The 72,089-nt window shown below is 32.6% G+C and overlaps 1 long non-coding RNA gene across 2 annotated transcripts; it reads right to left on the reverse strand.

Moving 5' to 3' along the window:
* Nucleotides 1-15,119: 15,119 nt before the first annotated feature.
* LOC132730752 (uncharacterized) lies at nt 15,120-42,823 on the reverse strand. 2 transcript variants are annotated; one of them, XR_009625792.1, is made up of 7 exons: nt 42,512-42,823; nt 39,539-39,652; nt 37,777-37,933; nt 32,604-32,695; nt 29,568-29,643; nt 20,362-20,486; nt 15,120-19,161 (listed from the first exon to the last, which is right to left on the reverse strand). It is a non-coding gene; the product is annotated as an uncharacterized LOC132730752 (long non-coding RNA). The 2 variants fall into 2 exon arrangements; XR_009625791.1 differs by lacking the exon at nt 32,604-32,695 and having other exon boundaries at nt 42,512-42,810.
* Nucleotides 42,824-72,089: the final 29,266 nt, after the last annotated feature.

The raw sequence follows: 72,089 nt of genomic DNA on the forward strand, positions 1-72,089 counted from the left end.
TTCTTTTTTTAATTAACAGTAACCTTGATCTTGACCCCTGGGGTCCAAAAACAATACCAGTCGGGGTCTTCATATAAGCTTACTATACACCAAGTTTGATAACAATATCTCATTCCTAACTCTTCTAATTGTCCAGAAACCATTTTTCTATTTTTAGTAATGGTGACCTTGACCCCAGGGGGCCCAAATACAATACCAACCCAGGTCATTATATAAGCTTGCTATAAACCAAGTTTGATAACAATACAATGTATCTCATTCCTAACTCTAGTTATTGTCCGGAAACCATTTTTCTATTTTTAGTAATGGTGACCTTGACCTTAACCCCAGGGGGTCCAAATGCAATACCAACCGGAGTTTCCACATAAGGTTGCTATATACCAAGTTTGATTACAATACCTCATTTAAAACTCTAGTTATCTTCCGGAAACCATGATGTGGACCGACCGGCGGACCGACCGACCGACAAGCTGACTCCTATATACCCCTACTAAACTTTGTGTTCAAACATTAGTTATTAGACCCTGGAATCTAAACCATTTTATTTTTTTAATTAATATATTTATTTATTTATGGTCTTCTGTGTATCAGCATATTGATTTGTTCCTTTGACCAAGACATTGTAAACATTTACTGAAATTCACAGGTCATGTACACTGAATCAACACTGAAAGTGAATGTACACTGAAATAATAAAATAAACAGCACTATCACACCTTCGGGCACATGTTTTGTGTCAAACCGGTGTTATCAGTGTCTTTACAGCCAACAACTTGTAGAAAAATAGAACCTGTTCTAAATTTCTTGCAAGAAATTATCTTCATGGATGTCACAAATTATCCAATACAAGAGAATATGATACTTGCATTCAAGACTTGGATAGGTGTAGATGCGGCCTAACTAAGAAATACATTCAGTGTCTATAATTAATGAAATGTACTTTGTGACAGCTACTGTTTTGCAATTATTCATGTAGTCCTTCATTAAAAGAAATCACATTTTCTTTTTTTATCAGTGTGACGTTTATCGTAAAATGCGATTTGACCCATGTAAAAAATAGCTTGTCTAAATATTTGGACTAGTATTCATGGTACTTTTATCTGACAGGTCTGACATTTGACCTGAGGTCCACTAAGGCTTCGTGGAATGGCAGAAACGCATCACATTGAAAGTTCTATTAATAAATCTCCTATGAACACATCTGTACATGTTTTTAAATTCAAAATTTCACACTTCAGGTGTGTGCTATGACTCCAGGTATAGAAGCTGGAAAAAAAAGATTCACATACATGTACATGTATCTGTAGGAATATACTAAAACAGCTTAGTAGAGTTCCCAGATACAAAATCATGGGTAACAATGCTTTGTTTAATTGGATATAATTATTAAATTGGCAAATAAAAACAACTAAATTTAATTAGGAATCCGAATGTTACAAACTTTCTATGCAATTAGATCTATATACAATATACAGTGCAGCGTTTTTTTTCCCCTTAAATTATACCAGAAAACAGCATAGTTCCCAAAAGAAAAAATAGACAGCAAAATTCCCAGTTCATATCTGCAAAGAGCCCAAAATAACACTGAAAATTCCTGAAAAATCTGCAAATGTAAGCTAATCAAACCAGTATAAGATGGATGCTTCCATGATGATAAGTGATATAGGATAAAAACCAAGTATAACCACATATTCTATATTCGTACCCAGTTCATTTCTTTTAGTGTTTCACACCTAAATAATTATCATTTATGTACAATTGTTTTCTTTTTTTCAACCTAAAGTAACAAAAATATCATTGAAGTTAATAATACAGTGTTTTTAAGTGTATATTATGCATATTATACATGTTTTCCTGGATAAAAGGAACTCCCAATGAATATTTTGCATCTTATGTAAAATTCCCAATTTGAGTTAAACCAAAGCATAATTTTTTCACAATCTGTCTGGTACTCAGGCACCATTTCCCCAAAGCAGGGGGGTAAAAACACTGCAGTGCCATCTATAAATAATATAACCATTACACTCATTGAAATGTACATTTTGGTTGACATGACAAGAATTCCATCCATTTCAGAAATAATTTTTGAACTAAATTATAAAGTAGATAACATGTACATATATAGATAATTTTTACAAAAATAAATTAAAATACAATTTTTTTTATCGAAACTCAAGAAATTAAATTTATTAAATACATTTACACTTTTGAAGGAAATTGAAATTAGTTAAAATCATTAACTCAGGTGACACATTTGTCTAATATGTAACCAGGGTCTTTCGAATAGAACGGTCTGGAGACAGACCAATTTTACGTAAAATACTGTCTCGGTTGGGTCACGTGATTGGGTTATCTACCGACCCTGATATAGCATAGCACATCACCATTCAAAAATTAAATTATAAGATAATGTTTTGTTAAATCAATCAAAAAATTACTAAAAACTAACTGACTAACATTATATTATCAGTTTTTAATTTAGAAGTAACATTTTTATAGATTTGCATTGAAATTAAAAGTTTACGTTCCCGGCGTCAAGGTAAAAATCTACTGCTCATATTTGAAAAAATGTCCGAGTTTATGAGCTTTTTTAAAATTTATGCATTGTTTAATGACAAAATAGAAATTAATTTTACAAAGAAAAGATGTTATAAAATCGTATCATGTAAAAATATTATACTATTTCACGATGTTATTTGATGTTTAATTTGGTGTATTTTCAAAATGGTACCGATTATTGGCAAATATTCTGTACAAACAATCTATGTGTTTTAACAAAGATGGCTTTAAAAACATCATTTCCTGAAATATTTATCCTTTTTTTCAAAAGTTTAAAGATTTTTAAATAACATCATGTTGTTAAAATTTTCATTTTTGTTCTTGATATTCGCCCTTTTCTTGAACACTTACATAATTTGCTTATAGCAAAGTAAACCGATTTATACCGAGACATGTTTAATTGTAGCGAGAAGGGTTTACATAGCGTATTTCCAGACCATTCTATTTGAAAGACCGTGATGCAACAGATAGTAGTTTCATTTGCTTTAATGTTCAAGTTTTGCACCTGACCTTGTGTAAAGCCCTCCTAGCACAGAACACACAGCTTATACGGTTGGCCACTCATGTAAACCGTACATATGACCGAACCAACCGAGGCCATTCAAGTGTATCAGTGTAAGCTGTCTATGATTTTTGAAAATATTAAAACAATTATATGGGTGTCACATAAGCCACTGTACAAGATTGTAATAGCCCGTATGAGACTCAGTATATACAACTGTATTTAAAGTCAACTCAAATCGTATAGAAATCACATGGAATCGTTCAAGACCGTCCCAAAGTCCTATATCCTGTTCCGACACCCGATAAACACCCAAATGTCACATGATCACGGTGCGAATTACACAAGTGCACATACCATTTCAAATTATCACCATATGACCAATACGGTTCAAGTAGGAAACATACATGGCAGACACGGTATAGTACGAGTATAAACGGCATCACCTTGTATATTCTGTCTTACATGGCCTCTACGTCAGCACGAACTGTACCACGAAAGCCACAACTACCTGCGCAGCCATCCTCAACTGCTAGATCTACCCAGAGTACTTGTTACATCAACCTAGAATGCATCCAAAGAAAAAGGTTCCCACGCACAGAAAGAATACAAGGGCCATCAAGGCTCACCGATCACTTCAGCCTGCTGACGGTGAAACTGTCGAGCCTGGTAAGCTAACTGAGCGGGGGGACACAACAATGTCTATCAGTCTAATCATGATTTCTAATTCCCTTATCCTGTCATCTGTTGCATTGTTTTATATAACAGTTATTCGCAGATATGTGTGTTCCTTTCATTGAATTTTAGTTTGAGAATTTATGAAGCCAAGCCTTCAAAATGGATCAATTTATATCAAAACATAGACAAATATGTAATAATTTGATCAAAACTCGGCAGGACCTTATGTTAACCCTATGAAACTCTAGCAAATAAAGTAAAAATCTTGTTTAATTGTATGAGACCGTACTGGACACCTTACTTGGAGCCTTACAACAATTGTATGTATTCCTATGCAAATCATTTTCAAACCTTACTTGACCGAGTATATCCGTGCTTTATTTGTACATACTTGTACTACATTCAAGTGTAACTCTTGCCAACTAATCCCAAGGCACAGTTGAAGCTGAAAACTCATACCAATCAATCCATGTATACCCAAGTATACCTTATTGGAACCATGTGTGAGACAAGCTAAACACAATTATCTACATGTATTTCAATAATCTCAAGTGTACAATTTTTAAAAAATCTTCTTTGCGTACTTAAGTCAGGAAAAGTAGGAGACCCAAAATCACATCAAAAATATGTTAGTCGTCTTTGCTGCAAGAATGAAGCTAGTCGAATTTAATTCAACACAGCCCCATGTCAATTTTGCCAAAAAATTGGTCAATTCGGGCCTACATTACTTCTAGTTGGTCAATGGAGCCCAAAAAAATGATTTTCAAAATAAATTTTATTAAATTATTATTATTTTATAAATTCATAATTTGGATATTTTTTTTGCTATACACAGTCACACTTTAATCTACTAAACTCACATATGTTATTATTTTTTCTGTTCTCTTTCCTTATAACAGCAAAATACTAATTAAGATTACCATAATGACCATTTTTCATATTTCACAAAGAATTTAGCCTACCATTCCTAGCTCAAACTCCTCACAGTGATTACGTCCCTTGAATTAAGGGGAGATCACTGTGTGGAGAGGCATATTTGTTTGCAATTGATTATGGAATATGTTCGAAAAATTTGACCAGTTCACTGAAAAATGTCTTTTTTTATTAGGTGACCATATGACTGACTGACAAATCTAAATTCATTACGCTTTGAAAAATCTTTGTCCACAAAGTTTAAAAGGTTAAGTGTTATCAAAAATACAACCAAATGTATGGGTAGCTAATTGAAAGACCTTTGTTTAGCATATATTTTTGCCCTTTTAACTTATGTCTATCATCTATGTGGGTACCGTTTCTTAATAGTTAAATTATAAGCTAGAAAAAATAATGGAATATCTATATTTTTAACTACTGTATCTTTGAAAATATTTTTATTAATTTATAACTTATCAATACTTTGTGTATTTTCTTTAATCACATTTAATGCTCCAAATAGCTGTCGGCAATAAAATTTGACTGAAATTCAACAATTAAAAAAGCTCTATTTCTTTCTTGGAAAAGCACAACCCTCTGTTTTAAAACTGACATGGCCTCTTAAATTAAAGAACCTAATCTCAAACCCCTTCAAGTATCCCTAAAATTATACTGTTTAGTTAAGTCAATGAAGTAATTGTTATATGACTATCACATGACAAGGAAGTATCCTACACGATGCAGGTACCTGCTTGTCTATAATATACATTTTCACAAATAGTCAATGGTGTATTAATGGGACTACAAAGGAAATAGCAATTCGTATGAAATTACGCTAAGTAATAAAATATGTTATGTAAATATTTGTTCCTTTGCACTGTTTTCATTTGACATCACCAGACATGTCTGTCAGAAACAAAGCTTTTATGAGCACAAGTTCAGGACATCATAGTCACTTCTCGTAAAAAAATAACAGCACATGAATGAAAGGATTGAGAATATGTTGGGTGTGAGATTAGGTACTTATACAATATAATTATATAAAAATAAGATATTTCTTATCATTCATTTACCTTAACAACATGCAAAGCAAAGTTTATACGTTATTTTTATATTTGTAAAGTGGGCCGAGTTGACCCGTGTCGAGTTGACCCGTGGCGAGTTGGTATAGGGCCGAGTTGACTCTTTTCCGTCGGCAACAACCCTTCTTAGAACCGTCTCTACATGTAAAGATCACCGCAGTAATTGGGAGAAGTGAAACGTTCTGTTATTATTTATTTAGCATTACTTTTTTCGCAAGCATCAAATATTTTTATTTCTATCACCTTTAAATAATAACAATAACAATAAAAACATATAAGTTACATATAGATCTAGCTAGTTTTAATTTAAGTACAACAGCTTATTTGCTTTAGAAACAATATCCATTGCTTGATATCAGATAAAATTTGTTTCTTGATAATCAAAAAGTTAATGAGGAAAAAGTAGATCTAAATAAATATTTACAAAAATGGGGCCGGGTTGATCAGAAATCAGATTTACATCCGGCCGGATTAACTTGAGGCTAAGTTGACCTGACTAGTATTAGTAGTAACGCAGTTAGTGAATAAGCAGTGTAAAGGACAGGGGGTGTCAGAGTTTGAACAGAAAAAAGGCTTATTAAGGATGCATGTCCCACACGGGAAACACAGTACTATAAAAAAGTGAAATATAAGATTTGAAAAATAAATCCTTAAAACCTTACCTCATAAGGCCATTATGCATTGCTGTTTACTAATTGATTCACTCAACATATCTCCCTCCCTCAAGTAAATATTATATGTATGACCAACACATACGGGCCAGTGGCAAATATCTCCATCTCAAATAGTGTAAATAATATCTAAAGCAAATTTTATTCATAAAGTACATCTTAAATGTTGTTTCCCACCTTTTAATAAAACAAAACTTCCTTCCTTTTGGTGACCCTTTTTTAAATAAAAGCGGCATCGCGAAATTTTGTGACAAATGAAATTTGTTTTCTGCATTAACATCCAATATTCTAGTTGTTGTTGATTTTAATAATATAACATAAAATATAATCTATTTATTTTAGTATTTCATGATTATTTTAAACAAATGCTGGATCATGCGTCTTCGAGATTGTGAGAACCCTGAGTGAATGTTAATTTAATGCCCGAAAGGAAGATATTTATATATATAGCTGACAAATAATGTCTTTAGGAAATATATATATTTACCTTATACGTCTGTAATATCTTGTATCTCCGAAATATTAAACTTTTTTCAATAACTATAAAAAAAACACGGTGTCCTTCGAGTTCAATATGGTGGACGTTTCGCGGGACATTATTACCCTAACACCGGTAGCAGGTGCGCGTTTGGATAAAAGTGTGTACGCATAAAAAATTCAGTTAACAAGGACGTGTATAAAACGCCAGTTTCACATGGAAAATTGCACATATTCAAAATTTTCGACTAGCAAACAAAATATGAAGAAAAGAGCATTTTTAAAGGCATAAGGAAAATCACTACACGAGTGTATGTAGTGACGACTTTCCAAAATGTAGTCAATTTGTTGGTGTGTTTACAGGTCAATGTAGCGAGATTGGACAATAAACACACGCAAACACACAAACACACGCATACGTGCATATGGTGTAAAGTGAGGACACAGTTTTTTTGTAGGACAGTGAGGACACTGCTTTCCAATAGGTAGATTCAAATGAAAATTTGTACAAACAAGCGTTACCTAATTATGGTTGTATTTTGATACTTTAAATTCCTCTATTCAATCAGACATGTAGCAGTCGACTGGGGACTTTTACACATTACCTTAAATTGAGGACAGAAAGTGTTACACTCACAACTGGGGACATTCAAACACGCAAGCAAACGAGTACACTTCTTAACATACACAAACTGAGGACATTGAAACACGCACGCAAATGAGGGCACTCCTGCACATACTCAAACTGAGGACATTTAAACACGCACGCCAATGAGCACACTCCTTAACATAATCAAAGTGAGGACATTCAAGCACGTAAGCAAATGAGGACACTCCTTAACATTCTCGAACACACGCGCGCAAAAGAGGGCACTCCCTAACACACAGATGACTGGGGACTTTAAGACATACAATGACATAAGAACATTCCGTTTTAACATACACGACTAGGGACATTTGACATAACAGACTGGAAACATCCAAACACGCATGGATGTAACATACACATCTAGGGGCTAGGATAATAGTAAAGATAAAGATAAAGATAGAATAGTTTGCCAGATATTGCGGGGTCTTTTTTTTTGTAAATGATTGAATGGTAACATAATTGTTTTGTTTTTTTGTAATCTCTTATCTTTTGAGATAAGTATACTTCATGTTCTGTATTTTTCTTACTTAATTATGGTGGCTAATTTCTGCCATTTCGTGAATTCGTGTATACGAAGGCAAAGAACGACGACAAGATGATTGAGTATATTATCGTGCCGTCGCCTTCGGATTTTTGGGGAGCCGACACGCAGGCACGATACTTTTAGGCGAAATTACGATATTTCAACAGGCGAACACAAGAGATTTTCTTCTGTAAAAATATCGTGTCGGCTTTTACAAATCTGCGCGTCGGCGTCCTTTTTTATCGTGTCGTCGTGTGTTCACCTCAAAATGCGACGACACGATTGTCGTCGTGCCGTCGCCCCAGAAGGCATGATATTGAACACACTGTTTCATGCAATCAGCCACCAAAGTTAATTGATGAAATTCAAACATGTGAGGAGACAAATGGAAAGATTATAGGCGATGACTGGTGTGATTTAACACTTTTGCCTGTAAATTCTGTCAAGCAAATATATATTTTTTTTCTTTTACTCCTTTTTATATTTTTTATCAATTCATTGTAATATTTGTATTTATTACTGTCGTCTCCATATCCTTGACTTACCAGTACTGATATAAAACGATATCTGGAAACAAGTCCGGACCCACAGCCCATCATTTTAACATAATATTAATACACAAATATCTTACATGACGACAGACAATTGTGTAAGATTAGTTTACAACATATATGTACTCGATTTTAAACGATATTTTATAGCTCTATGAGTAACGATGATTTTCGCCATGAACACTAATTTTCGGCCGGAAAAAATGTACAAAATACTAAGAAGCTACACAAATTATTATGAACGATGCGCTCGATGCATTTTAGTGACTTATTTTGCTCAGGTGCATTTCAAACTTTACCCAGATTAAAGGGATAACATAACAATCAATTTATTTGCGAAGTTTTCTAACCCCGGCGGTTGTAGAATGTATAACGAATTAATTTAAATTTTGCAAGGCTCATTATCTATGCCAAAGAGGAAAAATTGTCACGACATCATTGGAGGATTTTGACAAAAAAGGCTTATCTGTGGTCATTTTCAGACGTATACATTAACCTCTCCAGAAAATTGTGACGTGGTTGAACTGGGTGGTATCTAGGTACTAAAGATAGGACTTTAGGACATTAACTAAGCCCGAAACCCTACACTACTTAAAAAGTTGGCTGCAAAATAAGAAGATTTTTTCAGCCGTAAATGGTACTGTTTCTCAAAATTCATGAGCTAAGCGGGCTATCGACTTAACAAACTTACTGTATCGAACTTGTTACTCGATATGTTTCTGCCAAGCAGCTGAATGTAAACAAATTGTACATGTATGAAACAAAATCTCTAATTCTGACTGAAGCAAACAACACTGCCAAATGGGTTTATTTATTTCAGTAACTTGTGATACATACATAGAGTGTATTCAAATAAAAAAACATCACCTAAAAATCACCGGCTCCAGTGACCCTATAGGTGACTGTAAAACAGGTATTCATGTAAACAACACTGAATTAATTTAGTTTAACTTAAAATATTGGTAAATATGTTCGTGAACCGAGTGGGTAGGGTTGTTGACTTCAAATCATTTGCCTCTCACCGTCACCACTCTGGATTTGAGCTGCGTCTCCGTCGTCGGAGAAAATCATCCAGTTTTCTTACGGAACGTTGGGGGTTCTTCTCAGGTCCCTTTTTGCCGTAAATAATGCACAGACGGACACCTGAGTTCTTCTTCCACTATTAATCCTGAAATTTTGCTATATGGCTTATACTGTGTTGGTGCGACGTTAACCTGACCAAAAGCATTCGTTGGATGTTAGGAGTCTAAGATCAAGCGTTTAGTTATGGAATAAATATTAAGCTGTAAATGTAGCGGGCCTGGATCCTTCCAAGATAGCAGTGGCCGGCATGTGACTGGTCTACTTGCCTGGTCGGTGATAAAATAATTCAATGCCTCATCCATGGTTACACCCCGACCCCATAAAAAGAACTTCTCGGAGGTCTTTATTCAAGTAAAATTCATAAAAAACCTTTTCCCTCATATAGACGTGTTTTGACGGCTTTTTGCCACCCCCTCCCCTTTTGAAGCCTCAAACAGTGAAAAAATGCCCTATTAAGGCCCAAACACTGTTTTCGTTTGAGAAATATTGTTTAAAAAGTGACCATTTTTCGGCGCCGCCCCCATCAAAAAGGTACATCAGGGGGTTGCTAGACGGGGGATGTGCCCCCTTCTGTTTGGGGGATTTGAAGGGGGGCGGTAGCCCCTCTCATCGCCAAGAAAATTTTAGACATGTGACAGAATAAAAATGGCCACAGGTCGATCTTAGGGTAACTAGTAACCGACGCTGAAAAGCCCTTTACCCTATTTCAATTCATTGAGAAGTTGCAGCACTTTGAAATCAGAATTAATGAAAAAAAAAACAATGCAAAATAGTGATTTTTGGCAATTTTGAGACGTCTCCAGGGTGCCATGGTAACAGGAAATTTACGATTGAGCATGCTGGTACAGAGGCTATGGTCTAGGCACATTTGTGCCAAGTTTCATCAGTATTGAAACATTTTTCATTGTTTCATAGCAGATTGAACTTGTAACAGGAGGCTTTTCAATGAAAACGGCCATTTTCACAATATGCTCATGGGGTAAAGGGTTAAGATGAACAAAATGAATTAAAGATCAACTTTATGTCTGAAATAATCATTCCTGGTAAAACAGTAGTTGGCAGATCGGGATTAAGGTTCGGTTAGGATCGGACTAAGGAGTCATTCTCAAATTTTACAAAATCCAAACACGAAAATATTCCGCTTTCTAGAATGTTAAATTTAAAAATGTTTCTTAATCAAGTAATGAATGTATAAAATTTCATGTTTGACATTTTGTCATAGCAGTCTCAAAATACTTTCCAAAATTACTTAAACCTTGGACCTTCGTACGTCTTATTTTGCTCTTTATCTGTTATTAAGTTATTTCTCGTATTTTAATTTAGGTCGATTGTTAAATATTTCGAGACCTGATTCCTGATTGAATCCATCGCCACGAATGAGAAGAGAATCAAGTTTCTCTATTTTCAGGATGAGCACCAAGCAAAAGAAATGAAAGTACTATTTTTGCGACTTTGGAGTGTCAATATGATTGAACCCGCGGTCCCTTTGTACCCAAGAATGTCGCTCTACCAGCAGTGAGCCATCGGGCCAGTACTTTGTTTGCTTTTTTGTTCCATTTTACGCCTTTTCCCAACAGTATTTCAGTCATGTAGGCGGGTAGTTTCCTAACCATCGTTCCTGGAGAGTTACACCAGTACTAGAATACCTTCCTCCGCGCTAAACTACCAAAGCATCTCCCGGGGATCGAACCCACGCCAGAGAGGTAACTGGATTAGAAGTCATCGACTCTAACCCCTCGACCACGGATGCGGTATATGCCAGTACTTTAATTAGAACAATGTTTCATAGCCTATAAAACAGAAAAGATATAGATCTATCCGGATATGCATCATGTATATAAATTTAAGTATTTGTTCGTCTTTACTCATTGTAAAAATGGCGGAATAAAACCATAAATATCAATAAATGTAGACGTTTACTTTAAAATGATAAATCATTAAAAAGAGATAACTTAACACCAACGAAAAGGTCATTTCAAAGAGTGTACTATGTTGAAAGATCGCACTGTCCATCTTCCCTAGTCGTTCGACTTTTACACTGTTTTGACGGTATTATTTATTTAATTTACGAATGTGGTGCGTTGTTATCGTTAATGTTACAGTAAATTTAAAGAATATGGATATCCCGCTGCCCAATTTAGTTGTTGGACTTTCTTGGCAGAATGATACATACATGTATATACATTCTCAGTAACACATACGACTGAGGACATTTAAACACGCAAGCAAATGCATGTCTTCAGATGAGAAAAAACATTTCTGATCGATATTTAACAATTTCTGAAAAGTTAAACTATTGTAACTATAAGTATTAATTCACATACAGAATATAATTATTTATAGATTTTCCCGTATATATTGTCTTATTGCTATTGTGTTATTAACAAATTTTGCTTATTGTATTTAAGAAAATTAACAAGAATCCGTGGACATGCGGGTCTAAGGCTGAAAGATTCGAACGTCAGTGTGAAGTTATTTTAACGTAAAATGCGCGCTGCTTAATTAAATTGATTTTTCACGCTAACGGGCGGGATTCGCGGTTGAAGAAGCGAGTTGAAAGATTCTCTGTCAAAGCCTGAGATTATCAAATTTATCAGAAAATATAAGCAGTTGCTTATAGAGTACAAATCTATACTGGGTTTTGAAGAGTCGCAGACTCGATTAATTGAGGACATTTAAACAGACTAGAACATGAGAACATTTCTTTGGGGAATTTCCAACATAAAAAATGAAAACTTCCGCTTCGTTTATGCCTCGGACAAACACCAGTGAAAAGGGTGATATAGTAAAATAATGTATGACTATTCATACATTAAAGAATAATTGTTTATGCTATATAAAACAGAGAAGCTACGTTTTTAAATAGTATATGTGTACAGAATATTTTACAGTTATTTGGCGGAGTGGATTTAAATCTAAGAGATCAATGAAAAACAAGTCTAACGAAATTTGAAAATTACTAAATAGGTCACGCTATGAATCATGTTGCATACAGTTTGTACCATGTTGCCCATACTTAACAGTCGTCACCAGATTGTAGCACCGTCTTAACAGACAGTGCATGTTAACAGAGCTTTGGCTCGTATTTCACATATGGCTTTGCTTTGTATATCAAACATGTTTTTTTATATAAAGTCTTAATTCTATATGTGACTTAGAACTGTTTCAATAAACTGTCTTATTTTTGTTTTAGGGCTTTAGGTGTGAACTATGTTTATTTTCCTGAGAAAAGTAAAGCATGTTTAATGTCTATTTCAAGAACGATGACGTTTAACATTTGGACGTCAAGAGAGCAATACTTGTCACCTCTTGTACAACACCGGTAAAAATGCACCACATGTAAAACGTATGTGACACAAATAGTCCAGGCATTTTAATTCTAGACAGATAGGTACATGTACTTAATTATAGAAGAAACAGGAAGTTTATTGTTAATGAAAAAAATGGGACCGATCGATCGAGAACCACTGAACAAATAAACAAGAGCTGTCAGTAGGACAGCATGCTCGACTATTCTAAGTGCTTAATAGTAAAAGAGCCTTGATAATGTTAAATTTTTTAAGTTCACAAAAAAGCTAATTTTTTTTTATAAATTCATGTTATTCCCTGCGGTCTGGAGACCGCAGGGTATTTGTACGCGTTTAACTTTTAAGGCATGGAGGAGCACGTGACCTGTTTTCGGTACATGGAGGAGCATGTGATCTGTAAACCGGATATGATTGGTTAATTGACCTTTTCGAAAACCCAGCTAAATACCGTTTGCATGTTACGTTACGGATTTACCTGTAGGGAATTAGTCCGAATTATACCTATTGAGAACATAAAACTATTACGTGATATTTCTAATTTTCTATAATTATTTTACTTGAATGATATGTTTGAAAATTATCAATGTTTCTTTAATATCTATCTCAAATTTTACAAACAATAAATTGTTTAAACTGAAAATCTACAAAATTAAAATATTCGTAGTGGCATCTGCCATAATAAATAGAGATATTTTCTGCGTAAACTTGTGTGTTTACTTTATCTATTTTTTGCTCGGAATTATTCATAAAATGCTAGGCCTATTTAATCATGTCTTAAAAAGAAAGAAAGAAAGTTTATTTATCCCCCCCCCCAAAAAAAAAATGTTGAAAATAGTTAAATGAAATATCTTTTATATCATTAAAATGTTCACCGCAGGAAACCATTTTACTTGTAGGTCTTAGAGAGGGTCTTATTATACAGTATTGGCTTTACTATTCGGAAGGAAATATCACAAGGGTGTTTTATTGAGTATAATAATATTAATTACCTATGAATACATAAATTTGACAGAAAAGGTACAAAGGCTTGTTATTAAGATATTTATCAAGTAAATCACTGCTTTATTATAATGAATGCATAAAATTGTCCCAAAAAAGGCACAAACCCTTCAGTAGTTGTTGATATAACAGCTTACAAGCAAAACTTTACCATGAATTTTCAAGTTGAAAAAAGGGGAGAAAAATCCGCCTAAATGCAAGATAGAATTATGGATCTTTGTCAGTGACCTACAATAATGACCCTAAATCATATGTGAAGTTTTAAATAAATATCTTTAATAGTTATTGAGATATGTAAAACTTGCATGTAAATATTAACCAAGAGACTAAGTAGAAAAGGGGATATGAATCAGCCCTAATGCAAGATAGAGTTATGGAACTTGGTCAGTGACATACAATTATGACCTTCCAATTATGACCCTAAGTACATGTGTAAAGTTTCAAGTAAATATCTTTGAAACCTTTAACCTTTAACCAAAATTTCTAAGTTTCAGAGGGGAAAATAATTCTGAAAATATTGCAGGCAGAGTTATGCAATTTTGCAAACTGATGTACATTGTTACTATAAAAAAGCATTTTAAATTTCAATTGAATATCTCAAGCAATAATTAAGATATTTGACTTTATAAAAAAACTTTAACCAAAATTCTAAGTTCCAAAGGGGCATAATTTTGTCAATATTGTAGGCAGAGTTATCCAACTTGTCAATCTGATGTGTACCTTGTTACTATAAATAAGTATTGTAAGTTTCAATTGAATATCTAAAGCAATAATTGAGATATTTGACTTTACAAAAAACTTTAACCAAAATTTCTAAGTTAAAAAGGGGCATAATTCTGTCAATATTGTAGGTAGAGTTATCCAACTTGTCAATCTGATGTACCTTGTTACTATGAATAAGTATTGTAAGTTTCAATTGAATATCTCAAGTAATAATTGAGATATGTGACTTTACCAAAAACTTTAATCAACGCAGACGCGGACGCCGGGGTGACTACAATAGCTCTCATATTCTTCTAATAGTCGAGCTAAAAACTAAATCAGGCATTTTCGAGGCCGTCCGGGTTTGGTGGTTGTTCAGGTTTGATGGGCCCCATCCAGTACCACTAGAAACTCTCCAAAAATGATAAAATTTGAAGTCATATTTTTCAGTCCACGGCTGTGAAAATGACTAAAATCACTTGCACCAAAACAAAATCACTTCATCTTGGGCTAATATGGCAAAAATATGTGATACCAAAATATCCAAAGTAGGGCAACTATTTGAGAAACAAGCAAACAGACTTTCAACACATCTAATACAATTATTTATTCATATTCGTAGGATTTCAAACAACATTGCAAATTATAAACAACTTTCTTTCTTTTTTTTTTTTTTTTTTTTTTGGGTTTTAAGTCACATCGACACAGTATAGGTCATATCGCGACGTTCCAGCTTTACTGGTAGAGGAAGACCTCAGGTGCCCTTCCTTGCATTATTTCAGGCACGAACGGGCACCTGAGTAGAACCACCGACGTTCCGTAAGCTAGCTGGATAGCTTCCTCACATGAAAGAATCCAAAGTCCCTGTCGGGATTCGAACCTACAGCCGTGAGGGGCAAGTGGTTTGAAGTCAACAACCTTAACCACTCGGCCACGGACGCCCCTAAAACAACTTTCTAAAAGTATATTTATTTAATTACTCTGTTCTCTGTCTATATACTTTTAGAACATCTAATACAATACTTTCAACACATCTAATACAATTATTTATTCATATTCGTAGGATTTCAAACAACATTGCAAATTATAAACAACTTTCTAAAAGTATATTTATTTAATTACTCTGTTCTCTGTCTATATACTTTTAGAAAGTTGTTTATAAAAGAACCTTACTCTAGTAGCCAATATTGACAGGAATATCCAGCTTGGCTCGAGGGTAACTGTTTCAGGTCAGGTAGGACAGTTACCCAAGAGCTGGATATCTCTGTCTGTACCAGTTTTAATTTTTTTTTTCTTGGGCAGCCACTGTTTGTTCTTTTTCTTGCATATCACATAAGAATAATATTTTGGAAAGAAATTGCAGAAACTAATACAGCAATCTTTTCTTATAGTACAGTGAATTTAAAGGTTCATACATGGCGCAAAAATGATGTGTCAAACTAAGCATTTAACTCATTCATTAAACGTACATGATAATAAAATCATTTAAAGCATGAGAGTTGTGTACAAAGGGGGTGAAAGACATGTTATTCTAGCACCAGTGAAAACAGTAGAAAATTATCTCTAATATGCAAGAACATTTCAGGTGATGTGTCCATGATCCAAATAATATTGCTATGAAAAAATAAGAGAATTTCACTAATTTGACCTTGACTGTCAAGGTCAATTGAAGGTCAAGACCACATTTAATTTATTCAATAAGTATTGCCTTTATTGCAAGTCTTGTTTTCTCCAAGTATTAAATAAATCCGTGCATAAATGTGAAAATTATGACAATTAAACCCAAATTTAAAGTCACATCTCATATTTTTGATGTTTTTTTTACTGGATATATTATTATTACATTGAATAGATTTGCTTCATATCTAGGTACGCCTTAAAAAGTAACAATAAATGTTTCAATTTTTTTTCTCATGTTTAAATAAGCAATCATCATGCAAATTAACACAATTACTGCCATAAGCACAACTCGAAAATTTTACAGAACTAACTGACTGTTTTTGAAAATGACCATTAAATGCCAGAAATAACTGAATTTTTGGTACCTAAATAATTCCCTTTGGTGAACACCAGATGTTTCTATTTCAACTTATGGCCAGTTGTGAAAATATCACACCTGATGCTCACTTAAAGAAATCATTTGATTTCACATACACACAAAAAAATAACAACAAATATATTATATGTATTCTGTGTACTTACAAATGAGGACAAGGGTGTATGCCTCTAACTGAGGACAGTGTGTAACACAAATGAGGACTTCATAAAATGATAAACAGTCTTGACAAAACAACAATCCTTAATTAACATCAAAACCTAGAATTACCCACAAAAAAGTCTGCTTGAATATCTGAAATCAACTCCCAATGATTTTAAAATCATAAACACATTCCATGTCTTTAATATATGGTTTGGCCTACAGAAAATATGATGTGATATTTATTGAAAAAAAGTTCTCTAAAAACTCTTTATTTGTTCAATTTCATTGACAGATGATTGAAATAAATGCAAACATCTCATATACTGTTTGTAGACTTTAGTTCCTTTGCTATTGTGCAACAAAAATGAAAAATTGATAGGTTTATTGAGTCTCCAAAGCAATGGCTATTGTAAAATAACTACTAAACAGCTGATGCATTAATACATATGTCCAGCTAGACTTTGCATTATATTTACTTGGTGTTAAGTTGAACACATATACATTATTCTAAAAAGCTTATTTATAAAAATATATGTCCAGAGAGACTTTGTAATTGATTTACTTGGTTTAAAGTGGTATACTAATACAGTATTAACAGTAAAAAATATTTCAAGTAACTGTGTTCATTTACAGTGTAAAAATACATTTCATGGTAAACAGTAAGAAAATAGCACCAACAATTTCAAATTCTTTAAGATTATTTTGTTTCTTTTTAAATAATGTTAACACTTTTTGGTTGGAATATGTATAGCACATCCAAATGTATAGCACTTTATTTTGTCACAACCACCAAAAAATATTGTTTTTGTCTAGACCAGTGGCAATCAATGCGGATTCATCTTAGCAATGTTTTAAAGCAGCACGCCTCCAGATTTATCTTAATTTTCATGATAATTTAGAAAATATGTTTAAAAGTAAAATATTGCAACATGAACAAAGAAAATAATTTATATATTGCAAACGGCACTTACAATCCACATAAATTACAAAAATGGGTCGAAATATGCAAAGATAGCCCTCAAAGGGAGACACAGGCAAAATTTTCATTTCTTAGTTTTGAATTTTTCATTCATTATTCTGTAAATATCCTCAAAATGAATGCACTAGACAGTCAAAGGAACAAAAACTTTTTCTCCATATAAAGAATAAAATTGTAGTTTCCTAACTTGACCCGCTTGGGTCAGGTTAGAGCGCTAAGATTTCACATTAGTTGTCACAGTGAACTCTGGAAACGTTAAAGAACATGCCAAAATGAATGACTTGGACTTGTTTCAATCATACAATATCCACAATATCTGTTATTGTAACTTCAAGGGTTTATTCAAGTCACATGATTTGTTTTAAAAGTATTCAGTGATTCTGTTGGCGTCTAGATTTTGTTCAACATACATAGATATATTTACACTGCAAATCAAAAATATGTAGATTTAATACAGAAATTTATGCTGGGACTTTAAGAAATGTCAATTTAACGTGATTTGAGTACACAAGATCATTTTAATTTTTTTTTCATTATTTTGCCTGAGTATCCCTTTAATGTGTTAATAACGCAGCAGAAATATGGTGATTAATACTGCAAAACCAATCATTAATCACACAAAAGATATTAAACATTACTTGAATCTTGAATCTAAATACTATTTTTACAATCTTAGTGTGTTTTCGGAGTTTCCAAATATTATATTTTCTTGAAATATTTTGGCTCATCTGGAGGGATGCAGCTTTAAGTAAGGAAATGAGTGATATTTCAAAAGGCCTAAACAAGGCATCTGACATATAAAAATAAGGTAATTGACTGACAATCTACTTAAGCAACTTCACTGTAAGGGTTGAAACAATTTTCATCACCAAGAAAATTATCTAGAATATGTTCTCCAAAAACATACAAAAGCTCATCACCACAAAAATTATCTATAATATGTTTTTTAAAAACATACAAAAGCAATGAGTGCTTCACATTTGAAATTAACACTATTATTTATACAAAATCAGAGTTAATCTCTATCTTATGAAGTGAATCATAACAGCCTTTTAAGACAGAAAAGATATGTTTTAAAGTTTTACTAAGGTCTGTTTTTTCTCTCTCTTTTTTTCTGGATATTATGCACTGCGTAATTCAGTTTCGTCCATTGATAAAGGGCCAATACTGGTTATATCTCCTGGGCATTTAAGCACTCCAGTTTGCCTGGCACCTTCCAACAACAGAATTTTTTCTAAAAAATTTTCTCTATCGCACTTTTTGAACAGGTGTCATGAACTGTTTTTCTGCAAAGAAAAAAATTAATTTATATGCCATGTTCTTCTGTTGAATAAGCTGGAAAATTGAAAAAAAGAGACATGTGGGCCATTATTTCATGCTGTTGTACAATAACAGGTTATATCAATGATTTTTCACTATGCCAATAACTCAACTTGCATTACAAATGGGTTAACAAAACTACCAAGATTTGCACAAATAATGTTTGTTTGTTTGTTTGTTTCATTTTACGCCTTTTTCAACAGTATTTCAGTCATATAGGCGGGTAGTTTCCTAACCATCGTTCCTGGAGAGTTACACCAGTACTAGACTACCTTCCTCCGCGCTAAACTACCAAAGCATCTCCCGGGGATCAAACCCACGCCAGAGAGGTAACTGGATTAGAAGTCATCGACTCTAACCCCTCGACCACGGAGGCGGTTGCACAAATAATGAACAAGTCTTAACATTTTCTTAATCTTTAAAACACCATCTCTCTTAAAATGATGTAGGTGACACAATATCTTCTTTAAAACTTGCTGCTACATTTCTATTCAGTATGAAAAATGACAACTACAGTAACTTGTATAAGTGTTCTTACATGTCAGGACAGTGTGCTTACCTCCAAGTGAGGTCATTGTGTATCACAAATGAGGACAGTAATCTTATACTACCAGTACTTACTAGTGACCTTGACATAATGCTTTTCACAAGTATAGTGGGTAGTGGTAATGAAGGTTCATGCATCTGTACAATGTACCATTATCCTATTTCGGTCGCAAAGACAGACTAAAAAACCTCTATTTATTCAGGGGCATAAAAACCTGATGGTAATAGACTTACATGTAATCTAAAACTTATGGACAAAAGACGAGTAAATGTTTGTATAGCAAAAATTCAGATTGACTTTGCAAATGTAAAGTCTGTTTGTAATAAAAGCAGCTAAATGTTGTTTTCAAATACAAAATGATGTAGATTATGTCTTTACTTCCATAAATCTATATCTAATGTAGCTACAGTTACTAATTTCATGCCATAAAAATATAAGGTAAATAATTTCTATACTGGCTTCTATCCAAAACTCATGTTTCACAAAAACATGTCCAGTATTTTTTGAGTAATGGCAAATTCTGCTATATTTGCAATATATGCAATGAAAGGATATATATGTTGCTCTTTACAATTCTGTGCCCTTGACTTTTATCCTGTTATTACTTTCATTATCTTACCATGTTTTGAACTTCTCCTATCCTCATAGAATCCTTTACCCACTCAGAATTTATAATTTTTGTTTTCCTTCCAAATAAACATTTGAAAAGTTTTAATGTGGCAAAACGAGTACATCTACTTCAATCTGTAAAATAAAACATAGGAAGATCACTAAAATTTCTACATCGTTTTATGCTGAGTGAAGATACCTAAACATGTACATGAAGATATTTTTCTCACTTTCATATTAATGAAAGTGTTGAATATTTTACAACTATCATAATAATGAAATTTTTGAATATGTGCAGCTCTGGGTATCTATTCTATTGCTCTGGGTATACCCTATTCTATAGGGTATCTTATATTCCAAAGAATATAAAACTAGAGCTCCGCAAGTCGGATGTGTCGTCAATATAGTTTAGGAGAAATGGCCATGACAATAATGAAATATGAAAATTAACAAAGGGCAATAACTCAAAAAACAAGAAATGCAGAGCAGCAGTTTCTATCATCCTATGAAGTTTCAAGTCTATAGCTTTTATAATTTATGAGAAATGGCCTGGACAAAAATAAAGTATGAAAATTAACAAAGGGGCAATAACTCAAAAAATAAGAAATGCAGAATACCAGTTCTTGTGCACTGCACTTCTTAATGAGATCTATCATCCTATGAAGTTTTAAGTCCATAGTTTTTATTCTTTAGGAGAAATGGCCCGGACAAAAATTAAGTATGAAAATTAACAAAGGGAAATAACTCAAAAATTAGGAAGTGTAGAGTACCGGTGTCACGCAGCAGTGTAATAATCACATGGTTAGGGGTAGTGCCGTTAGAATCACAAGTACGGTCTTAAATTTACTCCAAAGTAGTTAAATCATACACCATTTTATTTCAAAATGGATTCCGCATCTAATAGTATAATTTTTGTTGGAATTAATTAATTTTCTAACACACGGGAGTGTTTTAAAAAGCATGTATTGCAGTGACTTTTAAATAATTATGACAACCTTCGTTATGAATAATTTTAATTATGTTCTGATAAATATTTTTTTTAAAAGTTTTAGTTCGAAGATCTACTTTTAGAATGTGTTATATTATGTTTTAATCACTTAGTGTTCAAGACAGTTGTGATTATAGCTATGTGTGTTTGTTATATTTTGCCAGGGGTGTAAATAGACAATCATTGATGTGTCATTTTTTTAAATTAGAAAATCATTATCTTAACAAATCGAAGCGTTTGAACGTAAGTTATTAAATTAAATAATGATTATCAATAAATTTGCAATCAGAGAGAGATACTTATATTGCCGAAATGTATAATTTGTATTAGAAATTAGAATAAAGTATAAAACTATTTTCTCTGAATTCAATTTTGTGTCTACATGATTGTGTCTTCAGCTGAAGGTTTATGCAAACTTTTATAATGTTTTGATGTTAAACAAACTTGATCTCTGAAAAAAATGTATAAACCGCCTGTGACAGTAAAGCCGTGATAAGCCGTGATAATCGCAGCATGGTTTTATAATTTAACCAAACATACTAGAATTAATAATATTGTTTACAAAAATGAATTGTGTCAAATAATTGTCCTTCTTCATTACATATAATTATGTTTGTTATCCAACACACCATCTTGAAAAAAGTAATTGCAGGGAATTGGAAAAAAAGCGTCTTTACATAATTAAAAAAAAAAATTTCTTACATAAATTATTCTTGTTCATGTCGAAAAGTATTATTTAATGATAACGATTTTTTTTTACCTAGATTGAATTTATCAGTGTCATATCCGGTTGGTAATATGCATAATACGTATTGATGCATGGAGATGTCAATTCTCTTAAAATCGCTAGGTTGAAAGTTAACATTATGCACTAATACACGAAACATACTGTTTGGAGTGTTTAAGCCATTCCTTATATCAGTTTATTGACAAATAGGGGTATTGATAATTCTTGTAATCAAGCACATTATTTATCACCTAAATCTTTTACCACCTGATAAATCTCTTATTAGCATAATAGCGTAGCGCTCTGTGGGTGTAGATACTGGAAAAGGCAATTTTTACATTTCTTTTGGTTTTTAGTTTTTTTTTCAACAATCCGTGAATTCCATTTAAGAACATTGTATACACAAATTGCATCCAACAGGTTAAGTATAAGACAAAACACAGTTGTGATTAGGATGATAAATTGGCAACAGTAAAAATTAGGGGTGTGGATCGTCGAATAAGTGACGATCCGATCCGAACCACGATTCAGGACTTACAATTCACAAATCGAACCACAAATCTTTTGTTATCAAGACACCCATAAAAACATGCACATTAATTATAAAAACATGTTTATTTAAAAAAAAAAAAAAACAATACTATACATTAAACATATAAAATATAAACTAGGTTTATGTTTTTATTCTTTGGATGAGTATTTTTTTAAACCAATTAATTCCTAGCTAAGCATCATTGTACATAGTCTTTAACCGGCAAGTTGTATTTAGGTAAACTTCATATAATTTATACTCAAATCGTAATTTGCTCGATTTTATGAGTGTGAGAAACAGTGAATGTATATAAAAAAATTAGATCGCGATCTACGATCTCTGGGCTTACGAATATTCAAACTCGATTTTTTACTTTGATTCGTGATTATCCGAGTACTCGGATACTCGCCCCAGCCCTGGTAAAAATATATGTACAAATGAGCCAAAATTGTTTAATTTCAGAGGTTAAAACTGAATATAATTGATTATTGACAAAGTTACAACCCCTTTATAAAACTATTTCATTAAATAACTGCTAATGAGTGTATTTTTTATTAAGACTGTATACATATATAAAGTTATATATTAATATATTTAGTTTGTTTGTTTGTTTTTAATTTTACGCCTTTTTCCAACAGTATTTCAGTCATATAGGCGGGTAGTATCCTAACCATCGTTCCTGGAGAGTTACACCAGTACTAGACTACCTTCCTCCGCGCTAAACTACTAAAGCATCTCCCGGGGATCGAACCCACGCCAGAGAGGTACCTGAATTAGAAGTCATCGACTCTAACCCCTCGACCACGGAGGCGGTCCCAATATATTTAGTGCTTGGAACATAAATAAATACATATGTAAAAGGGAAAGGAGTTAAATGAGAAGGTTATTAATAGATATTTATGGTCACAGGGTTCTACTGACTATTCAAGCAACGTTGACTGTGTTCAATAGTTTTAACAATTTATAAAGTGGTTCTGTTCTGTGACCAGCATGTAATTATAATGCGGCCGCATTATAAGGGCATGATTATGGGTAGTGCCATGATAATTACACACATGTCTCTATAATTAATCAGTAGTGCCATGATAATTTGTTTTGTTATAATCACACAGTTGGGAGAAGTGCCGTGATAATCACACGTACAGTCTTATATACACTCCAAATAACACGAAATATATACCATTTTATTCCAAAATAAATTCCACATCTAATGGTATAACTTTTGTGCGAATGCTATGTTTGCCCAAAATGCAGGAATGTATCAAAAAAAGCTCATTTTACTGGAATTTTCATATTGTCATTAGACAATGTTGACCTTGAATGAGCAAGTGCGAACTTGACCCTGGAGGTAGGGATCTGATTGATGCGCATGACACATTGTCTTATAACAGACTTTTGTGCCAAGTTATTTCAGATTCCTTTTATAAATGAAAAAGTTATGGACCGGACACAAAATATACCCTTTAACAGACTATGTTAATATTTGACCTCCAAGTAAGACCCTGACCTTGAAGGTAGGTGACCAACTGTTGCGCATGACACATCGTCTCATTATTGTGAACAATTATGGCAAGCATTTACAAAATCCCTTTAAAGATAAGAAAGTTATAGCCCGGACAGGACATATACCCTCAAAAAGACAATGTAGACCTTGAATGAGCAAGTGCGATCTTCACCCTAGAGGTAGGGGTCTGGTTGTTGTGCCTGACACATCGTCTTATTATAACAAACATTTGTGCCTAGTTATTTCAAATTTCTTTGATAAATGACAAGTTATGGGCTCTGCTGGGAGTAAGGGAGACCACAGCTTAAAGGTCACTGGTGAGGAATTAATTAAGGGCTTCACCCCCTCATACAAACAAGAGGGCCATGATGGCCCTGAGGTCGCTCACCTGTATATAGCCCCCCCCCCCCACCCCCGGGCCAATTTTTACCCAAGGGCTTTTATTTGTTTATTTGAACAGACTTGAATAGACACCCATAAGAAGATGTTTCATGCTAAACATCTAAGTTCTAGCTCATTGGCTTTTTTAAAAGAAGATTTTTAAAGTTTTTACTATACACATATAGTTAAAAACAATGACACCCCTGGGGCAGGGCCAGTTTTGACCCCCGGGCGTTTATTTTAACAAACTTTGTAGATATTTACTTAAAGATGTTTCATGCTTAATATCTTAACTCTAGCTATTTGGGTTTTTCCAAAGTAGATTTTTAAGTTTTTGCCATACACATATGGGTAAAGTCAAAAATAATGAGGCAAAAATTTGAAAATGGGGTCAAAATTGAAATTTCATATTTCTACTTATTTTTCACCTAAAACCATGTGATATTGATTGATGTTTAATGCCGAGTAATTGGATTTTATCTAACAGAACACAAATTGTATAAATCAACATTTTATTTCAATTTATTAACAAAAAATAACAAAACCAATGCTTTATAAAATTGTGTCACTATACTTCCCAATGTTAATTAAATCATATGTGTTGTTATATTTTAGTAACAGTAGTGATGTACGGATAAAAAATATACCATTACTAAAGTTACTAAAGTCTGATTTTTTTTAATGTAAGAACATCAAGTTTTTCTAAAGTTGGAAAAAATTGGGCAGAGAAATAAAAAAGTAGTTGTTAGTATGTATTAATAATTACTTTGATGTAAAATAAAGTTTCCAAATATTTCAACCTCTCAAAAAAAAAAAAAAATAAGCAGTCAAATTTAACTTGTATTTTATAAAAAAAACGTTACACTCCTGACATGACTAGGATAACTTGTTTAAATGATAATAGTTCTTTACAGAAACATTGGAGGTAAAAATAACATAAGAAACACATGTACAGAACAACACTGATATGTTTGAAAACATACTGATAGGTTATTACATTTGAGAATAATTCTTGGAGCAAAGATATGAAGTTATACTTAAAACCAAAAACAAGTTTCTAACGAGTAAACAATTAGCAAAAAAAATGGAAATAAAGGTTATAAACATTAATTAAGCTTCTGTTCCTAACCAATAGAAAAATATCAAAATGACCATGAAGAATCTATTTCACAAAAAAATGCACAATTTCACTTTAACATTTGAGTGTTACACTCCTGACACATTCAGGCAAGAGACTTTATATCTTAAAATATTGATTTAAAATATTTTTTAATGAAAAGTAATTAAAATACTTCAATTAGAGCTGTCATCGATAGAGACAATATCGATGTATCATTGATATTTTTTTGCCAATCAATAATCGATACACATTTCAAAAAATAAGTAATTAAATGTCTAGAAATTATAAAAAAAAATCACCCAAAACATATACAGAACAGTTATTTATGTCTAATGTTATGCTTTTGTTATATAGTGGAAATATTTCATAGCAATGGTGACAAAAAAAATTGTCTGGAAAAAAAATGCAGTGGACAATACACTGTACAGAACATGTTTTGAACTGAAATAATTTAAACAGGTATGAAAGTGAATGACAGACAAGTAATAATAGGTTATTATCGATATATCGGTGTATCGTTGATTTTAGTCATCTGATATCGATATATCGTTGATATGCTTTGCACTGAATGAATGACAGCTCTAACTTCAATTGTTTATTAGTCTGCTGAGAATAAAACAAAGTTAACTACAATTGCCGAAAAAGAAAAAAATGTCAGGAGTGTAACACTTTTCACTATTCTCGCATACTGTATTTTACTTATATTGCATACTTAATCTTCAATAATTGTATATAAATGCTTTGTTCTGCAAAGAGTATATACATGATTTTAATTTCTCAGTAATTTCTTTAGTGTTTTATCAATAAATTTCAATGATTATACTTGTCAATAGTAGACATTTAGGAAATTTTGATGTTATTTAAGTAAATATACTAAAAACAGAACTTAAGCATTGTGGTTTCTTAAAAAAAACAAATGCTTATCTTCTCCCCTAATTATTGAACAGCTTAATACACTGTGAAATCTCTACTATATTGAAATTTTTCCACAATTCATTTCTTGAATAACAGAGTATACTTCTTATAAGCTATATATCACATGTTGCACTAAATATCACAGGCTATAGTACAGTCCCTGGGGACCTTTTGTGTGCAAAAAAGGTCCATGGATAAATGATATACCAATGTAAAGCTAAATGTTTGAAAGCAAAAGGCAAAATTTCAAGGCAATTTCTTTGGGGTTTTAGGTTTTTTTCTTTTCAAGGGATGTAACTCATGTCTACTAATTTGTTTGTTCTTATCTGTCTATCTTAGTCATTATGTATATTTAACAACAAAAATATATCTTTTATATTTATAAATTGAATAGAATAAGATGGAAAATTACCAGTTTAAGAAGTTCATCAAATAGATAGAGGTCCAGGAATGATGAATAAGCATAGAAATATTATTTTTAGACTGGATTTATAAACCTTATAAATTTGGTTTTTCTATTTGTTGCAGCTAGTAATTTTATATTCATTCATTTAAACCTGGGTTATCAGTTAAGAGTTCATCATAAAGATCTTCAGGACTCAAAAAATTTTTTTTTTGTTTCAGGGGAAAATAAAATACTATTTATGCCAAATCAAAGCCATGATGCTTGCCCATGGCTAAATGATTCAAAAATATAAACTGAACCATTCATGGAACTTTAAATCAGAGAAAAAAAACAAACTCAAAGATGAATGAGTAAATGTATCTATTTAAATTTATTATTTCAAATTTTAACATAACTTGGTCATACATGCCATATCCCCCGCCCGGGGACAAAAACCCCCGATTTTCGACCATGTCTCCCGATCTCCCGCCGTGGGATCGAAATCCCCCGATTTTCAAAAATTCAACCAACAAAAAAATTAAAGCATCAATTTTACCAATAAACATAAGTGCAGATAAAAAAATAATGATCAGGCAATAGAATCTCAAAGAATCACAGATAAGCAATGTTTGAAACTATTATTTTTTATGTAACTGTGATCTATGTTGTTGCAAAAATAATATAAACTAGCTTTGTCTCACGGTAAGCAACAAACACTGAGGTGTGAAGTACATGACCTGAGGATTTGTGACAGATTTTTTTTTACTGTTTATGAAGTGTCAACAGAAATTTTTTAAGGCAGCATTATTTTATTTCACCTTTCTATGGCTACAAAAATTCTCCGTGAAAATGTTGATTCTTTTCATTTAAAGAAAAAAATCTTTACCTTTCATTTAAGAAAAAATTTGGCTGTTAAAGTATATTTATTTTAATGATTTTGAATGCATCAAATTTAAGTTTATTTGTACTAAAATGATTCAATATATATCTGATATAAAAATGTATTTTAAATGATATACATGCAATTAATTATATTTGTTTTACAGGGATTACATCAAATATTTAAAGTACCTATGTTTATTTGCAATTGTTTACATATTATTCTTTTACAGTCAAGTATATTAAAACTTGAAAATATCAAATGATCTTGTAGAAATGTTCATTTTCATAATAAAATGGGGGAAATTTAATAATATGTTTGCATCATTTTAAGATTAAGAGTGGTTTGTGCTTGCTTACTTAAAAATCCCCCTACTTTTGGTCCAAATCCCCTGCTTTTTAAAGCCAAATCCCCCTATCTGGGTGGCTGGAAATATGGCATGTATGCTTGGTAAATTTCAAAACATCAACAAAAATTATGTTAAGCGAGAACTGTTTAAAATGATATTTTAATTCCAGTGTAATTATTAATTTTAATGACTTTGATTTGTTAAAAAATCTGAGTTTTGTTAGTTAAATATATTTCATAACAGTCACAACTTCCTGGAAAAATATTTTGGTGTATGATAATAGAGTAAAACACATTATTTGACACTTATATCATTATTCTAAGAGAAAAGATAAAGTGTAAGGGTGAGATATAGCATGAATCCAGGGAACTTAGATATACAGCAGTTGCCTAGTTTCAAATGCAACCCTGGTCCTAGCAGTTTGGTCCCATCTGTAAGATTGTTGACAAATTTTATCATGGTGAAGATTCAGGGATCTTAGTTATCTCATGATCCTTGGATCACAAGATCAAGATGTTACAAGTCAACAACAGATCACCTCCCTAATGGATAAGATTTCCATTTACTTAATTTGCATTTATTCATAATGATAACAAAACTTTTCTTGAAGATTTTAAATACATATTATTTGTATTTAATTTGTAGGATTATGTCATGGTTCATAACTGTTCACTGTTAAGGGGAGAAAATGTGTAAGTGGCCATTATAGCTCAGTTGTTCAAGTTATGGTATGGTACTTTGTGGGTCCCGGGTTCAAATCCCGGTCAGGCTGAAAAGGGTAATAACTCAAAAAATAAGAAATGCAGAGTACTGGATCTTGTGCACTGCACTTCTTCGTAATGAGATCTATATATGAAGTTTCAAGTCCATAGCTTTTATACATTAGGAGAAATGGCCCCCGACAAAAATAAAGTATGAAAATTAACAAAGGGAAATAACTCAAAAATTAGGAAGTGCAGAGTACCCGTTCTTATGCACTGCACCTTTTCTTAATGAAATCTATCATCCTATGAAGTTTCAAGTGTATAACTTTTATAGTTGAAGAGAAATGGCCCGGGCAAAATTAAAGTATGAAAATTTACAAAGGGCAATAACTCAAAAATTAAGAAGTGCATAGTACCGGTCCTTGTGCACTGCACTTTGGGTAATTGAAAAAAGCATGCATACTAAGTTTGAAGTCAATCCGACTAACAGTGTCTGAGTTATGCTCCGGACAAGCTTTAGGGGATGCCGACAACGACACCGCCGACAAAAGTAAACCCTATATGTTGCCTTTTCAAGGCGACACAAAAAGGAAAATTATAGTTCTAGTATTACATTTGTGTGATTTGTAAACAAAAACTGTACTGCTGATATAGAAGTTGAGTAAAAAACAATTCAACATCAAATCAATGAATGAAATGAAATGGGCTAAAAAATACAAGATCGCACTTACTTGCAGGTACAACAAGTACTTTGGCTTCAACTGTAAAATCTTCATGTTTGAACTCTCTGAAGAGTTTGTAAAAGCCCTGTTTAATAAAAAAGTAATAATAATTATCAGACAGGATAAAAAATATGATTATACAGTCAGCTCCCAATATTACATGGACAAACCTTTTCTCTATTTTTATTATCTTGATCAAAATTTCCAAGTCCAAATTTTTTCCTTCTTTGTCTATATTATATACAATTTGTTTGTTTAACTCGACCCTTTTTATTTTGAATTTCTCAGTATCTAAAATTATAATTTGAACAAACATAACACACAATAATGGTGGTATAATAAACTTTGTAGAAACTGCGTAAACTAATAGATAGGACAACAAAATAAAAACATCATTTATGGAAGATTCTATACAAACGCATCTACAAAGAGTGTAAAGATGTAAAAACACTGTTGATGAGAGGTACAACACAAATATGACATAATTTGTCAGTTTCAGGTCAAATTTAAGCCAATTATATTATCTAAACTTTTCACAATCTTAACTTTTTCAACAGTCCCAACAACTTCCAGATAAAGAGAGTTGACTGTTTATTGCATTTAAATCAATAATTATTTACATCACTTAACTTTGAAGAAATGTTTGATTTTTAAATGTGTTTCTTTATGAGAATTATTTATGATATTTTTTCATTCATTGTTTGTAAAGATATTTGCACCTCTGGTACACACTGATGATTGATCTCATTGTTACAGGTGTTGCAAAGATAAGATGCAATCATTTGTCTGTACTAACATTTAAAGTTGTAAAATTATTCTATACATTTTGCCGAATTTTTAGTCTGTGCCGATGAAAATGAAAGTGCAGAATAAGGATTTATAAATCTTTAGTCAATAATTTGGAGTTCTTTGTAACCATGTAATTTTCTGGCTATTTCTACTTGGGAGAAAAAAATGAGTTCCTTGCAAGCAATAATTTGTTATAACTCTGAGTGTTCCCTATGACCTTTTTTTTCTTTATAATGAATGAAAAGTGGCTGAATTTGGGCCAAAAATAATTGCTCCACACTGGACACTCAAGTGATTATAATTTTTTGTTCATTGGCAGCGTTAAATTTGATGATTTTCTCTTCACAATGTTTATATGATTGGCCTGATATCCAATTTCAAAGGTCAGTCTTCTATATTTTGGAACAACCAGTTATTTCAAGATCAAACATCAATTTTTCATACAATCAGATAAATCTTTCTTATTCTATGTTCTAATACTAGCAACAATCAGTATTTATAATACATGCTAAGGAATTATTTGATACAACTTACTGGCACCATTTACACAAATCCGCAGTTAGGGCTTCCAGTTGAGTAACTGAGACTTACGGTATTTGGAAAATTACCACTTAAAAGTGTATATAAAACTAGAAATGTGTCCCTAGGACACGGATGTCCCCACATGCCATTGCTCTGTTAATCTTATGACTCTAGGTCAAATATTTTTTGGACTACATGTGCCACAAGTTGAAAACCAACAAAGGGCCATAATTCTGTTTAATTTGGTCGCAGCAAAAATTCCTTCCTTTACTACCATCTACACATTAAGGTTGTTCATCCCTAGAAGTTTAAGCAAAATTTGCCATCCGGTTTAAGAGGAGTTGCGTTCACAAAATTTCTACATAGTATATAGTGACAAAATCAACAAAGGGCCATAATTCTGTTAAATTTGGTCGCAGCAAAAATTCCTTCCTTTACTACCATCTACACACTAAGGTTGTTCATCCCTAGAAGTTTAAGCAAAATCTGCCATCCGGATTAAGAGTTGACAAAATTTCTACAAAGGATATAGTGAAAAAATCAACAAAGGGCCATAATTCTGTTAAATTTGGTCGCAGCAAAAATTCCTCCCTTAACTGCCATCTACACATTAAGGTTTTTCATCCCTGGAAGTTTAAGCAAAATCTGCCATCCGGTTTAAGAGGAGTTGCGTTCACAAAATTCTACATAGTATATAGTGAAAAAATCAACAAAGGGCCATAATTCTGTTAAATTTGGTCGCAGCAAAAATTCCTTCCTTTACTGCCATCTACACATTAAGGTTGTTCATCCCTGGAAGTTTAAGCAAAATCTGCCATCCGGTTTAAGAGGAGTTGCGTTCACAAGATTTTGGGACGTACAGACGGACGGACATACCAACTTTTGACATTTATGAGGCAAATCAGCTCATAAACACCACCTGGACCAAAGTCCATAAGCAAAATTAGCTCATAAAAACAAAAAATAGCTCTTAATTTGAATTTTATTAGTTTTTGTTCTTTATTTAACTACGGAATGAAGCTCATAAATATCAAATGGACGGACGGACAAGGGTAAATCTAAATGCCCGCCACTAAAGTGGGGGCACAAAAACAACAAATATACTCTATGTATTCTGTGTACTTACAAATGAGGACAAGGGTGTATGGATCAAAGTGAGGACAGTGTGTAACACAAATGAGGACTTCATTACTTGATAAACTGTCTCAAAACAACATTCTATAAAATGATATTTTCACAAGTTGTGAATACTATAGAACTGGTTTTATTTGCTTACAATTAAAATTCACTTTTATTCAATTTCACCCATGAAATATTTGCAAAGTTTTACTAAGTCAAGGGCAATAACTCTAAAAATACTAAAAAAAATCAGACGAAAATACCCAGGTGCACAACTACACATGCTGATCAACATTCCTGTAAAGTTTCATGACTCTAGGTCAAATACTTTTTGAAATACATGCAACATAAGTTGAAAATTGCAAAATTTTACTAAGTCAAGGGCAATAACTCTAAAAATACTAAAAATATCCAGACAAAAATACCCAGGTGCACAACTACACACAGTGATCAACATTCCTGTAAAGTTTAATGACTCTAGGTCACATACTTTTTGAGTTACATGCGACAAAAAAGAGAACGGACGAACGGAAGGATGGACAAGGGTAAATCTAAATGCCACTAAAGTGGGGGCACAAAAACAACAAATATACTCTATGTATTCTATGTACTTACAAATGAGGACAAGGGTGTATGCATCAAAGTGAGGACAGTGTGTAACACAAATGAGGACTTCATTAGTTGATAAACTGTCTCAAAACAACATTCTATAAAATGATATTTTCACACGTTGTGAATACTATAGAACTGTTTATTTGCTTACAATTAATATTCACTTTTATTATATACTTATAAATGAAATATTGATGAAATAAAATGTGTATTTTCATTTCCGTATTTTCACTGGTGTCTTGCCGGACTACTATCTTTTAAATTCTGCCAGTACACAAAATTTAAGGGAAAGTCTTTCAAATTTTAATATCAAAAAGGAGAAAAATGTATATAATAAACAGAAAATTCAAGTTTTTTCTATAAATACACAATTTATTTTCATCTTGTGGCATAAAAATTACCATATTTCACTCGTGGCTACCGCCACTCATGAAATATTTATTTTCATACCACTCAATGAAAATAAATCATGTATTTATAGAAAAAAATTGAATATCCTCTATTTAATTTTACCCATGAAATATGGGGCTATATCAGTCAAATATATTTCATTTTTTTTAACAAGAACTGTCAGCAGAGGATAGTAACGCTCGACTATTCGAAAAGTTGTCACAGGGGTGTTTCATTGAGTATAATAATGCTTACCTATATGAAAACATAAAATTGTCCGAAAAGGTACAAACCCTTCAGTAGTTATGGAGATAACAGTTTACAAGCAAAAATTTATCTAGAATTTCTCAGTCGAAAAATGGGCATAATTATGCAAAAAAGCAAATCAGAGTTATGGGACTTGTGCCAATCATCTTAGATTATCACAGAGAACAAGTGTGTGAAGTTTCAATCGATTCCCTTCAGTAGTTATGGAGATACCAGCTTACATGCAAAAACTTAACCAAGGATTTCTAAGTTGAAAAAGGGGCATAATTATGTAAAAAAGCAAATCAGAGTTATGGGACTTGTGCCAATCATCTTAGATAATCACAAAGAACAAGTGTGTGAAGTTTCAATCCATTCCCTTCAGGAGTTATGGAGATACCAGCTTACACCAAGAATTTCTAAGTCGAAAAAGGGCCATCATAAATTATGTAAAAAGGCAAATCAGAGTTATGGGATTTGTGTCAATCATCTTAGATAATTGTGTGTGCAGTTTCAATCCATTCCCTTCAGTAGTTATGGAGATACCTGCTTACATGCAAAAACTTAACCAAGAATTTCTAAGTCGAAAAAGGGGCATAATTATGTAAAAAAGCAAATCAGAGTTATGGGACTTGTGCCAACCATCTTAGATAATCACAGAGAACAAGTGTGTGAAGTTTCAATCCATTCTCTTCAGTAGTTATGGAGATACCAGCTTACACGCAAAAACTTAACCAATAATTTCTAAGTCGAAAAAGGGGCATAATTATGTTAAAAAGCCAATCAGAGTTATGGGACTTGTGCCAATCATCTTAGATAATCACAGAGAACAAGTGTGTGAAGTTTCAATCGGTTCCCTTCAGTAGTTATGGAGATACCAGCTTACACGCAAAAACTTAACCAAGAATTTCTAAGTCGAAAAAGGGGCATAATTATGTTAAAAAGCCAATCAGAGTTATGGGACTTGTGCCAATCATCTTAGATAATCACAGAGAACATGTGTGTGAAGTTTCAATCCATTCCATTCAGTAGTTATGGAGATACCAGCTTACATGCAAAAACTTAACCACAGGGACGGAGATTCCGACAAATGGGTGACTGCATTAGCTCGATTATTCTGCGAATAGTCAAGCTAAAAATTAAATATGAAATATAAATATGAAAGTAGGTGGAGTCAAAACTCATATTGATTTTAAGGGACTTCTTTCGCTATTTGGTTTGAAAAATCTGATAAATACGAAACAACACTTTGTTGAATTTTGCATTGAAAACTATCTAGATTGATAGAAAATGGTCTAAGAAAATAAATCGGAACCTCAATATATAAACGCTGTACAGACGCTTAAAGAGTTGTTTACGTGACGTCACAATGTAGCGCCAAATATCGCGTGCATAACAAGACGCAATCATATATTACTGCGCGCTGTACAATTGCAGCTGCATAGCAAACAATGGGGTTCGTAACCATTTTTCTTTGATAATGAAATTAAATAAAAAGGTTATTTTTTATTTTTTCATGAAATATGGTATATATTTTCACTCAACAAGATAAAATGCCACATATTTTCACTCGCTGTTCCGGCTCGTGAAAATATGTGGCATTTTATCATGTTTCGTGAAAATATATTCCATATTTCACTCAAAAAAAAAATGTCCTCTTAATATTCATTAATAAATTTACTGCAGTGTCTCATTAATTGCAATATTTATTTTCATGATACAAATAATATACCAATATGATTTTGAAAAACCAGATGATTCTTAGGTCACAGTAAGTAAAATCCCACTTATATCTATTGTTTACTATTTGCACTGAATATGGTTCAATTTTATTGCTCATTTCTCATTTGTTTTGACACCAGTTCTTGCTCAGATATCTGATTGGCTAATCTCCTTTCTTAGGACCGGTCAATGATATTAGTGATGAAAATTACACAAATTTGTATATGTTTCACCTCTTTAGGTCTCTTTTTTATCGGTAACTTCAAAGGAGATTTACACTCCCAAATTAATTATTTAAAGTCAATTTTCACATTTAGTATTTATAACAACAATAATTTGAAACTATTATGCAATTGTCATTATACCTCTATAGTATTAGTTATACATATAAATTTTGTGAAACCTGTAACACATCTTCATCTATTTAACTTAATTTTTCGCAGTCGGCCATATAATTATTGGCAAGACTGCTGCAGCAATGGAAATGTTTTAACAAGGTTGGTCAATAAAAAAAATCAAATAACTAATCAAAACACTTAAATAAGAGGGCCATGATGGCCCTGGGGTCGCTCACCTGAACATAGGCCCCCAGGGCCGGGCCAGTTTAAACCAAACGGCTTTTATTTGAACAAACTTGGAAGACACCCATTAGAAGATATTTCATGATGTTAAGTTTTTACTATACACAAATAATGAATAATAATGACTTTTGCCCCCCCACCCCCCTCTCCCTGGCAGGGCCAATTTTGACCCAAGGGCTTTTATTTGAACAAACTTGGTAGACATCCATTAGAACATGTTTCATGCTAAATATCTTAGCTCTATCTCTTTGGGTTCTTTAAAAAAATTTTTTTAAGTTTTTAATATATGCATATAGGGAAAATCAATGACCCCCTGGGGCGGGGCCAATTTTGACCCCAGGGCTTTTATTTGAACAATCTTGGTAGACACTCACTAGAAGATGTTTCATACCAAATATCTATGCTCTAGCTCTTTGGGTAGACACTTGGTAGACACTGATAAGAAGATGTTTCATGCTTAATATCTTAAGTCTAGCTCTTTGGGTTCTTTAAGAGAAGATTTTTTTAAGTTTTTACTAAATGCATATAGGGAAAATCAATGACCCCCTGGGGCTGGGCCAATTTTGACCCCAGGGCTTTTATTTGAACAATCTTGGTAGACACTCATTAGAAGATGTTTCATGCTTAATATCTTAGATCTAGCTCTTTGGGTTCTTTAAAAGAAGATTTTTTTAAAGTTTTTACTATATGCATATAGGGAAAATCAATGACCCCCTGGGGCTGGGCCAATTTTGACCCCTGGGCTTTTATTTGAACAAACTTGGTAGACATCCATTAGAACATGTTTAATGCCAAATATCTAAGCTCTAGCTCTTTGGGTTTTTTTAGAAGAAGATTTTTTTAAGTTTTTACTATATGCATATAAGGAAAATCAATGACCCCCTGGGGCGGGGCCAATTTTGACCCCAGGGCTTTTATTTGAACAATCTTGGTAGACACTCATTAGAAGATGTTTCATGCTTAATATCTTAGATCTAGCTCTTTGGGTTCTTTAAAAGAAGATTTTTTAAAGTTTTTACTATATGCATATAGGGAAAATCAATGACCCCCTGGGGCGGGGCCAATTTTGACCCCAGGGCTTTTATTTGAACAATCTTGGTAGACACTCACTAGAAGATGTTTCATACCAAATATCTATGCTCTAGCTCTTTGGGTTTTCTAGAAGAAGATGTTTAAAGTTTTTTCTTTTGGTTGCCATGGCAACCAGAGTTCTGCATGGAATGGAATTCTTTGAACAACTTTGTTAAGGCTTCACACAAGGAACATCCCTGTGAAGTTTCATTATGATCTGCCTTATGGTTTCAGAGGAGATGTCGTTTGAAAAGTGTGAACGGACAACGTACGACGGACGACAGACGAAGAGTGATCCTAATAGCTCACCCTGAGCATATGCTCAGGTGAGCTAAAAAACGCTAATGTGAAACATATGTCAATGCAAAGAAAAGTAATATTTGGAAGGGAATTATAGAGAATAAAAATTTCACTAAAAAATATCACTTGCGAGCTGGGCAAACTACTAAAGTCACTTGCCTCTGTGGTTTTTACATGGCATGGGCATCTGCTTTAGTATAATCCTGATCACCTGGGGGTCATTTAATCAACCAGTATTTACTTAAATATGCCTGACAAATAAGAGTGATTTTTTCATGATAGTAAACGTGTTCATTTTAAAATTTCTTCTTAACTGTTTGAAATTTTGGAAATTTCAATAAAATAACAGAAACAATTCTGACATTTAAGGCCCCTGTGATCTTGACCTTTGACCTAGTGCTGATCTTGACCTTTGACCTAGTGCTAACAAAATCAATAGGGGTAATTTACTAGTTATGACCAGTCATTATGTAAAATATGAAGACTTTATGATAATTTTTTTTTCCAGATAATCAGCATAAACCATGTGGTCTACTAACAGACAGACAGACTGACATTGCAAAACAATATACATGTACCCTATCTTTAATCTGGACGCGGACGCCAGGGCGAGTAAGACAGCTCTCCATATACTTTGTATAGTAGGGACGAGCTAAAATGAATATTCCATCACCATTATCCTGATTCCATCATGGCCCCTAATTAGATGTGGGCTATAATATGCCGGTTTTCTAATCATCTGGAGTGACTATGTTTGTCGAAAACACAACTATAAATCATATCTGCCATCACATGTAAGTCCAATAGTTTTTACTATTTAAAGCTCCTATTTATATGAACTGATAAAGACAGCAATTATATCTTACCAAAAATTCTTCCTTTTATGTTTGGAAAAGAAAAGAAAACTGCCAGTCCCCTCTTTCAGGTCTGAAAAACTTCAACTCATAAGAACTCCATAATACTTGCATATCAATTCTCCTTTCTCTAAGGCTTTGACCGCTTTCAAATCATAATCTCCAGAACCTGAAATTGTTTTGAGTTACTTCATTATCATAACTGTGTAAAGCCACATACAACTGACTTATAAAATGCATATTTTATACTCTCATTTACTCCCCTGAATCAACAAATATCCTTTTAAGTTTAAATAACAACAAGAGCACCATCTGTGGGAGCAAAACAGACTGGTGGTGACTGGCCTAAATCATTATGTTTTTGATAAATGAAGTTTTTAGGCAAGTGTCAGCACAAATATGCCTTATTATAGGATAAGCTTACATCTATTTAAGTGTATTTACAAATGAGGACAAGTGTGTAGGCCTCATAATGAGGACACTATGTTATACAAGTGAGGACATCATATGGTCAAGATCACACAACACATTCACTTCAGAAATACTATGTACATGTAGTTCAAACCAATTTTAACTGCCAATAAGTGTCGGACAATTTTTAAGAAATTTTTCCTATGCAATAGTGGTTCTTTTAAAAACCTAATGACCTCAGGGCTAATTGTTCCTGAAGAACACTCTTGTGCAGTTTGGTTAAAATCCACCATGTGATTTTTGAGATAATACAATAACTTCATAAAGGGGTATTAAATTACCCCCTCATTTGCCTTAACTACCCGGTACTCCTAAAATAAAAAAAAATGTTGGTTTGATATCCCTTACCAAGAGGGTAAACATTACCCTCAGTTTCAAACACAAGTGTATTGTTTAAAGAATTGGTGGATAATGACAAATAATGGACACAATGCCATCATTTACGTTCAATTTTGTGCACTAAGTATTTTGTCAAGCTAAAAGGAAACTAAGTACCAGCACATTTTCCACAGAACATCATTTCTTCCCCTTTACCTTCACTACAACAGAAGTTTACAATTTGTAAAATTGTTTATCAAGTACTTCCAAAATAAATTACAAGAGCGATCAGTGATCACATGTGTTGCCTCATGATGGCCAATTTCATGTTGGGACAAGTTTTGTGACAGACGGAGAAGTGATCGGAGTAGTGGCGACATAAATTCCTGTAAAGTTAGGATGAAATTGCCCCAGTAGTTTCTGAGGAGTAGTGGGGACAAGTTTTTTGACAGACGGACAGACAGACAGACAGTGCACAACTAGGCTTGGTACTGATCATTCCTGTAAAGTTTGGATAAAATTGCACCAGCAGATTATGAGAAGTAGTCCGGACAAGGTTTTGTGTATCTGGCAACACACAGAAAAAAACACCTTTTTATTAAAGGGCCATAACTCAGCCAAAAATCATTCAACCAGAAAACCTGTGCAATATGCCCAATGACTTGGGCTACAGATCAATCCTGTAAAGTTTCATTGAAATTGCATTAGTGGTATAAGAGAAGTAGTCCAGACAAACTTTAAAAATAAAAATTATTAAAGGGCCATAACTCTTACAAAAATCATTGAATCGGAAAATGCTGACAATATGCACAACTAGACTTGGTACTGATCATTCCTGTAAAGTTTGAATGAAATTGCACCAGTTGTTTATGGGGAGTAGTCTGGACAAGTTCTGTGACGGACGGACAGACAGACGACGGAGAAGTGATCCCTATATGTCGCCACTACTCCGTAGAGGCGACACAAATGTCCTTACTCAACTCACCTATGAAAGAATCAATAAATTTTATCTCAAGAAGCCCCTTTTCTTCTGCTGACTTTTTATGACACTTAAGAGTTCTTTTTGATTTGTTTCTATTGCTGTGTCTAAGATCCATTTCTGAAAAGTAATTTTTCATCTTTATATTACAAGCATATAATACATGTTTGTACATAGAATATACATGTTATAAAGAAAGTTTATTTGGTTTTAAAACAACAAGTCGTTCACAACTTACATGTATATATTTGCATGTATAGATTCAAATATGTTTAAAGCCACAAGTTAGCCACAAGATGGTAAAATGACAAAAATGAAATAAAACATCAAATAACCTGTAGATAGAATATATGTGTAAATCCATTACCACTGATATCTTATTATGTCAATAAAATGTTAACAAAAGTGTCATTATATCATGTCATGTAGTAGTAATGGAGTTTCAAATAGTCATATGTCACCACACTCCACAGTGGTCCAGAAATATCCAGGTATCCGGTTTGCCCGGGGTGGTATTTCAATTTTTGTCATAGATGATAGAGAAGGCCCCTATTATATTTCATTCAAACTCAAGTTTATTTGTGTTTTGACATCCTGTCTGTGATATGCAGGCTTCATACCCTCAGATCCCCTTTCTAAATTCCATTTTATTTAGTTCCGCCAATTTGTTTTCTTGTCTAAGGGCACATGCATTCTTTTACTTGGGGACCATATTCGCTTTTCATGGAATATTTTGACACTACTGAAGGTTTTTATGATGACTGCCTTATGAACACATTTGCGGATGTTTCTTAATTCCAAATTTCACCATTTTTGTGTTTAAATGTTGAATTCTGCTTAAGCCGGTGCTAGGGGGCGTGGACAGTAACTTGCACTTTCCAGTACCGTCCATGAACAGGCTCAATCCAACCGAACCTGCAACATTTTACAATTTTGCCATGCTGGGCTTTCTTTAGGGATTCTGTTTTTCACTATTTTATTTTGATTAATTGGTCATCATATATATATAGATCTATTAATTAATTTATATATAACATTATTATTAAATCATTTATAATTTCAACTGTTCAAGTGTCACAAATAAATACAAATATCAAAACAGAAGCGGTTTTTCGTATCCCTCTAAGTTTGATATAATCCCTATTACCGAATATTGTGCGTTCTGTACCACAGCTGTGGATAATTATCCCGACCTATCATGTGGTACTCGAAAAAAACTTAGATGAATTAAAGGCTATGTGTACAACATAACAGTGAGTGATTTGTGCATAAAATTTCTAATTGCACGCATAAATATTGTTGAATGAGGATACATGCACATACTGAAAAAATTCATCAAAACTGTCAAATATGCAGAAATTCTATTTTGGATGGTCTTAAATTAATTGAAGTTATCCCGGGACAACCAATATTCAATCAGTTAAGCGGTTTTTAGCCAATAGTAAATGGAAGGGGAAATTATACTTTAAATTTATTTTAGCTATTAATGCATCTATCAACACTTAATCATTTTCAGGTTGGTACATTTTCAACAAGTCTTGATCTTTCTTAGAAATTAAATAAAAACAATATGACCCACTCGGGTCACTCCAAGGTATATTTTAACATAAATTCAAACAGCAGGGTAATCACCATGGAAAATTTGTTAAAGATAAATCAGGGCCACTAAAAATTGTAGAAAATTTCACAATCGTCTATTCAACGATTTTCAACAGTTTATTCAAGATTTTAAAAAAGGAAGTGGCTAGCCGTACGGGCCCGCCAAAAGTTCTAGCCGTACGTGAGTCACGTACGACTAGCCAGGACACACTGTATTGGCTAGCCGTACGGCACTTTTCAAAAATATATGGAAGGCGAAAGTGCATATGTTAATTATGACTTTAAGCGAGGATTATAGCCAAGAATGTTTACTTTTAAGAGATTAATCGACGTGTTGGCTACAGTAAAGAATGTACGTACTTTGTCATCTCAAGACATCAAGAAAAAATAGCGTTTGGTTGCAGTTAAATAACATTAATTGAAATAGTTTACGAAATTTTGATAATAATCCTTTTTTGTTTCATTAAGTTTAATTTTTAAATTGAAAAAAAAACACCGAAAATAATTGTTGTCGGGCTCTGATAGTTGCGTCAATTACCGACGGTATAGAAGTTTGTCCATCGTCCATCATTAAGGAAAATTTGCATTATTAAATTATTTTTCCTTTTCACCGTTTTTTTTTAAATATTCTTTTTATTTATTTATTTATTCCCTTCCGATCATTATTTATAGATCATACAACGCTTACTCGTATTCATTTTTTTTTTGGCAAAATTGCGGAGCATCTTTATTAACATGTGTCTCTAACGACAGACTAGGACATTGCGGATAATTATCATGTAAATCTTCGTAATTGGGAGACGGAGCCAGGAGATAACAACTCATTATTTATTAAACAAATTTATGGAAATGAGTCACCTTATTCGGATTCATCAGTGGTCCACTAAGTCGACTGGACTAATATGCGGCTATTCTTCATTTACTTGTCAAAAAACACACTAAAATTCAATAACATCATGTCCATACAATGATTGTTGACTACGTGCCAATAGTGTTAGTATGTAGTTAAAGGCTCACTTTTTATTACCTAATGTAAAAAGCATTATTCATTACCAATCATTGTATACCTCGTTTATGGTAAAAGCAAAAGCGTCAAAATTGAGTACCTTTTCAGGCTGAAAATTCACTCATAGAACTCCATAATACTTTGTCTTCAGGGAAATTCTGTACTTTCACTATCATAAATAAATGAACATTTGTTAACCCTTTAGAACAATGATACCGAAATGTCTTGGGAGCGAAACGTCTGGCATTCGAAGTGTTTCGGGTCATCAGGAGCGAGGAAGGATGTTCTGTCTTCATATTACTCATAAAGTGCACCATAAACAAAAAAAAATACCAGATGATTTATTTAAACATTGGTTTACAATGAATAGTTACCTTTAATGGTTTAATCTTTATTTTCAAACTTTGCCGGCAGCCATTGAATTTAGGTCACGAGTTGTCTTACTAATTACGCAAAGGGGATTTTATTCCATTTTATTAGCGCAACGGACACAGCGTAGCCTAGGCCTACTGTAGTACAGAAACCAATATTGCTTGAATCAAAGCAAATTTTGATTTCATACAGATGTGAAAAGAACAATGACGTCTGCAAAAAGTAACAAATTTTATTGCACTCTATTTAAACAATAGTTCAAGGTCGCTATTTAACATATTAATTGTTAAGATCTACAAGAAAATATAAAATGTACTCGCTGTATAAATATACACAGGACCTTGAAGTTCTATCAATTTATAATCGCCTAGTCCAATTAAAAAAATCCATACCTATAGATCTATATAGTTTATATATATATATATATATATATATATATATATATATATATATATATATATATATATATATATAGAAATGAGAGAATATATACACACATACCACCACATCGATATGCAAGTCCAATTACGGCACAGCGCCTAGCAGAACAGTCATGAAAGCATAGCCACTGCTCATCCACCATCACAAAAATGATGGTTTCAGAACAGCTTTATATACAGTCACAAACTGCACTACACATTGAAACAAGCTCAACATTCACATATATAGAGTTTGTTCTCTGTTATCATATCTCCCTTTATATATATATATATATATATATATATATATATATAGGAATGGATTTTTTTTAAATTGGACTTTAGGGCGATTATTGGTAGAATTTCAAGGTCCTGTGAAATATATGGTGTGATGCATATTGCCACATTCATAACGAAAAAGTAATGATAATGATCATGGATTTATATGCAGATAATTGGTAATTAAGTCTCTGATGAGTTCTAAACTTCCATTAATAATAATGTAGATCATGATGTTCCGAAGCATACCCCAAGTGTCTGTGTACGAAATTACACTTCCCAGATGATTTATGATTATTGATAGATCTAGATTCTCTATTTCAAGTATGAATGCTGGGAATGCTTGAATATTATTAGAACCACTCTTATTTTCCATTTCCATGAAACATGTACTGATAGTATTTCAGGTCGCATGGTGGTAGTCATATTTGAGTTCGAACTTATACTATCCTGTGGTTAAGAACTACATTTTTGCAAAATGAAAATTTTCTTTGCGCAACGGAGATCTATTGTTTCTATAGTAGGCATTACATTCTCATATACAACTTATCATTAATAAAATAATGTGGACCATGATGTTCCGAATCACACATATATATAGTAAGTGACATTCTCCGCACCAAATATTTTGCACTTGATACTTCCTTCATGAATGTTTGGAATATGTGACGATTATTAGAGCCACGCTAATTGTCCGCTTCCATATTTTTAACAACATGCACTGATATAGTATGAGGAAGCATGGTCGCAGTCACAGTTGTGTTTAATCTCACGATCTCTTGGTGGAGAGGAAATTACCTAAACAATTTAGTCAACACTCTCTTTCTTCTATTGTTACTTATCACACACCCGTGCCGATTTTGCGACTCCATAAATATGTTATTGCACGACCGTGCATATATTTTGACGTGACGTCATTAGCGTTATACAAACATAGTGTAAAGACGCGCTAAATGTTAGCGTTATACTATAGGCGCGTCAATGATCATTTTAAACGGTCTTAATTTTTGGTATGTGATAAATAGAATATTAAATTCGTGTAAGTTCATTACTGAATTTATTGCACTCGTTGAATAAAATAATAATATGCCCGCCAGAGGCCCGCATAATATAATTTTATTCAACTCGTGCAATAGATTTAGTATTGAACTTACATTCATTCAATATCCTCTATTTACTGCATTCAATATATCACACTATACTTGTTCGATTAATTACTTATTTTTCATAATTTACATCAATATTTCTACTGCGTTACTAACGCAGTAGAGGCAATTTATGCATATTTTGACGACTTTTTGGTAATTTACGTGGTTTGTAAGTGCCATTGATATCCTTTAGGTAACTTCACAATAGTACACATTCAAATATATTTTCAAAATTTTCATGAAATTTAGCGTAAATCTGGAGGCGTGCTGCTTTAAAGGCCTGCTCGTATATTGTTGCGTTTTCTTACGTGTGCGTTTCAGATTTCTTTTTATACTGCAAAACAACAGGTGTCTTAGTGCCGTGAGGCGGTTGTAAAAATTTTCCCGTTTTTCATTTAAGTGTTGTTTTAATCCTTCGGAGCCATCGATTCCATTTACTGCTTTAACACAGGAATATGACATCCCTAAAAACCGCCGAAAACAGCAAAAATGTTGTATATAGCCGCATGGTTTGATTGAGGCTGTTCATGGATGGTAATTGAAAATGCAATAACAACAAGAGCACCATCTGTGGGAGCAAAACAGACTGGTGGAGACTGGCCTAAATCATAATGTTTTTGATAAATGAAGTTTTTAGGCAAGTGTCAACACAAATATGCCTTATTATAGGATAAGCTTACATCTATTTAAGTGTATTTACAAATGAGGACAAGTGTGTAGGCCTCATAATGAGGACACTATGTTTTACAAGTGAGGACATCATATGGTCAAGATCACACAACACATTCACTTCAGAAATACTACATGTAGTTTAAACCAATTTTAACTAGCCAATAAGTGTCGGACAATTTTTAAGAAATTTTTCCTATGCAATAGGGGTTCTTTTAAAAACCTAATGACCTCAGGGCTATGTTCCTGAAGATCACTCTTGTGCAGTTTTGTTAAAATCCACCATGTAGTTTTTGAGATGATACATTAACTTCATAAAGGGGTATTTTACCCCCACATTTGCCTTAACTACCCGGTACTCCTAAAATAAAAAAAATGTTAGTTTGATATCCCTTACCAAGAGGGTAAACATTACCATCAGTTTCAAACACAAGTGTATTGTTTAAATAATTGGTGGATAATGACAAATAATGGACACAATGCCATCATTTACGTTCAATTTTGTGCGCTAAGTATTTTGTCAAGCTAAAAGGAAACTAAGTACCAGCACATTTTCCACAGACCATCATTTCTTCCCCTTTACCTTCACTACAACAGAAGTTTACAATTTGTAAAATTGTTTATCAAGTACTTCCAAAATAAATTACAAGAGCGATCATTGATCACATGTGTCGCCTCATGATGGCCAATTTCATGTTGGGACAAGTTTTGTGACAGACGGAGAAGTGATCGGAGTAGTGGCGACATAAATTCCTGTAAAGTTAGGATGAAATTGCCCCAGTAGTTTCTGAGGAGTAGTTGGGACAAGTATTGTGACAGACGGACAGACAGACAGACAGACAGTGCAAACCTAGACTTGGTACTGATCATTCCTGTAAAGTTTGGATAAAATTACGCCAGTAGTTTATATATGAGTTTAAAAGATTCTTCAAAAAAGGGATTGAAAAAAAAATGCGTAAGGAAGTAACATTTTCATTAAAAATGTCAGTTAACATAAAAGTTCAAATAAACATTTAAAACTGTGCACATGGTCCAAATCATATTACTACAAAATAAAAAAAGAATAAAAAAAATAAATTCACTAATTTGACATTGACTGTCAATGTTAAAATGGTCCAAGGTCATCTTTAAATTATTCAAAATGCTTGCTTGGTAGCAAGTTTGTTTTTTCAGGTAAAATTCAACTCCGTACATAAAAAAAATAAAAAATATTTTTTTTACCGAAATTGACATTGACTGTCATGGTCAATTAAAGGTCGAGGTCAAATTATTCCATATTTGATATGCTTTTTTGTAGCAAGTCTTGTTTTATCTGATTCAATACATAAACAACAAACTTAAAGCAATTTATCAAAAATTTAATAATTTGACCTTTATTGTAAAGGTCATTTATAGCTTGAGGTGAGAAGTCAGTTCAACGTTTCACAAGGTATTATCCGTAAGTGTCGCGAATGATCGCGATTATCTCCTTTTGTTATTATTTGAATAGGGATTAGGATTATAAATGTATTGGTTTTTCATTTCATAGTGGTAAATTGTTAAGGGATTTGTATTTATGATCAATGATGTATAACGTTTATAATTATCTAGAAACTTCTAGAAATGATTGATGTATTTGTTCTGTTGAATTCTATAGTAGTTTAGAATATACTAGTAATTTCATCTAGTATAATCTTTGATGGTATATATTGTAAGTATTTTGTCAATGTTCATTCAATCATTGATTCATTCTAAAAGGTAAAAGTATTCTGAAAAGTATTATAAAAAGTATTCTTAAAAGTGTGTTAAAAGTTGATAATTGTAAAGTGTAAAGTTGTTAAAGGTAAAAGAGGATTAAAAATAAAAGTGAAACAAGACAAATGGATTGTTGTGCTTAAAAGGATTATAAAAGATATTGTAAAAAGGATTATATTCCAGTGTGATGATTTTGAACCAGGATTTATAAAAATACACAATTATTGCTCTCCCACAACAGAAACTAAAGGACACCTATAAAAGATCATCACAGTAAGGTTGTTTTGTCCTAGTATGAAAATAACCCTTTCAGTAATCACTAAGTTATATTCAGTAATATTAAAAAAACAGCGAATATTCAATTTTTTGACCTTCAAGATCAAATTCAAAAATATTCAGAAATCAAATAATGTTTGATATACATAAAGGTATTATCCTAAAGCACGCTGTCATATAATATGAAAATCTGGAAACAAAGTGATCCTTCGGTAGCATTAATCACAACAAAATTACATAAGAATTGCAGACTCGGTTTGATTGAGTCTGTACATGAGGGATAATGAATAAGTGCAACATCCCTCACGCCCCCTAGCACCGGCTTGAGCGGTACTCAATTCTCAACACTCAATAGTGCTGGCATCAATGATCCCGAAGGACCAGAAAAATATAAAAACACTGAAGTGAAGTACGGGGCAACTTTTTACAGCTGCCACACAGCACTTGACACCTGCTGTTGTGAAGTATAAAAATCTGGAAACAAAGTGATCCCTCGGAAGCATTAATCACAACAAAATTACATAAAAATTGCAGACTCGGTTTGATTGAGTCTGTACATGAGGGATAATGAATAAGTGCAACATCCCTCACGCCCCCTAGCACCGGCTTGAGCGGTACCCAATTCTCAACACTCAATAGTGCTGGCATCAATGATCCCGAAGGACCAGAAAAATATAACAACACTGAAGTGAAGTACGGGGCAAATTTTTACAGCTGCAACACAGCACTTGACACCTGCTGTTGTGAAGTATAAAAATCTGGAAACAAAGTGATCCCTCGGAAGCATGAATCACAACAAAATTACATAAAAATTGCAGACTCGGTTTGATTGAGTCTGTACATGAGGGATAATGAATAAGTGCAACATCCCTCACGCCCCCTAGCACCGGCTTGAGCGGTACTCAATTCTCAACACTCAATAGTGCTGGCATCAATGATCCCGAAGGACAATGAAGTCAATCTATTCTTTAACAACAAATATATTGTCAGTTTCACCAGAAAATTAAGAATTTCAATAATTTGACCTTCAAACTCAAGGTCATTTTTGATTGAATGTCAGTGTTAGTCTTTTTAACTTGAAGGTCTATCCGAGAAGATTGTTGTGTTACAGTATAAAGACAATCCATGCAAAAATAATAAAGTTAATAGCAATAATGTGCAAAAATCAAGCAAAATTTAGACATTTAACCTTGAAGGTCAAGGCCATATATGAATGAAGGTCAAGTTTAGTCTGGTATTTTTTAGATCTTGTCCCAAGGTATGTTGTGGCCAAGTATGAAGACAATACACTTATAAGTAAAAAAGTTATGGTCAACGTTATTTTGTTTTGAGACGGCAGCGGAACGCCGACATTACTGTAAAAAAACTTCTATGCACCTTTTTACTCAAAACAATTAGTTTAACTTTTGTTAAATTAATTATATTAAACGTTTTTGCAAATATACCTACTTTGTGCATGTGTTGCAGAAAGATCTCTGTTGCGCTTGTTCAGCCAAAGAAAACTCCGTTGCGTTCTTTAGTGATACCCTTGCGCATGCGCAAAAAGCAAGTGTGTTTAATTTTTAACTCCGTAAAAATGGCAGACATAAAGTGGAAGTCCGCACACTGCTAAACATACTTGAAAGTTAACGTCAACTGAGACCGAGTCTGCTGACAAGTTTTTTTAAAAATATAACGTAAAAAACGAATTTTAAACAGTATATTAGTGATGACCAACTGAGGACGTCCTCACTGTTCCAAAATGTCCTCAGTTGCTGCTGTGTTGTCTGGCGTATGTCCTTAGTCTCATACGTATGCAAAGACACACACACACACACACACACACTCGCACACACACACACACCACTTCAACATACAACATTCAGAACATAACAAATAATACATTAAGTTCATAACTACCAAACTTTGTGTTAAAAATTTTCTCTCCAACTTAATGCAATTTCCTTTAATTTATTTGAAATATATTTTATTGTTTAAAACACTTATTGCATATATGTATCCACCAGTTGTTCACCTGAATCTTTATGATTCTGGTATTTATCTTCTTGTCCCGGGTCATAACGTAGCATTCAAATTTCATTTACAACTGAGCATATCCAGATAATTTTATGATTTTCATTAAAAGGCTAAGTATCGGTTGTTTTTTTCTTTTTTTTTTTTTTTTTTTAATTGTAAAAAATCAAAATATACAGTCCTAAACATTTTAAATAGAATATTATCTCCAAAATTGCTTAAAAATTATCTCCAAAATTTCTTAAATGTCAATTAGATCCTTTGTTATTTGCTCTATTTCCAAGCTTCTGCTGACCAAGATACTTAGATTTCAAAGTTTACAACTGTATAACTGGATAGGTCCATCATTTGATATAAAACAGGGATAATCCAACCCATCGTTTTATTTTCACAATTATATAAACATACCAGAAAATGAATGGAGAATGAAGAATTCAAAATTCATAACGAGTTTTTAAAAGAAAACTTTGCAAAGTCGATCTTAAAACACTCTTCATATTTAATGTAAAACGTTGTCCCCCGTAAAAAATCATATGTAAGAGTCTGGACTGTAGCAGAATTAACGATGGGAAACCTTTATCATATCTGTGTGTTATCAGGTCGGTGGCAATAAATTAAAGTAGAGCTGTTACTAGAGGCATTATTTATTCATTTATCTATCCTATTTATAAGAAATTATCTTTGATACTAGTTATTAAACGATATTACAAACCTTAATTTTACATAGATGTATAGGTTAAGTTCATACACAAACTATGAAGAGATTCTAGCTCATTTGCAGGCAAGTTACACAATAAGCCTTATAGTAAGAAATCACACAGGTTCGAAAGATAACCGTCAGGACATGTACATTGTAGCCTTATATTCACGCTTGAAATGCATTAACAAAGAGATCAAATTGGTCAAACACACATGCCAACAACAGTACTTTAAATGCGTTCCAGAATAATAAAGGCAATTCAAGATGTCCTTTTTCCGTGGGTCGATCTAAAGGCACTCTTTCAGCAACAAATTTACATGCAGAGAGAGAAAGAGCGATAGAGTGTTGGCTGATAGGGGAATAATTGACCTCAAACTCATTTGCGTAAATACTTGAAATAGTATTCAAGATTATGCGGACATTCAACAGATAATTGTTTGCTATGCATGTATGTTCCAAAAGTGCCAATTCAATGTTCTAAAATATATTAACTTAAAGAAGTTGCCAAACTTATAAGCTATCATTCTATGCTAATCGTACAATCTCTAGTTGTAAAATAATGTCCATTTTACTGACAGCCGATTTCACATTAATCATTTCGCTAGTAGTCAATAATTACACTGACCTAAAAATGCTAGCACTAATAGTCTAACCGCATTACGCAGAATTAATGAAAGTTAAACAATTTGTGAGAAGTTCTACACTATCTTCAGGTATTTTTCATAAAAAAAGAATAAATGCGTTTTAAAAATAATATAATAAAATATGCATTTCTTACTTTATGATAACTATTATGTCACACAAGTTAAACTTAAATAAAACCAAACAAAAGAGACAATTTGGCTACATAACTGGAAATGAAACTATTATTTTCATCTAAAAACAAAAGTGTCTTAAACAATGTTCGGCTGTTTTAAACCAGACTGCTTTGTGATGGCAATTATAGTCCTAAATATATTCAAAAGTATTTTCAATGATATGTTTTATAATATCCCATGTTGTTTGTGTGTTTTTTTTCTTTGTTTATTTTTATTGTTGTTTTTTTTTTTGTTGTTTTGTTGTTGCTATTTAAAAAAACAAAAAAAACAAGATATTTAACTTGCATTAAGATTAATGCATAGCAAAGAAAGAGCTTAAATTTTCAATTTTTATCATAAAATTTCATGCATTGTTACTGAAACAAACACAAAATAAGATAAAGGTGAGGTCACTGAACATTCATTTAATGTAATAACAATAACTAATATATTATTTATGGAGGATTCTGATCTCATATCTAATTCATTATCGAAAATCAGAAACAAAAATAAAAATGAATTTGAACATTTAAACATGTTAAACATATTAAGAAAAAAATGTTGATTAAAGAAAGATATTGGATGTAAAAGGCTTATCAAAATTTTGAAAAGGTTGAAGGCACACTATGTCCGAGAAATCTATTAATATTTAAATCTTTAGATATGTCAAACATGTGTCCAATAATGATTAAACAATAGATTTAGATCATGTTAGATGTTGAAAGTATTGTTGGATCTGAGTAATGTGTCGTAAAGATATCAAAATGTAATATTTTGACTTCCATACGAAAAGGTATTCAAAAGAATTATATCATTTGCAAAATTGTCCTATATGGAAAATGAGTAAGTACTATTTTTATTAAACGGTACCAAGATACCAACCATAAATGAAACTAACTGCATTTTTGAGGCATGGCGTCCCTTTAAGTATTTAATATCAAATATGAAAAATGGGATGTTTATGGCACAATCTGTCTCAGAAATCTATTATTATCAAATATTATAATATTGCGCAATATTATATTACACAAAACTCAAAGCACTGATAAGACATAACATTTATACATTTCTCGGAATTATATTTAAGCGGAATTGAATAATTAGTTTGGTTCTTTATAAAAAACGAAAGTTGAAAGATGATGAATTAAGAATACCAAAATCATTTCAGCAACTTCAATGTTAAAAGTTTATGTCTGATGTCTTCATCTAGCATTCAAAAGTGTTCGCGTTTGTTCCGATGCATCACTTGTCTTACTTTTATCAGTATTTTATGGTAACTCCTTATTTGACGCCGTTTATATTAATATCCAGTATCATCTTATTGATTTGTTGAATGCCAAATCATTTTTTCTTTCTTCTTGTATCTGAAAAATAAAATGAACAATTTCAATGCATGTTTTTCCTCATCATATTCTTTGCTGGCTTTAATATAATAAATAAGTCATACATTTATTAAAAACCTTAAACGATCAAATTGCCTGACACAAATGAAACACATGACTGTATGTATTTTATTGGAAACTTATCACTCACTTTAGGACTGACAAAATGTGCATGTATCACATAATCAATCTGAAATATTTATTTTTTACCCTCTGATTTGTGTGTGATATAGGTCTTAGAAATACATTTGACTTACATTTTAAGCATAACTGGGTTTTCAAGTAAATATAATTGTATCTGTTTGATTTTAATGCAAGGATTAATAATTATTAGGCTTGTTTAAGTTTTAAGAATCTTTGTGTATAGTACAATAAATGTAATTGTAATGATAATAAGGTTAAAGCAATTGAATTACCACAATTTAAATCATCGTTAAGATCATTTAATTAAAATGCATGGCACACATTGGTATGACAATGAAACAGTAGTTTAGAACCGCCTTATTAAATTCTTATGAAATAAAAATAATAATTATGTGATGTTAAAACAAATACAAACAGGAAAATATTATAATCAATCTATAAAACAACACAAAAATGGTGAGTTTATATATACCTGATTAATTTACGAATTCCCAACTTCTCTATTGCCTCCCGGTTACTTCTTTCTTGAAGTTTAAATAGCCATTGTTTATTACGTTCGAATCACTGTCTTTCAGTGTTATATTACGTTGTTTAAGTACACACGTTCACTTACACATTTTACATAACAGATTTGTACTATTCCTTGAGAATATTTTCTATTTCAACCGAAACAGTCTGTGCTGATTCTCTCTTCTACTACACACAAGTTGAATAACCTTTCATCAACGAGCGGTCAAACTTCGGTTAAATCTGCCGTTATAAAAATTAATGCTGAATCTGTTCAAAACATGAAAATACCAAAGGCACAGTCATATAATAGAAGATGTTTTATCGGTCTGTTTGCAATTTTAATCGAATTATTAGACAAAATACTTATCGTAAATTTAGCACAAAAAGCGTAATTATTTTATAAGTGTATAATAAACATCATGTTAGGTTTATCGATTTTTATCGAAATACCGGTATTGTGTTCGTTTCATGGAAAAATGATTAACTGAATTATTGTATTTAACAAAGCTCTTAACGTAAATAACATAACTTACTGATGAGTACCTGTAGAAGATATTTGTACAACGGTATTCAATGTCTTGGAATGTGCTGGAAATATTAGTGTATTTAATAAGATATTTCAATAATAAATGTTTAATTTTTGGCGTTAACGAGTTACATTGCAATAGTGTGCACGTATTTTGGTAATATATTATGTTATTCAAAATTCGAGTATTAGTCATATACGAGTAAATGTACTTGCATCTACTACATAAAGAAATATGGCATGTTTTTATATTCAGTTTTATTAAGTTTTCGCTTTGTTGATTATGCTCTGTATAATTATGTTATGCCTTTTCTATAACAACAGCATAAGTATTATATTGACATTGTCGTTTATCTGTTTGCACGATCAGCAGACCTATACGTTTCTCTCACAAACCTTTTGCCTTATTATATCGGCTCCTTACGCAAACATTTCATCAAATAGTGTGCAATAAATATAATTGGTATAGTCTCTTTTTAGTTTAAGACTGGATGGTGGTCGAAATTTATATACTGTTTTAAAATGTATTTAAATAATTGCACAATAATGCATAAATAAGGAATATAAGAAATGTAAGAAAAATATTGTTTATATCAGAATTTACTATTTATTGTTTAAAAACTCTGTTTGCAGGATTCATGGCCAGATTTCGAGGGTATAAATATAAACAAATCTACTTGTGTATTCAAGTTTTTTAAAAAAATGTAAGAATCTAACCGGTGTACAAAATGGCAAATGTAGAACAGTTTTACATAGCTATGAGGACAGACTTAATTTACATAGTTTGCGAGTTTCACTTTTAGTGTAGTTTTGTGCTTTTGAGGTATTTATCCATTCAAAATATTACAGAAAAGCCAGCATTTTTTATGGTTACAGTTCTATGGTGGTTTTTGTACTATTTTGGAAAGATAAAATATTCATTAAAAGACAAAAGAAGATCATCTAACAATAAATTTACATTAAGAAATGGATAAGGAGGGCTACAATAAACAAAGTATGTACCGTGTAAAACATTGCAATATTGTTACACCGTATGTTCGACATCTATTTGTACAATAGGAAACAGGTGGGCATCTAAATAACGGAGCAATATGTTGTGACAGCTAAATAACCATACATTAAAATAAATAACTAGTAAAAGAAAACGCTTAGTAAACTCAATCTTAGAACATAGTATGATTATCTTATTTACAGAAAATCAATACATAAATTGTACTTATTGTCATATTAAGAATGTGACTGGGTCATCAACTATGAAAATGTCGTGATTTGAATGCATACAAACAATAAAAATTTACTTCATAAATTTACATTATAATTGTGTAGAAATTAAAATGAATCTTAAATTTACATACCCCGCCTTTGTACCACTTTGCTGGATTCCTTTATAAATATAATTATTGAGAATCACTTTATGAATATAATTATTGAGGATCCCTTTATCAATATAATTATTAAGAAACTTTAGGTCTGGAAAAGCTACAAGCTGTTGTGAAACACTATATTTATTTATGCTTTATAAATATACAATTCTTTTTAATAACTTTGCCAATATAATGACGAAAAGCATTAACTGAACTGTCTATTCTACTTTTCACTTATGTGCGTAATGATAAAAAAAGATTAACTAGATTTTGTTTCGTATACTGGAAACATAACCCTGCTCTATTATTTTTTTGATTACAGACTAGTGTCAAAATCATTTTGAATACACACACAGGAAAAAACACAAACAAAATCGCTCACATGAGTATTTAATATTCTGTACAAAGTAACAGAAAATGAAAATAACGTAAATGTCCAATTAATATCATTTCGTGATTTTGACAGTCAGTTACATTTGTATTGATAATATAATTACATTGACACTTAAATTAGAATGAAACATTGAGAGTATGGCCAGTTTGATATGTTAACACCGGTACATTCTCTAAGGTAACTACCATACTGCTTGGCTATAAGAATAACATTGCCCGAAATAAACCTTTTTTCACACGTCATCCAGTTATTTGTCGGTATCAAGGAAAACTGAATACTGCTGGCATGCCTCACTTAAGTTTCACTGTACATATACTGTGTATATATAAAGTGTTTTATCAACCCTTTATGAGCTTCGTACAGTTATGTACAGCTATAAGATAGTTTTATCGCAATAGTTTATCAAAATGTAAGATAAGAAATCAAGAAACAGTTATAACATTTTTTTATTAACGCCAGTGTTTTAATTAAGGCTTGATATACGGATCCGTGGATGATTATTATTTTGATTAATTATGTTTGCTTACTTTCCATGGTGCTAGCTACCGTTATAAATTTAACGCTGAATTACCGAACGTTTAGTTAGTTTGTATCTTGTATATTCTCAAGTTTTTTCTATGATTGCACCACACTGTAAATAAGTTTTTTTCACGTTATTACAGACTGCAGTATACCACTTAATATCTAACTTAATAAATTTCAACCACTGTTCTTCAATACAATCACGAACTTATCCATATTTACATATTTCACACATTATAATGTGCTAAATGTGATTCCAACATTGAAATGTATATGTTTATTTATGTATATTTTGCTTACATCCGCTTTTTTCAAACAACATGCTTATCTTCCGTTCAGATTTATGTTTCTAAATAATTTGCAAATTGATCGGTAAGTTGTGATTACGTTCGGGCACAGCGACATAAAGCAACACAATTACACTCCGTTGAAAGTATAATGTGTTTGTGGCTTGTAGATTTATTGAATATATTTATGTAATTATCGTTATACCTAATTTAGCATTAAACAGCCTTAACATTATCCATATAAATTTTAAAACGAAAACGCAGTCATAAACTGTGTATCGATATGAATACACATCACGGTTTGACAAGATCTTTCAGTAACCCATAGTTCTTGCTATTGTTCTGTTTGTTTATTCAATGACTTTTCTTAGCATACTTTAAGTATATCTCAACAATATCTGTCAGCCACACTAATAAATGATCCCTTCCAGTTTCAGAATGATTCAATCTTAATTATTCGACATGTATCAAACTCTCGGGGCAACAGGTGCAGTTAACGCATTTAATTACAGGTCACAGTGTCATTAGTTCAATCTATTGCAAACTCGTTCAATGCAGATTTTTAATCAAAATCGGCCTATCATATTTTAAATCAAAAGAAACTATTCATATTTTTTCTTTGGAAAAAAACTTTTATCTACAATGCTATGCACTTTGTTTTAATGCAGGACTCCATTCCAATAATAAACTATTAGTGTTTAAAAAAGCATGGTTTTGAAGAAAATGTTCCAGTCTACTATTATTGAATATTAAACATTCAATCTACTATTATATATATATATATATAATGTGTCATGATCGTGATAGGGATAATACATATGCTACGCATGTACGCTACAATTACAGTACGTCTAGGTCAAATACAGGTAATACCTTATTTACACCAGGTCAGAAGAAAAATAATAAGTACATGAAAACCGATTAGGGAACAGTTAGATTAAAGTATTTGATAGAAGTGCTTATGACTTGTATCATTGTAAAACGCCGTGATATTTACAAAAGTCCTTATGCACCGTATCAACCATAAACTGCATGTTATTCATGACATGTACACCAAACAATATCGCAAAACAACGATCCTACATGAGTAGTTGGCATTCCAATAGTTAAGATATCCTACACGGGCGGTTGGTTCTCTTAAAAATGATAAGATTCATTTAATGTGAAGAAAGAAAAATAATGTATCTTTAATGATCCTTGATTTGAAAGTTTCGTAAGCTTCTAAATTCAGGACTCATTTATGTTATTGGTATATAGATATATGTTAAAACATTTTTAACAGTTCTCAAAGGCACGGATTTGTTTTTCGCAAATCGTCCTCTGATGAATTACTAAAACTGCGTTAATTGAGGCAATATCTCGTTTTGCTATCATCATTAAAGCTAGTTTGACCCTCTCTTAACCCTTGTTTATACCATACAGCCTATCCCTGCACTACAACTTTTCTTTCCACGATAATGTTCACAAGCATATTTGCTGTAATATAATTGAATAGTCACATTAAAAACAACAGCTTTTATTTGATTCTGTTGATAAAGTTATCAATATTTCTATTTCAAAGTAGCAACATATTTGTGCATTATGATTTATACCTTATAATTGTACACATAAAACGTTCATCAAAGTATTTTATCTTCTACACTATTATTGACGCGTTTCGCTAATTGCAGTAGCTTTAGACGGCAAAATAAAACGTGTACGATAATGGTTAAAATTTGTAAATTTTAAGACCCCTATCGTGGTTACTTCTAATCCTAGATGCATTATTGTAGAACTAGAATCACCCCGTATATTTAATCAAATATATTATATATTCGATCCTTGACGATCGTTCAGCACGACATTATTGTTGTGAGTGCACGTGTTTGGTACTTTAAAGTCCTAAATATTTTTTTGATTTCCTAGTCGGGTGATTCCAATATATCTTACGTAAATAATGTTGAGACACCCTTAGTATAAGTTGTCTGCTTGCTAACTTCATCTTTTGACAGCTTATCTATGTTATTCAGCCTTCATAACCTTACATCCCCGTTCAAAATTCCATTTAATTCAGTTCCGCCCATTGTTTTCTTCTTTAAGACACGCGCATTTTTACCTGGGGCCATATGCCGCTTTTCATGGAATTGCACTTACTTGTCCTTTTGAAGATTCCATGATGAAACGACATAATTATGAAACATATGCGGATGTTTCAATCACTGAACATTAAAAATTCACCATTATCATGTTTAAATGTTGAATTCTAATAAAGCCGGCGCTAGGGGTCGTGGACGATGGCTTGTCAAGTGCCGTGTGGCAGTTGTCAAAAGTTTGCCCCGTACTTCACTTCAGTGTTGTTATATTTTTCTGGTCCTTCGGGATCATTGATTCCAGCGCTATTAAGTTTTGAAAATTGAGTACCGTTCAAGCCGGTGTCAAGGGGTATTAGGGATATTGCACTCATTTATTGTCCCTCATGTACAGACTCATTCAAACCGAGTCTGCAATTTTCATGTAATTATGTTGTAATTTATGCTTCCGAGGGATCACTTTGTTTCCAATGTTTTATACTTCACAACAGCAGGTGTCAAGTACCGTGCAGCTGTAAAAAGTTTGCCCCGTACTTCACTTCAGTGTTGTTATATTTGTCTGACTATGTAATTTTGAGAATTTAGTACCGCTCAAGCCGTTGCTAGGGGGCGTGAGAGATGATGCACTTGTTCATTATCCCTCATGTACAGACTCAATTAAATCGAGTCTGCAATTTTTATGTATGTTTTTGTGATAAATGCTTCCGTGGGATCACTTTATTTTCATTTTTTTCTTTTTTGGAATTACCACTACCGTCCAAAGAAAGGCTCAAACCGAGCCTGTAACATTTTCAATTTTGCCGTGTTTGGATTTATTTAGGAATTCTTGTTTTCTCTTTTTTACTGGACAATGCCTCATGCCAAAAACGATGAAAATCTAAGTTCTTCGTAAAGGACAACTTAACTGTTTTTCTACATAAGTCTTTATAAACTGAATGGCCCAGGGGCGGCTAATCTTGATCAAAACAGATGCAGAGGACAACAAAGTTATGCTAAATTCTAGCTTTGTATTTTTCGGGAGGGTACATATTTTGCTTTGTAAGTCAATATTAATTAAGTGACCTCTGGGGCGGGACCAGTGGCAGGGGCATGAGATAATTTTGTAGATCTACAGAGTAGATTACACGTCGGACTAGTAGTATTATTATTGCTAGCGTGTTGGTTCAAACCCGCCAGGGACAAGACGGTGTTTCCTGGAACAAGACTCTTTACACTCATGACTCAGTATTGTTTTGTTCATAGAATGTTGTTTATACGCATAAATATCCTTCACATTCGAACTAAAATAACTTAATATGCATTAACTTATACTACTTGTTTAATGTGTAAACTCTACATAACAAAATAGAGAAAAACGGAATCCCTAAAGAAAATCCAACACAACAAAATTGAAAATGTTGCAGGCTCGGTTTGATTGAGCCTGTTCATGGACGGTGCTGGAAAGTGGAAGTTACCGCCCACGCCCCTAAGCACCGGCTTAAGCAGAATTCAACATTTTACACGAAAATGGTGAAATTTTGAATTTAGAAACATCCGCAGATGTGTTCAAACAGCGGTTATCATGGAACCTTCAATGTGACACAGTATGGCCATTCCATGAAAAGCGGCGTATGGTCCCCACGTAAAAGAATGCTTTTGCCCTAAACGCGAAAACAATGGGCGGAACTAAATAACATGGAATTTGTGCAAGACTTAAACTTGTTTTTCCTTAAGACAATCGATTTAGTGGTTTGAGATGAGATGCTGTTCAAAGAAATTGTCGAAAACGACGGCTTACGAACACACTCTCAACCCTGTGCATTTTGTCAGGTGATGTGCTCGCTTATCGGACCGTTGACGTCATTATGGAAATGCCCGCTGACACTTGCAAAGTAAAGTTAGAACCCACGATATGTGTTGTATTAATTAATGTATTACAAAATATTCCCAACACTGGGCTGAGAAAACACAATTTCCCTCAATATTTAAAGGATGCGGAGGATTTACTTTTTTAAAGTACACTATTTATCATCAAATCCAGAATTACTGACGAAATTTAGAAAATTAAGGTGAAGAAATACTTTACTAAATATTTTTGCAACAAGCTTTGCGGATCTCACGGCGTATAGTCGATGCATATAACATCTTTGTATCCTTAAACATATATTTAATGAACGATAAGTAATTTTTGAAACGTTTACATCTTGAAAGTGAATACTGGTAAAAACGGACGTGTTTTTCACATTTTCTATTGTTATATTGAACTATACATGTGTGCACACCATTTCATAATAATATAAAGCACCATTATATCATCGCCTTTCATTTCTTTGTCATTTAGAAATGTTCCTTATAAACTGGATATCTTTTTTCACGCGTACATTTATCATGTATATGATTTACCATCACAAAATTTGAAATACACTGAGTCAAGAAAATAATCATTGCTGAACTTATAATTAAAAGTTGTACAATTGAAAGTTGTACAGAGCACACATGGAGAGTTTCAACCTACTTCATTATTATATCTAACATGATTGATAAACAAAGATGTTTCATCCACGGTTTGAGTCTATGGATTTTAATTTCTGAATCTATGATATGTTAAGTCATGCACAGTCTGTAGAATGTTTATTATTTATAATATTTTCAGAATTAAGCAAAATATAATTTAAATTTTGTAAAATCATATATAAAACTATAAATTTGAATTATACGATATCGTGTAAAGACTTGAAGCATAACCTATTCAAACACCTAGAGACGTGTGTTTTAATGTTATTTTGTTTGTTGTTTGTTTTTTGTTCTTTTTCTTTTTAAGGGGGGGGGGTCACTTTAAACAAAGTAGAACAATAACCAGTGGACACATTTTGAGCTGTGGAAACCTTAACATGTTACCCACAAAGATTACAAATACAGATAAGTCCGAAAGGGGTTATCATGGAACAAATTACTTACATTGCGAGACAGTGAAAATCACTCATTGGTTCTAGCATAAGATGAGCACATTTTTCATTTGAATCACTGAAAGTCCACAGTAGAGGCAATCTCTAGGGTAATTATCAATACTCCCGTTATTTGTGTTGTAAACTTGATTTGACCCATAATTTAATGTTACAACGGTATGGTAATAATACATGCGGAACAAGGTTATTTGAGACTTTCTTTGTTTTTTGTTTTTTTTTGTTTGTTTTTTTTTTGTTTGTTTTTTTTTTTTTTTGGGGGGGGGGCGTTGATGTTTTTTTATTATTTATTTAATATTTACAATGTTTGTTTTTTTGAATAACTTTCATTTATGCTCTATTTTTATTTGTTTAATAATTCAATATTGTAAGGTTTTCATTTCGGCAGAGTTCATATTATTTATCTGATACAGCCTACCTAAAAGATTTAAACATGAATTGCAGATTAGAAAACAATAAGTCACTCTTTGTGTGATTCACTCAAATAGCTTTATATACTTTCCATCAAAGTTTGTATATATTGTGACACAGTGAATGTTATTTATAATCACAAATTTCCTTTAATTTCCTAAGATTGCTTTCGAAAAGTATCGTTAAAGGAAAAATGCTTCCAATAACAAACTCAAAATTGAACGAAGGTTACAATCTATAACTCATCCTTATATTTTTTATCATTATCATTATGCTTATTTTGTGTATGTTATAATTATGACGTATTAAAATGTCTGATCACAGTGATATATTCAATAAATATAAAAGATATGTCGAAGAATTATCAATCTGCTCCTTACACTTGTAAAATCATTAATTAATATTATGATAAGGCATTCACACTTTTTCGATTAATGTAATGAAAGTAATAATTTATACTAGAGACTGCAAGAATTTACATTTATGTTTAATATTGTACATGTATATTTTTACTCAGTAATATGCTCAAAATGTTCAATTATCTTCCATATCATGTAACGCCAAATTGATGTATTTAAAAAGGATGTCAAAATACTTATTATATGTAAAGCGAAGACAGAAATGAATGTCATTTCATATTGGGACAAAAGGAGGTGCTTTACAAAACAGCACCACTTATATTAGGAATGATTTACTAATGATTTGCTGAGAATGTAAATTAGTCAATGACCTGTAATGTTATACGTAGTTGCAATAATCATAAATGTTTAAGCATGCATAATTTAAATAGCGTGATGCGATTTTTTATCTGTCAGAAGTCAACGGGATCGTGATTTATAAGTGATGAGTGTGGAATATATAGTAATAATCAATATTACACAGAAATTCCTCAAGATATTTTAAAAAAGTAATGTACGTGTAGTCATTTACTAAAAATAAATTGGCAAGTCGACAATGAAAACATAATTAACTTAAGAAAAGCTTATCAGTGATTTACATATATTGCTAATAAGTAAATGACTATAAACGTTATAATAATTAGGCACTAGTTTCTTCGGCCACAAAATTATCTAATTAACATAATTCCACCCCACATATGTCAGAATAGAAATTTAATTGGCCCAGATAATACACTTATAGACTTGTAATACGCGTATCAAAAAAAAAAAAACAACAAAAAAACATGTCATTGCGCATATCGGCAAGTGTATATTGATCTATAATTGATAGCGAGCTCTCTTATATATAAAAACATGATAATTTTAATTATTAATTGGATATTATTTTTTTTATTAGAATGAATTGCTCTTTCACACATTAGGTTTATGAATGATATTTGAATAAAGATCGGAATTGTAATAAAAATTGATCTGCAACACATATTTAGTTCTGCACCTCCTAAAAGGAAATACTTAAATATTAGACATCCGGCTGACTTATGGTACGTTGTTATAGCAGGAAATATGCATATTGTGTCACATAGCTTTATAATGGCTTGGTATATTCTATCTTTGAATAAAATATCTCTTCTGCTCTGTTCTGTTCGAATTAGACACGTGTGTTACGGCACCATATGTAAAACGGCACCATTTGTAAAATGGTGCACCATATGTCAAACAAATCGGAACCAAATACGATTTTTTTTTGCCGTTTTGCCCTGCAACAAATGTCAGTATTTTCGGTACCATATGTAAAATATTTTTTGATATGCACCATAAGTAAGAAAAGATGCACCATTCGTAAAATGTAAACAAAATCACTTGGAGTAATATATAGGGGTAATATTTTCTGTACTATTACATAGTCTTATCATTATTTCACCATCGTCGTCGTCGCCAGCACCAACAAGATCATAATAATAATAATAATAATAATAATAATAATAATAATAATAATAATAATAATAATAATAATCATCATCATCATCATCATTATCATCATCACCACCACCACCAGTAGCAATTGTACGTACGTCTTGTTGTTGTAAAAGTAGCAGTATTACCTTTAGCAGTAGAACCAGTACAATAAAGTAGTAGTGGTGGTGGTGGTGATTATGGTTGTGGTAATGGTTGCAGTTGTTTTTGTTAATGACGGTTTGGTGGCAGCGGTAGCAGCAGCAACAGCAGCAGCAGCAGATTTCCATCAAATTTTGTTATTAAAAACCAAAAAAAAATAGTTTCTTTCTTCTAAATTTATTGCAATAACTAGCAAAACTGTGACTCAAAACATTAACATAAATAAATTCAGATAAACTCGTGAAACAAAACTTTAGAAACGCAGTAAAGTAACATTTATGTACATGTAACAAACCAAAGAAAAACGTCTTTAACAACTAAGATAACATTGTTGCTGCGAGACCAGTGTCCAAATGCACATTTTCTTAACGGTGCTTAAGTGATAAACGATTTAATTTTATATCAACAGTAAAATAAAGAATACTCTCGGACAACGCTGTACCATCAGTTTTAGTGAGGTAATAAAGTTAGATGTGTGTAAATATAACGACATAAAAACATAAAAAAATGTTTTTAACAACTAATAAAATAACATTGTTGTTGCGAGACCAGTGTCGTAATGCACCTTTACTGAACGGTGCTTAATTATTAAATGATTCGAATGTTCAAGTAACAGTAAACTAAACAATAAGAGACCCATAAGAGTCCATAGCCGCTGGCCAGAGTCTCTAAGCGGTCATCTGCGTTGTTTGAAGATTTCTCTTCATACAGAGAACAGTAACATTCAACGACTTCATGTTGAAATTAATGTTTGGTTGCTTGGTTGAGGATTCTATTTAGTCTAGATTTCTAAAATTATGAAAACTTTATACGTTCCATTTTTTGTACCAAACTCGGACAATGATGTACCATCCATGTATTGCTACCATCTTTAAAAACAACCAAGCATTAGCCCAATAAGAATTGTTCAAAAGTTGTTTAACTTCCGTAACTAGACCGCTGCTACTTCCAGATACTTGTATCATACGTCTCAAACTAATTTGGAATGTGATTAGGTTACTTTACAGATCTGGATCTAGGTAAAGCCTTGGTGGTTCAACCTTTTCTACGACATGCTTAAAGAACTGATTTACTTGTTGAAGCCGAAATCTACTCAATGGATCCTGTTGCAAAGCAAGCAATGCGAATTATAACCTCAAACATTTCATTTGGTAGAACTTGAACATCTTGGTTATTATTTAATGCCATATCAACAATTTCCTGGTCAACTTGGTGATCAGAATAGTTCTGTTCATTATTATTATGATTATTATTATTGATCATTGTCCGAGACTCTAATGTTTGCTCTTCGATCCACATAATTTGAGGAGAATTTTGTATAACATCAAGCACTAGTTCTTGGTCATGCTCTAAGGACACATAATGTTCACCATTATTTTCAGGGTAATGACCGATGAGTAATGTGGGTAGATGTTCAGAGAACCGCGGTTCACCTGACGGAGTTACTAAAGTGTTTTGATTAACACATAACGAAGACACAACCAGAATCTGAATATTAAAAATTTCAGCTATACATTGCAGGGTTATGTGATCACCATATTCTCCTTTCTCAGACATTGCTGTTAAGTACTCAGCGCGGGTTTGCAGGATATGATTGTCCCAAGGGGTTGAACTGCCGTGTTCTTGTTGACCAAAATACGAATGTGTACGGAGATATGCTACAACTTCAGATCTAAGGGTCAAATGGGATCTATAGAGTCCCCGGTTTGCTAACTGGTGTACAATTGTTTCAAACTGACAATTACCATCCCCAAGGGGATTATACCCGACTTTAAAACCAAAATCTGATTCCAGGACGTTTAGGTGGTCCTTTACAGTTTTCACTATATAGTATTTTTTCCTATGAATATTCGCTTCATTCCCTTTACCTGCGGTTAGGTTTGATACGTGTATCCAGTTTGTTAGTTTTGCTTTGTTTTCTTGAAAATATTTGACTTTGTATATGTTTTGTTTGACATTTCTCATTGCGACTTTCCCAAAATTAACTCGTTGTTTTGATAGTTTTCCTCTACGATTACATCGAAAGTACACAGTGTCATGTATTTCAAAAACTGGTGTTTTTAAATGTCTTTTTTGTCTCTTATCAGTATATGAGTTTAGTTTTCTGGTTGCAGCAATTGCACCGTCACGAATTTTCTGAACTGTTTCGATGTTGTTTGCACAACGCCCAAAATAAACTTGCATAGGAGTTTTCCATGCCAGGCATTGTCGAGGTGTAGTGTTCAGGATATGTTGGTACTTCGATAGTTGTTTGGCCCAATTTATGCCCTTCTTAAAAGATCTAGTTAAATCAAATAAAATTTTTCCTTTTAATGCTCGATGTATTCTCTCAATTTTGCCTTGGGATTGTGGGCGGTATGGTTTACTTTATATGCACCTTATCTGATTCTTCTTTAGCAAACTGTTAAATGCACCTTCAAATTATTTTCCTCTGTCATGCTGAATTATTCTAGGAACACCATATTCTTCTAAAATTTTCTTTAAACCCGTTGACACTGTATTTGCACTTTTGTTCTTTAGTGGACGTAGCCAAACATGTCTACTGAATACATCAAGTACACTTAAAACATATTTATAAACCTTATTATTCAACAGTACTTTTTGTCTACTAAAGTCGACCAAATCAACTTGCAAAGTTTCATGCACAACTCTGCTAGTTACATGTTTCATTGGTGCTTTATTGTTAAATTTAATGTTCTTTTGTCTGTAGTGTGGAATTTTATCTAATGTTGATCTGACAAACTTTTCGACACGCCTGCGTATGACTGCTGTAGTCGATAATAAAGTGTTCGATAGCCAGCACCCTTCAGGTCATGGTAAAATTTAACTATCATTCTTCTAAGTTCAGATTGTTTCAGAACTTCCTTATTTTGATAAAAGAGTTTTGGCGTTGGTTGATCTTTTTCTATTCGAAAATGTTCTTTATTTCGGTAGAATCTTGATACTGCATTTCGTTTAGAGACTGTCATCTTCTTCCAGCCTAGACGCTTGTGTTTCATACACATATCAGCCATTATTCTGTAGTCCGTCCTCACCAGTCACTAATCCGAGCTGCCTCGGCCTTGTCCCAGCAGATACACTCAAAAGGAAAACCCATTTGTAAGCATAATACAAATTTATCAGATACGATACAATGTAGTGCTTTTACAAATGGCTATAACTTGAAAAAACTAGAGTTATCACTGAAGTTGAAACAGAAACGAGAATTTAGTTTGAAAACAGGCTAAGGGCACATAACTCTGCAACCCCTGGACAACACGAGATGAAAATTATATATTGCACATCTACGCTTCATAGTTATGACATAAATTAATTTCATAGTTATGACATAATAAAAAAAAGTTGGTTAAAATCCATCCATCAAGAGATGGCCGATTTAGAGTAGTTTTACTGCATGCATTCCTGTATAATGACTGAATCTGCATTTATATTTATTTTTATATTTGTTGAAGGTATCTTTTTGTAAATTATTGCTTTGAACACATTGCTTGTTAAATTTGCAATAAATAAAAAATCCCCAATGTTGATGTTTTGATGTTATCCGAAGGGCCCCGGTCCTATTCCCAAAGTATTTAAAAAAAACACTGCAAGGAATTGTGAAATACTATCAGACACACAGACACACTGGCGGACGAACGAACGGACACACAGAAAGATGGACAGGCGAAGGTGGGAACGACAGACGGGCAAACATACAGAAAGATAGGTAGACAGTAGACGGGCGGACAGACAAGCGGATGGAAAGACGGGTGGACGATTAGACAGACGAACAGACGGGAAGACAGACGAGCGGAATGAAGGCGGATGGTCGGATAGACGAGCGGATGGAAAGACCGGCGGGCGGGAGGACAGACGAATAGACCGGTGAACAAACAGACGGACGGACGGATAGACGGGTGGACAATCAGGCGGGCAGATAGACGAACGGGTGGAAAAGCCGGCGGACGGAGAGACAGACGAACAAATGGGCAGACGAGCAGACGGGCGGACGGAAGAGCGGATGGACAGCTGGATGCACGAACAGACAGGCAGACGGACAGATAAACGATCGGATGGAAGGACGGGCTGACGGGAGGACAGACAAACAGACGGATGAACAGACAGACGGACGGACAGGCGGGCAGCAAAAAAGATACCGAACAGGCATGAGATTAGCAGGATGAAATTTAATAACTTTTTAAATATTTCTTTTTTTGTTACATAATAAAGCTCTACATAAAATGCATGTAACAGTTACACTCGTCTATAATACAATAGGCCTTCTCAAAACACTCAAAGTCATTTTTGTTAAAAGGTTAAAATTATGCTAAGCCGTCAAATTGATGTTTCCCACGAAAATATATGATATTTCGATACCGTTGTGTGTTCTTATGACAATTAAAATGAACATGGCAATTTACTGACGCCAATGATAAAGTTTTAGGATACTATAAAAATATACCAAAATGAAAACGCTTGTGAAAAGCTAAAGATTAAAGCATTTCTGAGGCAAAATGTGCCTTTAAAAGAAACTTTGTGGATTCTCTTGTACCAAACGGGTTAAACAGTGATATACTATTGACACTATAAAATTCAATTTATTATATATATTCAATCGTATTACAATTCCGTGTTGTTTTCCCAGATTTTCACTTGTTTGCCTTTTCACATTACTAATTTTCTTTTGGTAAGAGATACTTTGTGTATATTCATTATTATTTGTAATAACTGTTATATCAAGACGTTATTTTCTTTTAGTTTTATTACTTATCTTTTCTATTTATCGTACATCTAAATATATTTGGTTTTATACAACTTTTCTGTATTGAAAAAAAAAACAATTTCATTATATACATAGAATCGTTGATCTATATTTATATTTTAACGTCAAGTAATGTCATATATGTACAGTATATATCAGTATCTCGTGGCCACGACATAGCATCTCGTTCGCACCACTAAGTATTTCGTGAGCACATGATAAATAAAAACGCACACATGTCGACTCTGTGCCATCTACATATATTTGTAAACACGTTAAATTTTACTTTTAATTACTTTAGTCGACTTAAGTCCGTTAATTAATTTCATTTGTAAAAAAGACAAATTTTACAAGAGTGACAAACTATCTTAGAAACTGTTAGAATATTCAATATCTTAATTATTTTTGAGATCTTTTTTCATATGAACATAACATGTCATCGTATAACAGACCTCTCATTTATGCGTATCCTGGGTATTTAGAACAAGCGAAGTTTTGAGCAATATGTATTGTATTTATAAATTCATGGTGCATGTAAGGTAAATAGGGTTGGCGACGGTTGATGGTTAAGTCTATGGATATAGTACAGTTTGTACCACTCTAATATTTTGAAATGCGTAACTCGTTGTTTCGTGTCTGTGTGCGTTTGAGATTATTTATACTCGCCAGCGGTTACGCATATGTGCGAGTCCCCCAGAAGAGTATTAGTCATTTTAGATTATTAAAATGCCCCAATCTTAAATGATGTTCCTGGTTCTTTAACGTGCCTAGTGTTTAAGCACTCATATACGGGACCTCGATTTTAAGTCTCATCCAAAAGACTGATTAGAAAGTTTAGTGGACCAGCCCGGGAATCGAATCCACAATGTCGATAATACAAGTCTCGCGTTTTTTCACTCTAGTTTGTACTTTAATTGTTTGCTCTTGCGTGTCCGTGATCATCAGCTTTTAGAATAATAATACATGTATCTTGGATCAATGGATTGTTAAAGGGGTTGTTCTGTTTCACGGTTAAAGTTCTGAAGACCGCAGGGTATTGGTACGCGTTTATCTTTTGAGGCAGAAGGAGCACGTGACCTATTTTCGGTACATGGAGGGGCATGCGATCTGTTAATCGTACATGATTGGTTAATTGACCTTTTCGAAAACCTAGCTTAATACCGTTTGCCGGTACGTTACGGATTTACCTCTAGGGAATTAGTCCGAATAACACCTAATTAACAAAAAAAAAAACTATTACGTGATATTTCTAATTTTCTATAATTATTGTACCGTTTAAGGTGGAAAAACTTGAATGATGTGTTTGAAAATTATCAATGATTCTTTAATATCTATCTCAAATTTAAAAAACAATTAATTGTTTATACTGAAAATCTACAAAATTAAAATATTCGTATTGGCATCTGCCATACTAAATAGAGATATTTTCTGCGTAAACTTGTGTTTACTTTACTTTTTTTGCTCGGAATTATTCAGAAAATGGTATTTTATCATTTTCTTAAAAAAAAAAATTGTTTTATGTTCGACCTTCTCCGGTCTCAGGTCTTTAACGGTCACCAGTTTCCAAAGACCTTCTTCTATATTGATCGATTATTGTCAACTTTATTCCTGATACAAACGTTTATTTATCCCCCAAACAATGTTGAAAATAGTTAAATGAAATATCTTTATATCATTCAAAATGATCCCCACAGGGAACCATTTTACTTGTTACAATCTTGACAGTTCTTACCGCCCGCAAATGAATGACCTTACTGTCTAGTATGAGTTTCCTATGAATAGAACAGAGGCACTCTAGACAACTTGAATATAGACAAAGTTTCCATTATTATCAAAATACATAACTTTTCCTACTTAAAGAAATATAAATCTAAAATATTTTTAAAGTATCAGTAAATCTTAACAATTACTGATGTTACTAACAAAGTGGTGTATAAAAATTATCATTTTAGAAAGTCTAAAAAATATTAATAGAAAATAGGTCTAATTATCTGTGATTCTTTTTTCATTTAATGTTTGTATAAGCTGTTATTTATCTCATAGCGACTTGTATTGTATACTGAGAAATTAATAATATTTTTAAAAATAGAACTTCAGAGTGCCGTAAAATCTAATCTAGACATATACGCATAAATACATAACCCCTGCAATAAGTACTTCTTAAAGGTCCTATATGCATCAGATATGCTACCATTTTTATTTAAAAAATGTCTAGTTTTTGGTATCTTGTTACAGTTTTGATAGCAAAACTCAATTGCCATATATCTAGGCTATCTGCAACTATGTGTATACTTTTGTGTTATATTTCCCTTCCTTCAGCACTCTATCATTGAAATATTCTTCTGTTCAGAGGGAATTGCTACCTTAATGACTGCCCGGTCAGAGCGGTATTCGTATAATTATGTGTGTAATAAAATCTGGAACGAATTTAGCGGGCTTTATCGCTATCTCACCGTCATGGAACAATTGATGTTCAGAAGTACAATTTGTAAATTTGTAAGAATGTGGCAGAGTGTTATTGTGTTATAATCAAAATGATTGAACTTAAACTGAGCAAAAGGTTATGCGATCATCAGATGTAAATTAAAGGTACTTATTTCAGTTTTTTCTCAGTTCAGAAACAAAAATATGTATCATTGTCAAGTGATTGTTTATATTTTTATTTTTATTATTATTTGATATAAATTCAGAATACAATGTGAAAATCTTTAAGGGATGGCGGTTGATAAGTTGACTCTTTTGCAATATATTGTTCCATATACATGAACATTGCACATCACTTCTTCGTCGATTATCGATTATATTGACACCCAAATAGACAAAGAAGGCTACTTTATTTTGAAAGAAGAAATGAAAAATTAGCAGAAATCTTTTTTTTATTATTTTTGTTAAAGAACATAATTAAGTAACATTTTCTTTATCTTTGCTCATTGTTAGAAAATCATTATAATACCTATAGATACAAAAAGAATGATAATAACATATGGATGATATAATTTAAACAATAAAATTATAACATTTAGAATAAAATCATCTAAATACGTATCCTCTTGTATCTATAAGAGGACATGTGGAAAAAAAATAAGTGAATACCCTGAAACTCGTATCTTTATCTCTTATATGCCTTGTTGAAATTAATACAAATTGCAGACACGTGTAAAATAATACACAGGAGGTCATGAATTTCGACATGCCGATAGATTATGGCGTGAGTCCACCCTTATCTCAGCTGTAATGGATCTTACTGGTTTATCAGTTAGACAGATTCAAGCGTTTGATTATAAATAGGCGAGACTATTTCCTTACTGTTTTAATTTTATAATACCTTCATACTATGCTATTGCAGTGTTCATTTTATCAGTTCATTTCATTGAAGAACGAATAGATAAAAAATAGTTTAAGTATACAGTATACAGTGAAGATATGAAATTAATGAGCTATGACAAAAATTCTTATGAGAGTTTTTTTCTTCTATTAATCTTATTTACATTTACATTTCACGCTTTTCTTAAACATATAAATATACAGAATCTAATTTTACAATATTAACAAAAGGGCTTTAATAATTCCAAACTGTATTCTTTTATTTCATTTTTATGCTTGTGATCAATAAAATAAATGATGACGGGAAAACTAATTTGTATCATAGAACAATTTTATGTTGTTTCAATATTTGTTTTCAGATATGTGAGAAAAAAACAACACAAAACAAAGACGTGATAGACAAAATCAACTTGATATCACACAGTACCTGGATTTTAGGATTTGAACCATAATTTTATTGATTGTCTGACAAACTTCGTTTCATCATGCTTTGCTTATTTATTTATTTTAAATTTGTCTTTTTATTTTTAGAAATCAACAAACATATATTGAACAATTTATTACACATGTGTGGTACCAGCTACGAATTAAAAATAAAAATAAGAGACGACCGAATTTTCATTTAAAAAAAAAACGCTAAAAAGAAGATATTACATAATTTAATATGATATTTAAGGTGATGATTGAGTTCTTTTCAATAAATCCAGATTTTCTCATCTATTGAGCGAAATATCAGAACATTCATGCCACAATGTGAAAGTTAATCCTGTATTAAATTTTTCGTTTATTCGGCATTAAAATTTGAAAGACTACACTATAATTATGTGATTTGGCTGACTTTAAAAGAATGTGATCCGACAAGACACCAATGACAATATGGAAATAACAGAACCACTCATTTTTATGTTTCAATA

Source organism: Ruditapes philippinarum, unplaced genomic scaffold (assembly GCF_026571515.1).
Source record: "Ruditapes philippinarum isolate M1 unplaced genomic scaffold, ASM2657151v2 ctg4131_1_1_1_1, whole genome shotgun sequence".
NCBI classification, from domain to species: domain Eukaryota; kingdom Metazoa; phylum Mollusca; class Bivalvia; order Venerida; family Veneridae; genus Ruditapes; species Ruditapes philippinarum.